Source organism: Chiloscyllium punctatum, chromosome 24, assembly GCF_047496795.1.
Source record: "Chiloscyllium punctatum isolate Juve2018m chromosome 24, sChiPun1.3, whole genome shotgun sequence".
Classification (NCBI taxonomy): Eukaryota; Metazoa; Chordata; class Chondrichthyes; order Orectolobiformes; family Hemiscylliidae; genus Chiloscyllium; species Chiloscyllium punctatum.
This window is the reverse complement of record NC_092762.1, coordinates 44,274,532-44,346,620: the sequence shown is the minus strand read 5'-3', so window position 1 is coordinate 44,346,620 and position 72,089 is coordinate 44,274,532. Positions and strand designations below refer to the sequence as shown.

Genomic DNA, 72,089 nt, shown 5'->3' with positions numbered 1-72,089 from the left:
GTCCACAACTCTCTGAGGTGGAGAATGTCAAAGATTCATAACCCTTTGAGTGAAATAATTTACCTCATCTCAGCCCTCAATGAGCAGCCACTTCCCTGAGGAAATGCCTCTGTGCTTTAGCATCCCTGATCAGCGTAAACAATTTTGCATCACCCACTCTATCAGAATCTTGTAAATTTTAGCCCTCAGTTTTCAAAACTCTCGTGAATATTGATCCAATTTGCTCAGTCTGTCATCATAGGACAACTCATTATCTTAAGGAACAATTAGTAATGTATGATTCAGTCTCACCCATGCAAATATGCCTCTTTTAACGTGTGGAGGAAGAAACTGCACATGATCCTCCAGATGTGGTCTCACCAAAGCCCTGTACAATTATACAAGGTTTCTTTCTGCCTGACTCTATTCCTCTTACAATAAAAGCCATGTGCTCTCATAATTACTTGCTGCACCTGCACGGAGACTTTCTGTAATTCTTGTCTCAGCCAAACCTGTTTGAACACCAACACCTACATATTTGACACTTTTTAAAAGAAATTCTGCTTTTCTAACCTTTTAATCAAAGTAAACATCTTCAATATAATCTAGTGGGTCGAAACACTAGCTTTCCCTAAGCTTACCTCTTTTTAAAATTCATTCATTGGATTTGGGTGATCCATAATTGTCCAAAGACCACTTAAGAGTGAATCACATCACTGTGTATCTGGAGTCACATGTAGGTCAGACTGGGTAAGTTCAGTAGATTTCTTTCAGTAGTGAAACAGATGGCCATTTATAATAGTCATCAGTGATTATATGATCAATATTATAACACTGTTATTGTAAATGTATGGAAATTAAAATTAACGCAGTGAGATATTAACCCATACTCCTGGCTATTACTTCCTATTAGTCCAGTGACACCAGCACTAATTCACCAGTTCCTCAGTTACCGGTAAGGCATTTGTATCTAATCAGCAGAGCAGTCTCTACCTTTCAGCATTCAATGTAATTTTTGAAAAATCATTCTTGGTATATGGCATTTCTGCTGGGACCATCTGTAGTTACTCTTGGCAGGGGCTGGCAGGGAGCTGCCTTCTTGAACCACTGCTGTCCATTTGCTGCAGGTAAACCTACATTGCTGCAGAGGAAGGAATGCCAGGATTTTTACCCAGCGACACTGAAGAAACGGCAGTGGTGATATTCCAATGTATCTGCTGCCCTTGCCCTTCTAGATCGGAGTGGGTTTGAAAAAAGTGCCTCTGAAGGAACCTTAATAAACATCTGCAGTGCATCTTGTAGATAGTACACAATGCTGCTACCAAGCATCGGTGGAAGAGGGGTTGGATGCTTGTGGATGTGGTGCTCATCAGGCAGGCTGCTTTGTCCTGGATTATGTCAAGCTTCTTGAGTGTTGTTGGAGCTGTACCCATCTGGGTAAGACGGGAATATTCTATCACACTGCCTGACTTGTACCTTGTGGATGGTAAGTAGGCCTCAGGGAATCACAAGGTGAGTCATTTACTGCAGTATTCATGGCCTCTGACCTGCTCTTGCAACTACTGTTTTTATATGACTAGTCCAGTTCAGCTTATAGTCAATGGTAACCCTCAAGGTGTTGATAGTGGGGGATTCAGTGATGGTAACACCATTGCACCTTAAGGGTGATGGTTAGATTCTCTCTTATTGGTGATGGTCATAGCTTGGCATTTTTGTGCTGTGAATGCTACTTGCCCGTTGTCAGCCCAAGCCTGGATATTGTCCAGATCTTGTCGCATTTGAACATGGACTGCTTCAGTATCTGAGGAGTCAGGAATGGTGCTGAACTCTGTGTAATCATTAGTGATCATCCCTACTTCTGACCTTAAGATGGAGGGAAGGCCATTGATGAAGCGGTTGCAGATGGTTGGGCCTAGGACACTACCCTGAGATGTCCTGGAGCTGAGATAACTGACCTCCAACAACCCTGAGCACCTTCTTATGTGCCAGATCTGACTCCAACCAGTGGTTCCCTTTGATTCCCACTGACTCCAGTTCTGCGAGGACTCCTTGAGGTCACATTCGGTCATATGTGGATTTGCAGTCACATGTAATCCAGACCAGGTAGGGAAGGCTATTTGCCTTTCCAAAAGGACATTAGTGAACCAGGTGAGTTTTACAAAATCAATGTAATGCTCACTTTTAATTCCAGGTTTTTTCTGTTGAACTCAAATTTCACCTTGTGTCATGCGCATGCACAAATTCACATCCTCTAAAGGTTAGTCTGGAGTCTCTGGATGACTTGGACATTGATTCAGTATGCTACCCCCTCCCCAAAATTTCTAAGTGAGAATAGGGCAGATTCAAAATTGCCAAGGGTTGGTGGGAGAGAACCAGTGTTTACAAATAACACTGCAAGTAGCAGCTTGAGAAGACCGACGGGAACTTTCTGCTAAGAGTGGTTGAGTCAAGATGAGTGAGTAGTGGAGTCAAAGAAAGAGAGCAGCAGCTTCAGGAAGAGTGAACAAGCAAGGAGAGCCCTGAGGAGAGAGCAGCAATAAACACTGTGAAAATCTGCTGCATTTTCTATGGACGAATGACCGATTCACCTGAGCTTTATACTTCAGTTGGATTTGCAAACACACAGGTGGACTTGTATTCTTAACTGCCTGAAAAGCAAAACATGTGCTTCTATACTTCAGAAATGATTTTCAACTAATTGCCATCGATAGTATGCCAGAAAATGGATTGTGGGGAAATCTGCACATTTCAATATCTTTCGTAGGCATTGAGTATTGGTTCAGTTGGATTCTTTTTGGCAGACACGACCTGCTGCAGAACCACAAAATATTTCATAACTTCTTTTTAAACTATCCCATTCTGTTCCTGTAAGAGGAAGAGATCTTCTTAGATAAGAGAAGGAAGATCAGATGGTGATGTGCCAGGAGGATTTAAAATATTGGTCTTCAGCTAATTTCTGCTGTGCAGAACTGGTGTGATGCAAAACTAAACAAAATCATTGCCCTTTCTCTGGTTCTGTTCAATGCACATTGAACGAATCTGTTTTTCTTTTTAACTTGACAACTTGTGAAATTACAGTGCTGATCCGTTTTGACAGCTGCTCACATTTCAGGGTTAACTCGCTCCTTGCACAGACAAGGACAAAAGGCATTGAGAATATTGAGAAACATTGTGTGACTGTGAAGACGCTGACTGTTGTATAATATAGTCTGTGTTTCACAGAATGTTCAAATGGTGCCAATGAAATTTAACGCAGAGAAATCTGAAGTGATTAATTTTTGTAGAAAAAATGAGGAAAGACACTATGAGTTAAATGGTATAATTTTGAACAGGTACAGAAAGAGGAATATGGAATGGATTCTAGCAAAATGAGGTAGATGTCTTGACAAGTGAAATTGCATGCTTTAAAACTAGGTATATAAGATCCTTGACTTTATTCATGGAAGGATGGATTACTAAACCTTTGTGAAATACCAGTTATGTCTCAGGTACAATTCTCAGTGTTTAATTCTGGTCAGCGCAGGTTGTGAATGATGTCAAGACATAGGAAGGTGCAGAAGACATTTACTAGAATGGACAGGGTTTGAGAAACTTAAGTTATGCTAAGAGATGGGAGAAGAATAATTCTGTTCAGATCAGAGAAAGCGATGAGATTTGAAATCAGGAATGGTTTTGAGAAATGTGGCAAAGTTGAAGTGAAGGAAGAGTTGACATCAGGGATACAGCTTAAAGGAAATTTTTTAAAAAACCAGAGGCAAGATGCAGAAAGATGTTTTTAAAGAGTTGTTGTGATCCAAAATGCATTTTCTGAAAGGCATGACTTGGAGGGACCGGTGTTGGACTGGGGTAGACAAAATTAAAAATCATACAATACCAGCTTTCGGAGCGCAACTCCTTCGTCAGGAGGTCATGACAACCACCTGATGAAGGAGCAGTGCTCCGAAAGCTAGTGCTTCCAAATAAACCTGTTAGACTATAACCTGATGTTGTGTAATTTTGAACTTTTTCTGAAAGGGTAGTGGAAGCAGATTCAAAGCTAACATTCAAAATATTTGAAGGGAAAACATGATAGGTTGATAGGGAAAGAGCATGCCAATGGGATTCGTTCGATTGCTCAAAGAGTTAGCACAGGCACAGTGTGCCAAATGGCCTCCTTCTGTACTGCATCGTTGATGATTCTACAATGAAATTACCATAATGCTAGTCATATTGTTACCACTAATGGGGACTGTGTATTAATTAGTGGTGATTGAAATTCGTTTATCATTGTTTACACTTATTTTTACCTGTTTGACATTCTGCAATGTTTGGAAACTACTGTTCATTAATGTTAAAGTGAGAACTGTAATCTTATTTTAACCTCAACTCAATAAAGTCAATTAATAGTTCATTTTCTCACTTTTGATACTGGTATTCTGATTGGCAAATTTTAATTCAGGTGCCCATACCATAATTCTAGTAAGGATGAAGTCACAATGCCACATTGATTGCAAAAGAGAAAATGGTGTTTGACAAAAGTCAGATATGGTAAATATGGTGTGGACGCATTTTAGAAAAGTCTTTGACAATTTATCACTCAGAAAATTACTGGAAAAATATTGAGGGGAATGAAAGACGGAGTTGAGCAAACTGCTTTCTCCTTTCTTCCTAGTTAGGAGAATCAGGGTTACGTTTTGGGTTTCGTTGTCATATCAATGGTTTGAATAAAAGTCATATGGGAGGGCTGTGGAGTTTTTATATGACACTAAATTAGGAGAAATTATTTCTAGAAAAATAAAAGGAAAGTGAGAAGAAGTATTAGTGAAGCCTTTGAAAAATAACTGATACAATTTGATGTCACTAAATCTGAAGTAATGCATTTTGGGAAAGAGGAGGACAGCAGTCACAGTGGTGGTACAGGTCACACTTGGGCTTGATTAGCTCCGTTACATAAGAACTAGGAGTAAGAGGAGGCCCCTCGAGCCTGCTCCATCATTCAATAAGATCACGGCTGGTCTTTGTGTGGACTCAGCTCCACTTTCCACCCGCTCACCCTCAATCCCTTTACTGTTCAAATATCTATCTATCTTTGCCTTAAAAATATTCAATGAGATAGCCTTAACTGGGCAGGGAATTCCACAGATTCACAACCCTGTAGGAGAAGAAGTTCCTCCTCAACTCAGCCCTAAATCTCCTCATGGTTATTTTGACGCTATGCCCCCAAGTTCTCATTTCACCTTCCAGTGGAAACAATCTCTTTGCTTTATCTAATCTGTTCCCTTCATAATTTTCTATGTTTCCACAAGATCCCCCCTCATTCTTCTAAATTTCAATGAGTATAGCCCCAGTTTACTCAGTCTGTCCTCGTAAGCCAATGTTCTCAATTCCAGAATCAGTCGAGTAAATTTCCTCTGCACCTCCTCTAGTGCCAGTACATCCTTTCTCAAGTAAGGAGACCAAAACTGCACACAGTACTCCAGGTGTGGCCTCACCAGCACCCTATATAGCTGCAGCATTACCTCCCTTTTTTTAACCTCCATCACTCAAGCAAAGAAGGACAATATTCTATTTGCCTTCTTAATTACCTGTTGTACCTGCAACCAACCTTTTATGATACCCAGGTCCCTCTGCATAGCAGCATGCTACAATATTTCGCCATTTAAGTAAAAGTCCATTTTGCTATTCTTCGTACCAAAGAGGATTACCTCATATTTTACCAACATTTTACTCCATCTGCCAAAACCTTGCCCTCTCATTTAACCAGTCTGTATCCCTCTGCAGATTTTCAGTGTTCTTTGTACACTTTGCTCTATCACTCATTTTATTGTCATCTGCAAACTTTGACACACTACACTTGGTCCTCAACTCTAAATCTCTGTAAATTGTGAACAATTGTGGTCCCAACAATGATCCCTGAGGCACACCACTAGCCACTGATTACCAACCAGAAAATCACCCATATATCCTCACTCTTTGTTTGCTGTTAGTTAATCTGCTATCCATGCTAACACATTACCCGTAACACCATGCACTTTTCTCTTATGCAGCAATCTTTTGCATGGCACCTTGTCAAATGCCTTCTAAAAATCCAAATACAGCACATCCGGTTGGCTGGATGGTTGTTTTTTTTTGATGATAAGTAATACTAACAGTAACAGTGCAGGTTCAATTCTCACACTGGCTAAGGTCACCAGAAGGTCCTGCCTTCTTAACATCGCCTGAGGTGTTGTAACCCTTAGGTTAAACATACCACTAGTTGTCTCTCTCTCTCTCTCTCTCTTTCTCTCTCTGAAGAGAGAGTGGGACTTTGGCAACATCATTTTTTATCAGTATTATGCAAGAACTTATTTTTATTCATCCCTAAAATGTAGTATTTATTGGCAAGGCCAACATTTATTGCTAATTCCTAATTATCCTTCAGTAGGTGGTGCCAATCTGCTTTCATACGAACATGAGAACTAAATGCAAGGTTGCAGCAATTCACTTGCTCTGTCATTGAACAAAATCATGGCCTTATCTCAACTTTCCTGCCTGCTCACTGTAACCCTTTAACTAATTAATAATCTATTTTCTCCCTAAATTTATTCAATGTGCTAACATCTACCACACTCTAGGGGAGTGAATTGGGAAACCTACTGCTAATTACTTGCCTTTGCCCATATCCCTGGAGCACTATTTTTATGCAAATAACCAACCAATGCCCTCTTGAATACCTCAATAGAACCTACCTCCTCCATATTTCTGTCGAGACAAAAAAAAACTGCTGATGCTGTAATCCAAGGTAGACAAGCAGGAGGCTGGACGGACACAGCAAGCCAGGCAGCATCAGGAGGTGGAGAAGTCAGCATTTCAGGTGTAACCCTTTCCAGAATCTGAAGCAGGGTTACACCCAAAATGTCATCTCCTTCACCTCCTGATGTTGCCTGGCTTGCTGTGTTCTTCCAGCCTCCTCTGTATTTCCAGGCAGTGCTTTCCATCTCTCCCTATTTGCTGTGTGAAAATGTTTTTCTCACCTCGCTCATGCTTGTTAGTGCATCACTTTAAATCACGACAAACAGAGTTTCCTTTACAAGGGACACTGTCACCAGTTCTGGCAGATGACAGGGATGGGAGCCCTGCGTGAGCTGAAAAGGTAAAGAGGGAGGTGGTTAAAGCTGTATGTTAGTAAGGGGATGTGAGGGAGTGGGCTAGGGATGAGAGGAGCGGGGGATCAAGGCAAATGCATGCAGGCCAAATTGAAACAAGAGCAGGCAGGAGAATATGGGAGTGAATACGGGAGAATATGGCACAGTAATTGGCACTGCTACCTCACGGCGCCTGGGACCCAGGTTCAATTCCATCCTCGTTCAACTGTCTGTGTGGAGTTTGCACGTTCTCCCTGTGCCTGTGTGGATTTCCTCTGGGTGCTCTGGTTTCCTCCCACAGGCCAAAGATGTGTAGGTTGGGGCAGATTGGACATGCTAAATTGTCCATAGTGTCCAGGGACGTGCAGTTTGGTGGATTAGCCATGGGAAATGCAGGATTTACAGGGATGGTGTTGGGGGGTGGGATGCTCCTCTGAGGATTGGTGTGGACCCGATGGGCTGAATGGCCTCTTCCATTCGGTAGGGATTCTATGTTTCTATGAATAAAGTAAGGAAGAACATTGAAGACAAGGAAATTGATAATTATAGAACAGGAATATTAAAAAATGGTAAAGTGAGAGAAAATCTACTAAAAGTAAGTTGGAGTGTCCATACAGCAACACATTCAGTGTCTATAATAAAAGAGGGGATCTGCAGGTAAGCATCCATTGGGGGAAACAAGATGCAGTAGGGATTACTGAGACATACCTATAGAATAATCAGGAATAGTAATTTAACATCAGGCTATAAACACCCCCAGGAAAGAAAGAGAGGGGAAATCAGAAGATAGAGGAGCTGTACTTATTTGGGATAATGTAATGTAGTAGAGAAAATGGACACAGCTGGCAGCAAGACTGAAGTAGAATCCAAGTGGATCGAGATGAAAGATAATCAAGGATTTGTCAGATGACTAAAGGTGTAACGTGGAGACCACCTAGTAATGGAAGTAAAGTAGTTGAAGAAACATGCAGACAAATTGGAGGACAGAGAATTATTGTGGGAACCACAAGTTTTTCTGAGCGACAGTGCCACGGCCCACACCATGGGCAAGCAAGGATATAGGTCATGAATCCACCCCAGCTGGTACAAGGACTGGACTCCACAGCACTGTCGCTGATCTCAGCCATCCAGTCCCCAAGGAATCTGAGATGTTGTGGCAACATATACTTTCATGTGCATGTTACGCATTTGGATTGTGAAGGGAGGGACTCCAATTTCTTTTCATGATGAGTCCAGGAATCTCTACTGCTCTTCCCACCTGTGATTGGTGTGAGCTGGAGGATTAGCCAGTTGATGCTACTTGTCAGGATTATGAATGCATCTTCTTTGCCTACCAAGTCCAGTATGAAAATGGAGCTTCTAGCTTTAAGACAGGGACACTGCCCAATGTACCACAAGATCTTCTCAGACTTTTAACACCCAAGTAGAATAGAATAGAAATTTATTGTATTGTGTGCTTTTACATGAAAAATGTACCCTGATATTAATTGGATATAAAAGTTATTAATATAATGGAGTTCTATCGTGTGTTGTATTTGTTCCTATGTTGTATTCATTTCTAGTTTAAAATGCAAAATGTCCAACAGGTGGAGGTCAGGAGTCCCATATCAGGCCAAGTCTCATACCCTGAGGAACAAGAAGGACCCAGTTGAATTTTCACACCAACCCAGCCGCTTCCATGCCCCTTTTCTGAATTGGGTCACAAAGTTGACTTGGATCATGGAATTTGATCACAGGGTCGCTTTCTATAAAACTGGTGCCATTCCCCTATCGCAACTGGCACTAGGGACTCAATTTCATAGCATTGCTCATAAGGTTATCTTTCTTTCAGCAGTATCCACAAAAACACTTCCTCTTTAAATGGATCCCAGGGACAGCAGAATAGCACATTCTGTTTTGCCTGTTTAAGTGTCTGGATCATCATAGAGCTAAGCAGTAACTGCGTCAGTGGTGAGATGGAAATTTTTAAAACTTTCTTCAAGTTCATTTAGTGGACACTCCTTGCCCATACATCATTGTTTGTACTGTATTGTTGCACAGCCTGGATAGTCTGCATTCCCAGTGATGATGGATTACCTCACAGAGACCCATCTGGAAATGATTTAAAAGGGTCTATTGCTGTTGTATAAGATGTTTGATTTTTAAATATGAAGAAACAAATATACAGAGAGATTTCACATGAACGTAAGAATATATAAGGTTGTAATTGTAGGCGGAATTGAGGACTGCAGATGCTGGAGATCAGAGTCGAGAGTGTGGTGCTGGAAAAGCACAGCAGGTCAGGCAGCATCCAAGGAGCAGGAAAATCGATGTTTCGGGCATAAGCCCTTCATCAGGAATCAGGCTGGTGGGCTGAGGGGTTGCAAACTAAATGGGACAAGGGTGGGTTTGGGGGGATGTAGCTGAGAATGTGATAGGTAGATGAAGGTGGGGGAGAAGATGATAGGTCAGATAGGAGGGTGAAGTGGATAGGTGGGAAAAATGAAGGACAGGTCACGAGGGAAGTGCCGAGTTGGAGACTTGGGACTGGGATAAGGTAGGGGAGGGGAAATGAGGAAACTGGTGAAATCCATATCAATCCCATGGGATTGCAGGGTCCCAAGGTGGAGGATGAGGTCAGTCGTCAGGTGATAAGGGTTGGTTGATTGAGGATGGCCCAGGACCTGCGTGTCCTTAGTGGAGTGGAAGGTGGAGTTGAAGTATTCAGCCATGAGGCAGTGGGGTTCATAGGTGTGGGTGTCCCAGAGACGTTCTCTGAAACGATTCGCAAGTTGGCATCCTGTCTTCCCGATGTAGAGGCTGACTCCCCGATGTAGAGGAGACCATATGGAGAGCAACAGACACAGTAGATGACATATGTGGAAGGACAGGTAAAGCTCTGTTGGATGTGAAAGAATCCTCTGGGGCCTTGGACGGAGGTGAGGGAGGAGGTATGGGTGCTGGTTTTGCACTTCCTGCGGTGGCAGGGAAAGGTGCTGGGAGTGGAGTGTGGGCTGGTGGGCGCCATGGACCTAACAAGGGAGTTGCAGAGGGAATGGTCTCTCCAGAATGCTGATTGTGGTGGAGAGGGAAATATGTCCCTGGTGGTGGGGTCTGTTTGTAGGTGGTGAAAGTGGCGGAGGTTGATGGGGTGGAAGGTGAGAACCAGGGGGGGTTCTGTACTTGTTGTATTGGGAGGGTTGGAGTTCAAGGGCGGGAGGTGGAGGAGATGTGCTAGAGGGCATTATCACCACGTCGAAGGGGTTATTGTGATCTTTGAAGAAGGATTTTCTATGGTGGAATTGGTCATCCTGGGAACAGATGCAGCAGAGGCAGAGGAATTGGGAATAAGGGATAGCACTTTTACATGAGGTAGGGTGGGATGAGGTGCAGTCCAGGTAGCTGTGGGAATCGGTGGGTTTGTGTAGATGTCTATGGTACGTCGGTTGCCAGAGATGGAGATAGAGGGGTCCAGGGCAGGGAGGGAGGTGTCCAAGATGGTCCAAGTGCATTTGAGGTCGGGGTGAAGGGTGTTAATGAAGTTGATGAACTGTTCAAGCTCCTCTTGAGAGCACAAGGTAGCACCGATACAGTCATCGATGTAGCGGAGGAGAAGGTGGGGGTGGTGTCAGTGTTGGTGCGGAAGATAGACTATTCCATTTACCCAACACAGAGGCAGGCATAACTGGGGCCCATGCGGCTGCCCGTGGCTACGCCTTTGGTTTGGAGGAAGTGGGAGGATTGGAAGGAGAAGTTGTTGAGGGTGAAGACCAGTTCAACCAGATGGATGAGTGTGTCAGTGGAAGGGTACTGGTTGGGATGGTGTGAGAGGAAGAAACAGAGGGATTGGAGGCATTTGTAGTGGTGGATAGGGACTGGATGCCCTTGGTGAACCTAAGGTGTAGGAGGCTGGGAAAATGAAAGTCTTGGAGGAGGTAAAGGGTGGTGTCCCAAATGTAGGTGGGGAGAGTTCCTGGACTAAGGGGGACAGGACGGTGTCAAGATATGCGGAGATGAGTTCAGTAGGACAGGAGCAGGCTGAGACAATGGGTCGCCCAGGGAAGTCAGGTTTGTGGATCTTCGGTAGGAGGTAGAGTCGGGTGGTGCGGGGTACGTGGACGGTAAGGTTGGATGATGTTGATGGGAGACCCCCTGAGGTGATGAGGTTGTGGATGGTCTGGGAGATGATGGTTTGGTGATGGGAGGTGAGGTCGTGGTCAAGGGGGCAGTTGGAGGAGGAGTCTGTAAGCTTGTAGGCAAAGAAAGGATATGAGATAGCCTTTGCTAATAAGGTTAGGGATAATCCAAAGAGATTCTAAAGAACATAATAGATGATACAAATATTTTTGCAAAAGGCCCCGTAATTTCATCCCTAACTTCCCATAATATCCTGGGATACACTAATCATTTCCCTGAGATTTATCCACCTTTATACTCCCGAAGGCCTCCAGCACTTCCTCTTCTGTAATGTGAACTGATTTCAGAACATTAGTACTTATTTTCCCGAGTTCTCTAGTCTCCATTTCTTTCTCCACTGTAAAAAACTAATGCAAAATATTCATTTAATATCTCTTCCACCTCCTGAGGTTAAATACAAATATGACTTCTTTGAACTTTAAGGGGCCCTTAAGATATACAGCCCGAAAACACACCCTTTGGTCCAACTTGTCCATGCCAACCAGATATCAACCCCACCACCCTATGGCCGAACACTTTAACTTCCTCTCCAGCTCTGCCAATGACATGCAAGTCCTGGGCCACCTTCACCACCAAACTCTAGCCACCCGACACCTGGAGGAAGAACACCTAATCTTCTACCTTGGACCTTCCAACCACAGGAGATCAGTTTCCTCATTTCCCCTAGCCCTACCTTATCCCAGATCCAACTCTCTATCGTGGCACTGCCCTCTTGAACTGTCCTACCTGTCCACCTCCCTTCCCACCTATTCATTCCACCCTCCTCTCTGACCTATCACCATCACTCCCACCTTCATCTACCATTTCCAGCTACCTCACCCCCAGCCCCAACCCCCTCCCATTTATCTCTCATTCCCCCTTTCCCACTCCAGATGAAGAGCTTATGCTTGAAACATCAACTCTCCTGCTCCTTAGATGATGCCTGATCGGCTGCGCTTTTCCAGCACCACACTTTTCGACTCTGATCTCCAGCACCTGCAGTCTCCCAGATATGGGCCAAATGCTCACAAATGGGACTGGATTCATTTAGAATGTCTAGTGGGTATGGATGCATTGGACCAAAGTGTCTGTTTCCATGCTGTACATTTCTATGACTCAATGGAAAAATACATTTCAGTAAAATAAAACAAGGGCAGGACTTATACAATTAGAAGTAGGGCCTTGGGTAGTGTTGTAGAACAGAGAGTCCGAGAGGTTGAGGTACATAATCCTTTGAAGTTTGCATCACATATAGACGGGGTGGTTAAGAAAACATTTAGCAAGCTTGCATTTGTTGCTCAGGCCTTTGAGTATAGGAGTTGGGACTTTAGACTGAGATTGTACAAGACTTTGGTGAGGTCTCTTCTGGAGTACAGTGTCCAGTTCTGGTCACCTTATTCTAGGAAGGATATTGTTAAGCTGGAGAGGGTTCAGAAGAGATTTACCACAATGTTGCTGGGAATGAAGGGTTTGAATTATAAGGAGAGGGTAGATAGGCTGGGATTTTTTTTTCACTGGAGTATAGGAGGTTACAGTAATTTATAAAATTATAAGGGGTACAGATAAGGTGAATGGTAAGTTTTTTTCCCCAGGGTGGGGGATTTCACGGGCATATTTTTAAGGGGAAAGGAGAGATTTAAAAGAGACATGAGGGGCATTTTTTCACACAGAGTGGTTCATGTGTGGAATAAACTTCCAGAGAAAGTAATGGACATAGGTACGGTTACAACATTTAAAAGATATTTAGATAATACATGAATAAGATATGCTTGGAGGGATATGGGCCAAATGTAAGCAGGTGGGATTAATTTAGTTTGGGCTTATGGTCAACATGGACTGGTTGGGCCGAAGGTTCTGTGGTTCTGGAGATCAACTAATAAAATTAACTTCTAGATACAACAGAGGTCTTACAAATGATTACTGTTCACTTAGATCGTCACAGGTATCAAATGCCATCAATGCCAGCTGTCCACACCTGTATTGTCAACCTGCACAAAGTGAACACAAACACAAGAAAGACAAGTTCTAATGCCATGAAGAAGTACACTGATGGAATGGATCCCACTGTTTTGTTGCGGTCAAGCATTTGTTGCCCACCCTTAACTATCTTTGCGAAGTTGGTAATGAGCTGCCTTCTTGCTGCATTTCATTTGCTACAGGAAAACCCACAATGCCATCAAGGAGAGTGGTCTACGACTTTGACCCAGCAACTTATTTCCAAATCAAGATGGGGAGTGGCTAGGAGGGAGACTTGTAGGTGGTGGTGTTCCCACGTTGCCCTTGTCCTTCGATAGAAGTGGTTGTAGATTTGCAAGGTACTGTCTATGGAATCTAGGTAAGTTGCTGCAGTACAGCTTGTAGATAGCACACACTGCTGCTATTGAGCAGTGGTGTTTGGAGCAAATGTTCATGGATGTGGTGCCAATGTTTTGTTCTGGATGGTATCCAGCTTCTTGAGTGTTGTTGGAGCAAGCATCCTGGCAAATGGGGAATATTCCATTACTCTCCTGACTTGTGCCTTGTAGTGGTGGAAAGATTTTGGGGAATCAGTTACTTGCTGCAGGATGCCTAACTTTGATCTGCTCTTGTAGCAGCTGCATTTACATGACTAGTCTAGTTCCATTTTTGGTCAATGGTAGCCCTCTAGGATGTTGATAATGGAGGATTCAGTGATGGAAATGCCACTGAATGTAAAGGGGTGATGGTTAGATTCTCTTTTGTTGGAGATGTTCATTGTCTGGTATTTGGATGGTATGAATGTTACTTGCCACTTGTCTGCCCAAACTCTGATATTATCCATATCTAACTGCATTTGAACAGAGACTACTTCATTATTGGAGGAGTTGTGAAAGATGCTGAATATTGTGCATTTGATGGAATAAAAGCCATTGTTGAAGTAACTGAAAATTACCTCTTACAACCAGGATCACCTGGTGATTATTTCATTGTTGTGGGGGGGGGGGGGTGGGGTGGGGGGAAGGGGGGTGGAGGGGGGGGGGGGGGGGTGACTGTTCAGCATTACCTACACTTTAAGGGTGCTTATTTATAAAAGATCAAAGGATGTCTGGAGGTCCTGGAAAGTGCAGTGGAAATTGAAGTTCTTTCTATTTTTAAATTATCTTCTTGAGGGCGAGTAAACATTTCAGTTCGGAGCCCAACACTGAAGACTTTCTTCAAACGCAAATGCTGCTCTAAAGCTTAGTTAAGACTGAATATGCGTTTGAGGTGGTTGGTCTGAGAATGGGAGAGCACAAGGTCAGACTTGACTGCTAAGTACTCTTCTTCCTTCTGTGATGGGATTCCATGCTAATGATCGCTGCTTACACAAACCCAGGAAAACTCTTGCTTGCATATAATATGGATATTCAGAGAAGGCTTGAAATCCTAAAATAACAAGCTGCAGGTGCTAAATGGTTTGCGCCAATTCCAGTGTTCCAGGTCTTATTCCAACGGCTCCAGGAGAGAGATGGATGGGGATAATTTTACATGGGAAAAGAAAATGCTTAAGTTGCAGAGTAATGCCATTGAGGCCAACCTATAATGAAAATTAATGGAAAGGGAGTGCTTCTGGTATGGTGTTCAATACTTTTTCTACAGAACAGACAGATCAGTCATCAATACTCAAATGAATACAGACCCAGTCAAACTAATCCCTCTAACTTGAATCTGCAATATCTCTAATTTCAGTTTTGGCACATTCCCAATTTTCAGAGTTATGAATTGTGAAATTTAAATCATGCAGATATAGTTGTGGTCACCTACACGCCATTTTGGTACCTACACGCAATCCTATTTTGACATAGGATTGGAGATGGTTAGCATGTTGTTATGGAGTTGTCCAACCACCACTTTGATTTGTACATTGTAATCTCTATTTCATGGGTAATTATACTGTAACCTTCACCTATCTTACAATTGTGTGTGAAACCTTCACTGGTCTCGCAAACTGGGAAACAACACAGATGTTTTATTGCCCATCCATGTATCAGTGACAAAGTTCTGAAGCTGAAAAGCTGTGCACTTGAGTAATGACCATGATTATTATTACAGAAGATATGGCCTCCCCTTTTGATTTTGCAGTGCTACATTTCCCCTGTATATTTTGTGAGGTGAACTTTAATGTCTGAACAACAGCAGAAGCATTCTCCTTGATGGCCTTACCAATATTTAAAACCCAGAATCAACACAAGTATGAATAAACAGACATATTAGGGTTGATTATAAACTATGAACCACACACTAAATGTCATACTGAGATAGGTCTTACAAATTAGCTCAGCAGTCTATTTAGCAAACATGTCAGCAATCACAATTAAATCTTTCAAAACTCTGCTTGCTCATAGAATTTCAACTTCTCTGCAAACACTGAATTACCTAGCCAACAGCAGTGCACAATCAAATCCAAGTTCCGCAGTATAGTTCTCACCAAACATTACACACATCTGCACAAGATCCTCAATTCTGCTTATGATGGCGTTGAGAGTTACTATACCTTTATAACTATACCTTTGCTCAATCACCAGCTTCTAGATATAACTTGCCTTCCCAGCACCCCTGTAATATTCACTGAGCTTGAAAGACCTTTGAACCATTTTCATTCACTACATTATCCAGGTCAAACCCACTCACCTCACATCCCACCACTCTTTATCACTGGTGTAATGTGACTGCAGCGTGTACTACTCACAAGGCACACTGCAGCAAGTTGCCAAGACTTCCTGACTTCCAAGACTACCCCATTCTCTACCACTAACAACAAAAGCAACACCACTTGCAAGTTCTCTTCCAGGTCAACCAATGAAAATGCCCAGTACGACGCCATTGCTGGATCCGAGAACTCATTTCTCAAAATGGGGACTTGCTGGAGACAGCAGAGGCAAAAGTATGCCACTTACCACCAACTTCTAAAAAGCAATTAGCAATGGACAATAAATCTGGTCTTTCTGGCAACAGTGTATGCTGTTAAAATGTAAAATCTTACATAGAAACAATTACATACAATAAATAGCATGTTGAGCTTTGAAGAGAATTTTCAGTGCCTAAAGATTTACAGCAAGTTAATCAGTTTTGGCATCATCTTAGCATTCCTGAATTTTTGGTCACATCTTTGAATCTAGGACACAGAAGTGTGTCCTATTTCATTATGAAAAGAACTACTAAACCAAAGTACTGTTGCAGGTAGTGTGAATGCAAAAAAAAACCCACTGAAAATACTGACAAGAAGAAGCATCTATGGACAAAGATAGAATTATCTTCTCAAATTAAGTTTTTTTGTCAGTGGTGCCCAAGCTGGACTTAAACCAGTGAGTTGAAAGGACCCTGTATAGAGTCATAGAGGTGTACAGCCTGGAAACAGACCTTTCAGTCCAAAATAAACAAAGGTTGAACTCACCTTCATATTGATTGTAAACCTAAAACACATTCCCTAACTGTACCAATCAAGCATTGGATCACAGAATTTCAGGGAAAGCATCCTTATCTTTGCAATAGGAAGATCCTTCATGAAAGGAAATAACTTTTTCTTTCTCCACTCCAGCTACAGGGAATGTTTTCACTTAGAGGATCCTAAACATGTTGCCACAAATATGATAGTTACTGAGAAACTGAACAGTGAAAATAGAAATTCCTCCCCCAATTGTGATTAGAATTTTAAACTCAACCACAGCAAATCCTTGAGGCAAATAGCTTAGGTACTTTCAAAAGGATTTTGGACATGAAAAGAACCATTTGACTAATTATTTGAGCTCTTGAGGAAGTAACAAGCAGTTTGGATAAAGGGAAGTCTGCAGATTTGGAGCATTTTGAATTCCAGGAGGCATTCGATAAGGTGCTACAGGAAAGATTACTAGACAAAATCAGACTTTATGGTGTAAGTGGTAACACATCTGCATTGTTTGAGGATTAGTCAGCTATCAAAAATCAGTGACCAGGAATAAATGGTTCATATTCAGATTGAATTTCTGCTACGAGTGAAATGTCAAAGATATTAGTACAGGAGCCTCAACTATTTACAATGATATAGATAAAGGGATCAGATGTGTGATAGCTAAATTTGCTGATGACACAAAGACAGACATTGAAGTAATTTGTCGAGGGGTAATGGAGAGTCTGGAAAGTGATTTAGATAAACTAAGTGAATGGGTAAAATTTGAAAGATGAAATATAACACAGGAAAATGTGACCTCATCACTGTGGCAACAAATATTATATTATGTGAATGGAGAGATACAGCAGTTCTTTTTGGTACAGAAGGATCTCCGTACAAAAAGAAAAAGTTAATAGTCAAGTTCAGAAGGCAGTTAGGAAAGCAAATGGAAAGTTGGTGAATATTGCATGCGGGATCAATTATAAAAGGAGTACATGTTGTTATAGGGTCAGAGCTGAAACTGTACATGGAATACTGTGTACAGTTTTGGTCTTAATACAAAAATGACATATATGCATCATAATCAATTCAATGAGGGTTCACTTGACCAATTCCTGGGATAAAGGGATTCTCTTATGAGGAAACATTGATCCTAAAGCCTTTAGAATTCAGAAGAATGAGAGATGATCTTATTAAAATATGTAAAATTCTAAGGATACTCTTGACTGGGTGCGTGTTAAGAGGGTGGTTCCCCTTGTACGGAAGTTCAGAATGTGGGGAGACAGTTTAAAAACTGGAGTTCTCCTATTTAAAACTGTGATACGTTCCTTTATTTCAATTCCCTACAGTGTGGAAACAGGCCATCTGGCCCAATATGTCCACACTGATCCTCCAAAGAGCAACCCATTCAAACCCATTCCCCTACCCTATTACTTTACATTTACCCCTGATTAATGCACCTAACTTACACATCCCTGAACACTATGGGCAAAGTAGCATGGTCAATACACCTAGCCTGTACATCTTTGGACTGTGGGAGGAAACTGGAGCACCTGGAGAAAACCCACGCACACACGGAGATAATGTGCAAATTCCACACAGACAGTTGGCTGAGGCTGGAATCGAACCCGGGTCCCTGGTGCTAAAGCAGCAGTGCTAACTACTGAGACACCATGCCATCCGTTTTCTTTCAGAGGTTGTCTTCCCCAAAAAGTAATGGAGGTTAGCTCATCATATCCATTCAAGGCAGAGAAACCTTTGATGACAAATTCTTTAGTGGTGGTAGGGGCTGTGCGCAAGAAAATGGAGTTGAGGTCACAATCAGATTAGCTATCCAGGCTCACGGGGCCTAACTGCCAAATGCTGCAAGTAAGTTCTTACAAACAAGTGCATAAGGAATGGAAATAGGAAGACATATTGAAAAGCTCAAATGGGGCAGACGAAGAATCAACACCATCACCTAGGGTGAGCAGACTGCTTTGATGTTACATTTACTTAACTAACGCCTGTTTCACTGAAAACTTTTAGATTTACATGAAGCTTTACTGCTTTCAAGAAAACAAAAGTGACTTGCATTTGACAATCGGCGGGGCGGTGTGGACTTGTTGGGCCGAAGGGCCTGTTTCCACTCTGTAAGTAATCTAATCTAATCTAATCTAATACGTTTTATGAGTCAGGGTGAATCAAAGTGTTTTACAGACAATGAAGTACTTTTCAAGTATTGTCAATCATGTATGACAGGAAATGTGGCAGCCAATTTCTGCACAGGCAGCTCCTACAAATAACAATATGACAACAGCAAATAATCTGTAGTTTTAATAAAGTTGGCTAAGAGATACATATTGGTTAGAAGATCAGAAATAACTCCCACTTTCTTCGACACTGCCCCATGGGATCTTGAAAAGTTACAACTCAGCTGGAAGAGCTTGTTCAGTACTGCAATGGAACATCAAACTAGGGATATGTGCTCATGGTTCTGGAGTGGAACTTGAACACATACCCATATTCAGGGATTATAGTGTGGCCACTGGCACCAAGTTAACAATTGGAGTTTTCTATTATACATACAAAAACAGTAATTGTAACACTGAACAGAATTCAAGACAACTAAAAACATAGGATTAAGTTCACTCAATTGGAATTGTTAAAGTTTGCTTATGACCCAATGCATTAGCGTTGAATTATTCAATACTTATTTGGTTTCACATCAGTTGTTAGTTAGGCTTGTCTGCATAATAATCAGAGCACTTTAATATGTGAAATCCTTTGAGACACTGACATGATTATCTGCTACATAATTTGAAGTACAGTATCGATATTCACTCATAGCAGATTAACTTTTGGGAAATAAATTTATAACAAAGAAGTTACTGGCATCTGTAGAGAAATTAAATTTAAATCTGAATGGGAAATATCACAATGAAAAGCACTGTGCCCAGATTATAAATACATGAGTAACCTTCAAATCAAAACCAAAAAAATAATTTTATCAAGCAGATGACTAACTCAGCTTAATTGTACTTTAAGGAAACTGGCTCATTGGGCTGGAAATTAAAGGAGGCATCAAGTCCCTTGTTAGATCTTAATTTCATGTGACTCATCTGAATGAGCAAAATCCTGTCAAATGTTGGTGTTTAACTTTATAATTCACAACACTCCAAACATCATACTTCTGCAGCACCATACTGTGGCCATGAATGTATGATAAGTGCATAAAGCTCAAAGCATTGAACAGAAAATAAATCTTTGTTACTTAAAAAAGTATTAAACGTACCACCATCACAGATGATGTAACTGTAAAATCCCAAAGCCATCCTTGACACTACATAAACTCCAGGTCTGCAGCTTGTTATTTAAATCTGTATAAATCATACTAATTAATGCTCAAATATTCCTAACGTCCCCTTTAGCATGCTTCAGAATGAAGGTTCCAGTGGTGCTTTCTTTAGATCTACAATTAAAAAGGACTCTTTTGCCTTAGGGTTCAACTTATTCTTCCTTTAAAAACTGTGGAAAGTCACCAACAGCCAGATTTGCTGCATTTAGCACAGAGTTTAATACAGTTAAATATAAAGGTACAATTAAACATTCATATTTGTATAAAAAAAGTCCTGAAGTATTGCAAAAGCATATTTCACACCATGACAGGTTCGAGTTTGATGCGTTTAGAATCAAAAGTGTTACAGTCCATCTCTTGGCAATCTTGCTTAAAGGAGCCGTTGGGTTTTGAAGAGTCTAGCAGCAGTGATTCGGATCCACTTGCCCCTTCTTCCTCAGTGTCTCTACTTTGTCTCCTGACCTTGATTTTAGGTTTACTGTCGAGGTCGGTCTTGACAGGAAGTAGCATCCCCATTTCAGGTTTAATTGCCTCTGCTGTCTCCACCACCTGTGGCCCTTCCCATTTGGGAATTTCGATGCCAAGATGCTTCATTAGTTTGCCCATCACTTCATCAACATAGCTGAATATCCGAAGATCTGAATGTCTGTCCTGTAGTTACAAGGAGGAAACAATTTAAAATGTTGTACAGAGTGTGGATTAGGGTAATGAGATAATCAGTATCATGTCATTGAGCATGAGAGATTCAAGATTGAATACTGTAATAATTCTCACAAACTAGGTGACTAAACACCTAGGACACAACTCACTTTGATATCTGGCTGAACAACTGAGTGTTAAAGGTGGCACAAACTGCCCAGGAAATCTTCATTTTCACAAAACCCTTCTGATAACTAATGCTATCAGCTTTAGGTTTCAAATTCCACCCAGTTCCCAACTCAGACACAGGTAAAGCATTAAAATTGTAGAAACTTGGATATGACCATTTGGCCCATTATGCAGCAATGACAAACTTTTCTTTTCATGTATTTGTTCAATTCCCTTTCGAAAATTACTACTGAATCTGCTTCACTGCCTTTTCAATAAAAGAAACTGTGCAAAAACTGTGTGCTTCTACAGTTTTCAAAAAGCACAGTATCTAAACATGTCAATTAAAAATTCCAAACATGCAAAGTGCAATCCTTGATAAATTCAATGAACTAAGGCTGCTCATGGCTACACATAAACTAGCATACAAGGTTCACATTGGACACTGGTGAAGTGACATAATTACAGTATTGACCTGTCAGGTAACAAAAGGTGCCATGTCAATCTACATGTTCGATGCAGGAAGGAATATCAGCTTTGTTGCTGGGAACCAACCCTGAGTTTTATTGGTATGTACACTTGCATCCTGGTGCCTCACAGCGCCAGGGACCCAAGTTCGACTCTAGCTTTGGACATCTGTCTGTGTGGAGTTTGCACATTCTCCCTGTGTCTGCGTGGGTTTCTTCTGGGTGTTCCAGTTTCCTCCCACAATCCAAAAGATGTGCAAGTTAGGTTAATTGCCTATAGTGTACAGGGATGTGTAGATCAGGTGCATTAGTCAGGAGTAAATGTAGAGTAATTGAGAAGGGCATGGGTCTCGGTGGGCTACTGTTTGGAGGGTCAGTGTGGACTTATTGAGCCAAATGGCCTGTTTAGACAGTGTAAGGATTCTATTCTATTCTAATATTGGATGAATGCACTCAGCATCCAAAAACCTATCTGACTGGCACTGGAGAGGATATTTCACTGAAATGTACAACTTAACATACAAATCCATACACAGAATGGAAAAGGACACTTGCATGCACATTTCCCATGATTTCAAAACAGCCTAAAGTCTTTTTTTTATATAGCCAATAGAGCACTTTTGAAATTTAGAACATAGAACAATACAGTGCAGAACAGGCCCTTCAGTCCTTGATGTTGCGCTGACCTGTGAACTATTCTCAGTTCATCCCCCTACACTATCCCATCATCATTCACGTGCTTATCAAAGGATTGTTTAAATCTCCCTAATGTGGCTGAGCTGATTACATTAGCAGGTAGGGGTCCATGCTCTTACCACTCTGTGTAAAGAACTTGTCTTTGACATCTGCCTTAAATCTATCACCCCTCAATTTGTAGTTATGCACTCTCGTACAAGCTGACGTCATCACCCAGGAAAAAAGTCTTTCTCTGTCGACCCTATCTAATCCTCCGATCATCGTGTATGTCTCTATCAAATCCCCCCTTAGCCTTCTTCCTTCCAATGAGAACAGACCCAAGTCTCTCAGCCTATCATCATAAGACTTTCTCTCCAGACCAGGCAACATCCTGGTAAATCTCCTCTGCACCTTTTCCAATGCTTCCACATCCTCTCTGTAATGGGGGGACCAGAACTGTACACAATATTCCAAGTGTGGCCACACCAGTGTTTTGTATAGTTTAGCTACGGTTGCTAATGTAGGAAACTGTGCAGCCATCTTAGGTAAACAGGGGGTTGCTCAAACGGTAATGAGATAATAACTAGGTCATTTTTAACAATTCATTTACTGCGCGCAGCTAACTGAATGGTTAAATCAGTTTTCATTGCAAATCTTGAACTGCCCTTAAAGTGGTAGTGAGCCACTTTGTTGAATACAGCTCAGTGCTCTGTCTGGCTATTTCTGACTGAAGTCAAGAGTCAAATTGTTGGGGCCCAGAATCATATATAGGCTAGACTGGGAATGAGTGAGATATTTCTTTTCCCCAAATCATTTGAGTATCACTGGTAAGCACAGAATTTATTTGCCATCCTTAGTCTCCCTAGACACAACCGACAGGCAACTCTACTTCAGTCAACAGTCGAGAGCGTGCCATTTTCAAATGGATAAGAACGACATGCTCCCACAATCCCAACATATACTTGAACTGGTTTCCAGATTTCTTTTAAAAACCAACTTCAAATTACAAATCTTCAGGTTTCACCGTGAACCCTCACTCCCTGAATTATTTACACTTACCAGCTTTGTGGCCTGAAGGTTTACAATAACCAGCTTTCCTCCTCTCTTTTTTGTACTGAATGGCAGATTGCTGCTTGGTTTGATCTGAAGAGAACTCCCCAGTGCAATGGCTAGATCAGACTTTCTGTAAGGGAGGAGGGAGAGAAGAGGAAACATAAAACCTGCAAAGATCTGTTTTTGCAACAGAGTATTTAAAAACTTGGTATTCACATCACAATTCATACATAACTATTTAACAAAGCACAGCATTACTCAGACTGAAATATTTGAATTTTAAAATGTTGAACATATTAAAAATACTTTTAAAAAAGATTTCTATTTTATTTTATAACTTCAGTGGTAAAATTAATTACAGATTTTCAAATCCATTGGTACTTAGTATAATTCCCCCTGCAGTCTTTTATGATTGCTCTGAAAAATACCAACATAATTTTTCTAGCTTCTTTCTCAAAGGAAAGAAAGAGTGAAATGTTACATGTAGTGAACACTGCACAGTTGAGAGACAGGATTGAGTGGGGAAGCTGATGACTGCAGTAAGGAATGGCACAACAATCAGCTCAAAGTAAAGGCAGAAAGAATGATTTGAATCAAAGAATCCCTACAGTGTGGAAGAGGGTCCTTCGGCTCAATAAGTTCACTCTGAAGAGTATCCCACCTAGACCCATTTCCCAACCCAATTACTTGACATTTCCCGTGACTAATGCATCTAACCGACACATCCCTGAACACTATGGGCATTTAGCATGGCCAGTTCATCTAATCTGTACATCTTTGGATTGTGGGAAGAAACCAAAGCACCCAGAGGAAGCCCACACAGACACAGGGAGAATGTGCAAACTCCACACAGACAATTGCCCGAGGCGGGAATCGAAACCATGCTCCTGGTGCTATGAGGCAGCAGTGCTAACCACTGAGCCACCGTGCCAAACCACGAGAATACAAAAACATCAGCTTCTTATTTATCAAATTGCTGTTTGTAGGACTGCACTGTACAATTCACTGCCTACAAAGCAGTTTGCAATCATTCTGACTTTGGTCATGGAGGACTATTTAAAAACACTTCTTTTTTGGAAGACAAGAATGAGATGAAAGCAGAGGGTAGTCAGGTCTGGGCTAAGACCATCAAAAGAATGGTGAAGTCACACAGTCATAGAGTCCTACAGCAGTGAGACAGGCCCTTCAGCCCAAACTGGTCCATGCTGAACAAAATGTCCATTTCCCTTCACTTGGCCCATTTTCTTCTAAACCTTTCCTATTGATTATTTGTCCAAATGCCTTTTAAATGTTGTTAATGTACCCATCTCAACCACTTCTGCTGGCAGCTCATTCCATATGCGTACCATAGTCTGTGTAAAAAGAAATCTTAAACCGAGGCCCTTTCGTCCTTAACTCCCCAATGCTGGGAAAAAGACTGAGTGCATTCACTCTAGCCATTTCTCTCATGATCTTATACACTCCTATAAGATTACCCCCTCAGTCTCCTATGATCTAAAGAAAAAGAAATCCTAGCTTGTCCAACCTCTCCCTATAAATCAGACTGCTGAGTCTTGGCTAGGTCCTTGTACGTTTCTTCTGCACTCTTTCCAATTTAATAACATCCTGCCTATAACAACGTGACCAAAAGTGAACACAATACTTCAAGTGTGGCCTCACCATTCCCCTGTACAACTGCAACATAACTTCCCAACTTTTATACACAATACCCTGACTGATGAAGGCAAGTGTGCCAAAAGTTTTCTTCGCTGCCCAGTCTACCTGTGACTCCACCTTCAGAGAACCACGCATCTGAACTCCAAGGTCCCTCAGTTCCACTACACTTCTTAAGGCCCTACCACTCACCATGAAACTCCTACCTTGATCTGACTTTCCAAAATGCACTACCTCACACTTATCTATATTAAACTCCATTTGCCATTTCTCAGCCCATTTTCCCAGGTGATCAAGATTCTACTACAATTTCTGATAACCTTCCTGAAACCCTGGGCTGCTGACAGCAAACTGGAAACATCTGTTTCCAAGCCCTTTTAGATAGTGGTAGCTCCACTGTTCACTGGTGATACAGAGTAGTTGTTGGACTCAGAACTATAACTCAATGAATAAAGAGGTGGAGGGGATTACTTAGAACTGAAATAAGCCATTCAGCCCTTCAAACCTGTTATGGTCTCTATTAGATCATGGCTAAAATGTTTGTGCAATTTTGTGGTCATCTGAAAAAAGGCAGCAAGAGTATTTTGTCTGACATCAGAAGGACCTTCAGGCTTGATTTTGTGAATGAGGCGTTGTTTGAAGAATGGGTAAATAGTTAATGAATAGATTAAAAGAGGGTTTGAACAAACTTGACATTTTTCCAGAATTGAAATGTTATTTAGTACTTATCCAACAAATTTTATTTTCAGATCTATGATAAGTGGGTAAGGAAACGCCATGGTAGCACCATCTGAACACTGTAATTGGTAGAAGGACATGTTGACAATGTACCAGAAGAGAAAGCCTTTGTGGCATGTGACTAGCGCATGATGGAAGCCCAAGATAACTAGATAGAAAGATAACAATTAAACACGTGACAAATGAGAAATAGAAAAATTGACCAAAGAGCTCAACTGGCACAACTGACTTGATACACCATTCGAAACAAGAAATTTTAATCCGAATTTCAAACTGCCTGCTGGCTCAGAGGAGAACTAATCCACAGTTTGGCATCACTGTCAGAGAATCATTTGCCCAGAGGCAAACACTCAGGCAGGGATGCATATATTAATCAGATTCAGAATAGAGCTTGTGGCACCAGAACTCTCATCAGTAGCCTGGCTAGCAGTGAGAAATAGAAAAGAAATCTCAGAGTTCACAAACCGCACTGGTCTGCAGAAGTTCTAACTGGGTTGTGTGGATAGCTTCAAGGAATGTTACAAGCTCCTCAAGGTAAACAGTCCTTTGATATTGTGGTTAGATTATCTGTTTGAGTTATGCTGGTAAAAGCATAGTCTGCCAATCAGGTGATGTCCACATGGCACTGGACAAAGTGGATGCTGCTGTTGACTTGGTCTATTAAATCAGTTTGTTAAAACTGAAAGAACTGTGAATATTCTGAATCAGAAACAAAAACAGATATTACTGGAAAAACAATGGAGTTAACGTTTTCGGTAGCAGACTCTTCCTCACAGGATGATTAGATTAGATTAGATTACTTACAGTGTGGAAACAGGCCCTTCGGCCCAACAAGTCCACACCGCCCCGCCAAAGCGCAACCCACCCATACCCCTACATCTACCCCTTACCTAACACTACGGGCAATTTAGCATGGCCAATTCACCTGACCTGCACATCTTTGGACTGTGGGAGGAAACCGGAGCACCCGGAGGAAACCCACGCAGACACGGGGAGAATGTGCAAACTCCACACAGTCACTCGCCTGAGGCGGGAATTGAACCCGGGTCTCTGGTGCTGTGAGGCAGCAGTGCTAACCACTGTGCCACCCATAGTCAGTTTGTTATTACAGTGTTGCTGGCATCTCAGAACAACAAGAAACACATGAGATTCTTAAGAGGCTTGACAGGACAGTTGCAGAGAAGTTGCTTCCCTTTATGGGAGGATATATTTTTAGAGTAAGGGGTCATCCATTTAAGATAGAGATGAGGAGGACTTTATCTCTCAAAGGGCAATGAATCTATGGAATTCTTTATTGTACAATGCTGTCAAGGCTGGGTTGATTTTTAATTAGTTAGGAAATCAAGTGTTGTGGGGATAAGACAGGAACGTGGAGTTGAGGATTATCAGATCAGCCATGATCTCATTGAATAACTGACCAGACTTGATGCACTGAAGCTCAAACTGATGCCAAAAATGTTGTCAGAATTTAGTAATGGAACCAAGAAATCTGCAAGTTCACCTGTGGGGAATAATACCCAAACTAATTAGGAGAACAACTGCCCTTTATAAAAACAAAAAGGACCATTCTCTTCAAAATTAGTAAACAAAAGAAAACAGAAGTTAAAAAAGTTCCCAACATTCTGGCAATATCTGCCACTGATTTGTTTTGTATGTACCTGCAAGCTTCATCTGCCAAACTGAGGTCCCGCTCAGGTAATGCATCTTCCCAATCCAAAATGGTATCTCGTAACTTTCCTCTGGAAACAAACGTTTAAAACATCAATTTCTGCAGCACCATCAAGAATTCTGCTGCTAGAAACACAATGACCATCATAAAAGCATTAATCAAGAAATACTCACAGACAGCAATAACTAAGCTGCAATTGGAACTAATGGGAGTCATAACTAAGTAATGTGGGATTGTGTTCAAATAACGACAGAAATCAATGTGCGGCAAACATAGACCGTTTTATTCAGCAATCGCAAGTACCACAAGTTCAAGGCACAATAAAACCCTGAAATACAGTTCTTACACAAGCCTATTTATGCACAGTTCTTCAATATATTAAAATTCCATTACTATTTTGTAAGGTTTGTAGCTCAGGTTGAGGTTTAGGGTGTAGGTTTGCTCGCTGAGCAACTTCTGTTTTCCGAAGTTCATCTGTGCTGCAGATTCCTGGACGTCACTGTCGAAAGAAAGGACAATGGAGAACAACAAACCTGCGTACACAGAAAACCGACAAACATTGACCAAATACTTAAGTACACCAGCAACCATCCCAACACACACAAGCAAAGCTGTATCAGAACACAATTCCAACGAGCTACCTCACACTACAGTACAGACGAACTTCGGAAAACAGAGGAGAACCACCTATACAACGTATTCAAGAAGAACGGATAATCAAAAAAATACAGTCCGCAGATTCCTCAAGAACAAACCACGACAAGCAGACCAAAACAGCCAGAAACCCTAACCATCTTGCCATACATCAAAGAAATGACATCCAGACTACTAACACCCCTCGGAATCTTAGTAGCACACAAACCCACCAATACTCTCAAACAAAAACTAACAAACTTCAAAGACCCAGTACAACCCATGGACAAAACCAATGTCATCTACAAAATTCCATGCAAGGACTGCCACAAACACTACGTAGGACAAACAGGAAGAAAGTTAGCCACCAGGATACACGAACACCAGCTAGCCACAAAAAGACACGACCCTCTCTCCCTCGTAGCCCTACACACAGATGAAAAAAACCATTTCGACTGGGACAACACATCTATCTTGGGACAGGCTAAGCAAAGACATGCCAGAGAATTCCTCGAGGCCTGGCACTCCAACCACAACGCCATAAACAAACACATAGATCTAGATGCCATCTATCAACCCCATAGAAAACAAACAGGAAATGACATCACCACAATCCCCAGGAACCCCATCCAGGAGAAAGATATAAATAGAAAGCAGGAGACAACAGCTTCGCTTCACTTGGAGGTCGCCACTGATGATGTTACCTAGCCAGGTAATGAAACGTCTGGATATTAAACCTACAGCTCAGCGAGCAAACCTACACCCTATTCCATTACTATGGTGTTACATTGTGTATTATACATAAAACAGAGGTTTGAGGGCCTTCTGTCCTGGGACACAGGAGATGGGTTAAAATATGTGCTAAGTGCTGGCTGCTACTCCTGATAGAATTAAGTGTGTCTGTCCAGTTTGCTTGCTTAATTAAGGTGTGTTGGTCCTTTTGTCTTTCAAGTTAGTAAATGTTAGTAAAAATACACTATATGCTCTACGCGCTAAATAAGTTAGAAATTTTACCTGTACTTAATAAAACAATGAAGGATATTAAACTGATTACTGCAGCTGGGTTGTGAGATTTGTTTTTTATTTGCTGGTGTGAGTTTCATTCATTCATGCATTTTCACATGTTTTGACAGTTAATTTCTAAAAGAATAATGGCCCAGTTAAAAGGTATGTAACAAGTACATACTAATTGGGGAAAACATTTGGCGTTCTGTAATCTATTCAGGTCTGAGAAACAATTGGTAAGGGTTGATTATATTATAATCTTTCGTAGAGATATGATGGCAGGGATGGTATTGTTCTGAATACGCTACACTTATACAGAGGTAAATAAGCCTAAATACAGCTTGTAGCAAGAACTAATAGGGTGTAAAAATGTAATAGAGAGTTTGAAAGGGTTGTTTTGATTAGAAAGGATTGTTTTAATTCAGTCCATCCTATGATAGTAAAATATACTACAGAACCGCGGTTTTATGAATGAATGAAATCATGTTATAGCAGGGAAATGGGAACACAGCGTTTGCTTGTGAGTGGGTTAGTAAAGGAGTTATGAATGAATGCACATGAAGCGCTTGAAACTGGGAAATATAAAGCGCTTGTGAGTGGGCTAGTTGTGGGACTTAGTATGCAATATCTCATAGTTACCAATGTTAGGAGTGAGTACATCTGTTTAATTATGGTTTAAGGTCTCTATTAATGACATTTGTCCTGTATGCAGGGATTATAACCATTGAGACTGCACATGCAGGTACAGACATCACCACATATTGTGTCAACTCTTTGTTGCATCTTGTCATTGCATTCTTTTCAAAACATTTGAAATTAAACATGTCGTACAACTATGTTTTGCAGATTTTTGAAACAGTATAAATAAGAATTATTGTGATCATCACTTATCAGACAACAGCTTACTGTAAGCACATTTGAGCTATCTTGAGTTCTGGTCGGAGTGTGTAGTGATATGCTATGTTTGATGTATATGTACATGCCTAAGTATACATGCGCCCAGCTCCCAAGGTATGTAACAACATCTCTGAACAGGTTGATAGACAACATTTATATTCACATAAACTTTATAAACATAAATTTATACACCCTTAGCACTGGGGACTGAGGCCATTTCCTTGTTGGCTTTGAACAATAAAATTGAAAAACCTCAAATGCAGGCAGAGGGGTTTTGGAAAAAGAAGGAAATGAAAAGACTATTTTGTTTATTAAAGGAAGCTGAAAGTGCTTTAAGCTTTTGCTGAAGTGGAGGTGGTTAGAAGTGCAGAAGAATAGTTATAAACCATCAAGAAAGACGGCCGATTTACATGTGAAGGCGAGAATTCTTGTTTTGCTTTTCTTTGTGAAGATAAGTTGTTGAAATGAAATTAAGCAAGTCTAATGGGAATCAAGTATCATCCTCCTATCATTACAGACCAGTTAGTTTAACATCTGTTGTTGGGTAAGTGTTAGAATCAATTATCAAGGAAGCAAGATAAGAACATTTACAAAGTCGAAACTCTATCCATCAGAGTCAATATGGTTTATAAAGGGAAAATCATGTTTGACTGATTTGCTAGAGTTCTTCGAAGATAAAACAAGCAAAATGGATAATGGGGATTCTATAGATGTAATATATCTGGACTTCTGGAAGGCATTAAGGTAAGGTACCACACAAAAAGATAGTTCACAAGATTGGATCATAAAGGATTAGGATTAATTTATTAGCTTGCATAGGTGACTGGCTGATGGACAGAAGGAAGAGTCGCGATAAATGGCTTTTTTTTTCAGGATAGCAAGTAGTAACTAGTGGGGTTTGGTCCTTGGTCCCCAGCTATTTACAATTTATATCAATGACCTGGAAGTACGAATAGAAGGCGTTTTAGTCAAATTTGCAGATGACACAAAAGTATGTGGGACAGTAAACTGCAATGAAGAAATAAGAATCTTACAAATGGATATAGAACTCAGGATGCTCCAGTGTAGAGGGATCTGGAAGGCCTCGTTCATGAGTCACAGAAAACCAGCATGCAGGTACGGCAGGTAATAAAGAAAGCAAAAGACATGTTGGGTTTATAGCTAAAGGAATAGAATATAAAGGTAAGGAAGTATTGTTGCAACTCTCCAAGGCATTGGTGAGACCGTACCTGGAGTACTATGCACAGTTTAGGTCCCCTTATTTGAGAAAAGATATACGGGCATTGAAGGTAGCTCAGAAGAAGTCCACTAGATTGAGCTCAGAGAGGAAGAGCTTGTTGGATGAAGAAAGATTGAACAGTTCAGGCTTATACACTCACGAATTTAAAAGAATGAGCGGAGATAAAATTGAGATATCAAGATGATAAAAGATATGGATAAAATATATGTGGAGCAGATGCCTCCTCATTCGAAGGGTTGAGGAGAAACTACTTCTCCCAAAGGGTTGTGAATCTGTGGAATTCGCTACCCCAATATGCAGTGGATGCTGGGACGGTGGGTAAATTTAAGGAGGAGTTAGACAGATTTTTAATTGATAATGGGTTGAAGGGTTATGGGGAGATGGCAAGAAAATGGTAAGGAGCATATCAGTCACGATCGAATGGCGGAATAGTCTGAATGGGCCAAATGGCCTAATTCTGTCCCTATTATCTTATGAACTTATGAAGCAGTGATGCTCTCTACAGTTAATGAACCTGCCAGCATTCAACATTTAGCCTAACTTCCAAATGTGCCCTTTTTAGGCGCATTTTAGGTAAATGATCGATATCTGTAGAACTTTACACTAGCAAGACTAACAGTTTAAGGTGGATGCAAACAAAATAGTGCAATGAAATGAAGTAAAAATTAACTGAGATATGAAAGGTGACCTGCCAATGTACCAAAATACACCACAATTATTCAACATATGAAGACAATATGCTATAAAACATGAACAGGAATCCCATACCTGCACGCTCGAAGACCACGTGCCTTTTTAACATCGCATAATCGGCCAGTTGTTTTCAATCCCATTGTTCCCACTACTGTCTCTCGAACATACTGCCTGCAGGAGAAGAACCAGTGGATTGTCAAACTACCTTGTGGGAAAACTTATGTCAAAATATCATATCTTTATGCACGATACTGTTGGCCCTCATTTCCATCTGGCATTCCATCTGGTAACGAAGTTTACAAATCATTCTTAAAACCTAAAAAAACAGGTAAACAAATTACTTTACGAGCAGAATAAAACCTAGACAAGAGGGTCAAACGAGTGATCAAAATGAACACTTTAAAAGGTTTGATAATGAGAAGGAAATACTTTTAATTGGGAGTACAAAACAAGAAGATGTATCTTCAAAAATAGAGTACGGCATTGAAGAGCAAGGTCAGGAAAAAGTAGCGAACATCTGGAATGTTGTTCCCAAAAAGCTGAAGCTGGGACTCGACAGAAAATTGAGTGACAGAGTTTTGTAATAAAGGAAGCGAAGCCAAGACACAAAATAGAGCGAGGATGAAGATCAGCCATGATCTAACTGAATTACTATTTCCTGTTCAAAAACAGAAATTGCTGGAAAAGCTCAGGAGGTTTGGCATTATTTGCGAAGAGAAAGCAGAATTAATGTGTTGGGTCCAGTGATCCTTCTTCAGAACAGATGTTGCTGCTCTCCACAGATGCTGTCAGACTTGCTGAGTTTTGCCAGCAATTTCTGTTTTTGTTTCCGATTTCTAGCATCATTTTTTAAAACTCCTGTTCAAAATTGTCTCTCTCTAACTCTTGCCAACAACTACTGATCTACAGGCTTTCTGTCTTTAGTTCTGCAAAAACAACAGGGCTTGACAACATCAAGTGGTTAGCACTGCTGCCTCACAGCGCCTGAGACCCGGGTTCAATTCCCGCCTCAGGCGACTGACTGTGTGGAGTTTGCACGTTCTCCCCGTGTCTGTGTGGGTTTCCTCCGGGTGCTCCGGTTTCCTCCCACAGTCCAAAGATGTGCAGGTCAGGTGAATTGGCCATGCTAAATTGCCCGTTGTGTTAGGTAAGGGGTAAATGTAGGGGTATGGGTGGGTTGCGCTTCGGCGGGTCGGTGTGGACTTGTTGGGCCAAAGGGCCTGTTTCCACACTGTAATATAATCTAATCTAATCCCACCTCCAAACAAACAGTGAGTGGTAAATGCATCCTGAGAAGTAGCTAATTGGAATAGATGGTGTTTATGTGCAGGCTGTGCCTAGCTCACATGAACACAGAAACCAACAGATCTTGATAAAAATATTACATGCTGAGTTACTGACTCACAAAAACACAAGAGATGCACATAGTGAATGGATGCTCCCACCAGGAGCATCAGTTAGCTGACTTAACTGTAGCTGAAGTTATTAAAGCCAATTTAACACATCTAGAAACAAAACAAAACAGATTTAAATCCTTTTAAGTGCTTTCCTTTTACTATCTCTATTGCATTACTCTCTTGCCTCACCTTAACATTGGTGGCAGCATTTCAGTACTCTTGGGCTCACACTTGGAATTTTCTCTCCCTAAACTTATCCAATTCATTATCTCTCAATGCTGAAACCCTCCACCTTTCCCAATTGTTTGATCATCTATTCTGCTATCGCTTTACATAACTCGGTGTCAAGTTTTCTTTAGATAATGCTTTTGCAGAAGGCCATGGAATATTTTACCACATGACTGGGCTGTATAAACGCAAGATATTTCTTTACACCTGCAAACAGTAAAGGTGCAGATTTTGGGTTCAGAGACAGAGTTGTTTATGAAAACTACAGTGGAAGCAAGAACACAAGATGCTCAAAGAATACTCAAACTATATCCTGGCTACTTTCTGATAACTCACTAAAGATATTTAACAGTTACACTTCATTGAAGATAAGTGTAGTTTCTATGAACAGACTTTTGATAGAAACAGGTTGGAGGCAAGAGGCATTGTTGGAACAATGTTAAAAATCACACAACACCAGGTTATAGCCCAACAGGTTTAATTGGAAGCACAGTAGCTTTCGGAGCGACGCTCCTTCATCAGGTGATAGTGGAGGGCTCGATCGTAACACAGAATTTATAGCAAAAATTTACAGTGTGATGTAACTGAAATTATACATTGAAAAACTGATTGTCTGTTAAGCCTTTCATCTGTTAGAATACAGTGATTGTTTCACTGAATAGTGATACAGTGAAGCTATCACTGTACTCTAACAGATGAAAGGCTTAACAGGCAATCAATTTTTCAATGTATAATTTCAGTTACATCACACTGTAAATTTTTGCTATAAATTCTGTGTTACGATCGAGCCCTCCACTATCACCTGATGAAGGAGCGTCGCTCCGAAAGCTAGTGCTTCCAATTACACCTGTTGGACTGTAACCTGGTGTTGTGTGATTTTTAACTTTGTACACCCCAGTCCAACACCAGCATCTCCAAATCATTGTTGGAACAATGAACTTGATTAAATTTCCAGTGTAGGGTTCAACATTTCTCATTTTTATTAGCAACTTGTATTGACTTGATTCATGTTTGTAACTTACATCCAAATCAAATAGGATAGGGGATATACAAAGACAGAACAATCCCACTGTTTGTTGCATTAATGTCTCTTCATTTCAATTGATATATTTATCCCATCAGAAGGGAGAATTAAGTTTAATTGGTGGCTCTAAAATTGCAACCGCTAATGCAAAGTCTGACGAACATTAAAGGCAACAATAGGTCAAGTAACCAGGAAGCTGTGTATTACTTTCTATAGTGTAAATCATGCAGTCACAAAAGATACAATAGGAAGCAGAGGGTTAGCCTGGGGAGATGGAGATGAACCTTCAAACTGAATTGTTTGGAACAAAATGAACAGAACATATAATTTAGAAATGCTTTTGGAGCTGTCGGTCAATGTAAAACAAATTTATGCGGCTCAGGTAGCACAAACACAATCTTTATAACCCAGCCAACAAGAGAAGCTGCTCCTTTGCACTAGATATTTCTTAACAGAATGGAGTTCAGTGGTCATTTAAAAATAATAGCAGCAACTGGCTACTAAAAACCAGATATTGTGATATCCAAAGTAAAAACGAAAAGCTCTCAGCCTTTTAAAGATGTAACTGAAGCAAATATTCAGCTGCGCATTCAATCTTTCCCATGCACTATTTTCCTAACAGCTGTACCAGCCCTGGCAATATGCTGTCCATTCGTCCAAGTTGTGTATCATGATTAAAGCCACCAGTGTTTAAATGTCATAACAGTTCAATTTTACAACATAAAGCTCGAGTAAGAAATGTTATTGAGCATAAATAAATAGAACAATCCTGCTGGGCTGGACAAATCCAAAAGAAATTTGGAACCAAACAAAGACCAACTTTAAAAAATAGCTTAAATAGTTCTTTTTGAGGGAAGAAGGATCCCAATCAAAACAGCCAAAGCTGCAGATTCTAATTTCCTGCCCCTAGTGTGTGGAGGGGCGATTGGGGGGTGGGGGGGGGGGGGGGTGAATGGACACACAGGATTGAAAATGGTTATAGAAGACAACAACAGAAACATTTTTGCTGGCCTCCAAAATGTAATGTGTCACCAGGGTAGGAGCAGGGAGAAAGTTTTTAAAAAAAAGGTAAATTAAGTTTGAATCTACAGAATGGGATCTTCCTTTCCCTCCAGAAATACCTGCAGCAAATGTACACTGTACACAAAAATCATACAGCATAACCTAAAATTCATAAATTACTCTCGAGTTGAGAGATCAGATTAGAAGCAGAGCACAGATAGCCTACTCATTCACCAGTGGTTTAGAGCAGAAGAATGGTTTAGTTATGATAAAGTTTTAGCATTGAATGTGTAGAAATAACGTGAAAGTAGTCCCAAGGCACGCTGCATAGGTGTACAAAGTTAAAACTCACAATACCAGATTATAGTCCAACAGGTTTATTTGGAAGCACTAGCTTTTGGAGCGCTGCTCCTTCATCAGGTAGCTGTGGAGCAGGACCGTAAGACACAGAATTTAGAGCAAAAGATTACAGTGTCATGCAACTGAAATTATAAATTGAACAAACCTAGATTGCTGTTAAGTCGTGTATCTTTTAGAGTGGGTTGCAGGTTTTGGTTCATTAATATGTAAATCCTAGAACTCCTTTTAAGTCACATTCTTGAGATAACTTAAGGTTTTATATTAAAGAAGTGACATCTCAGTTCAGACAATGCATTAAAGGTATGAGGTTAAAGTCTGTCTGCATCCCAATCTTGAGTCAAACTAGCTCTATTTCCAAAGTAGAATTTACAAAATATTACATGGATTGAATGCTTGCATTGACTACCTGCAGTTTGTGTGCTTTTTGAGCTAAATAAAATGTATTTGCAAATATAATTCTGTAAATGCAAATCACCCCATTTATGTGAGCGTGCATTCTTCATTACAAAAGTGATATATTGATGGCCTTCTTCATTACAAAGGTGACATACTTTCACCTCTGGAATACCATCTGCTTATGCAGAGGGATATGTGGAAGCAGGCGAGGACAATCTAATTGAGCTGAAAAACGAAGGAAGGTAGGTTCATCAGGACAGCGTGTTTGACCATATCAAAGGCTTCGCAGAAAGTGAGGACGACAAAGAGGAAAATTGCACTACAATTATTAGGAAATTCATCTTTTGAATCAAATGCTGGCCTCTGCCCCAACATTAATAGTTCTAAGGGAGGGAGATATTGATCAGGAACCATGAATATGTTGCAGCATGGGTTCACCTTTTAATGTGTCCAGTTTTTGAATTAATATCCACTAGATCTTAAATTCCACAACATTCAGCAACTTTCCCCAAAGTAAGCTAATATATTAATCAGTAGACTGTCCAATGGTAGTACAAATGCAAAATTATATTTGATCTCCTCAGAACTTTAGATTTTTCAATAGCTCATTAAAATGAATCTTAAAAATAATTAATTCAGTTTCTGAGTAAGGCATTGCACAGGCTGGGTAATGATACACAGATCCTTGCAAGTTAATTGAGATCTATCCAGCTGCTACTGCAGCATCAGAACTACTGGGAGAAGAGGTTACAGAAATAAAGAGAAACTTACTTGCCACACTTCATGCATTCTTCCACAAACATGTTGCCATGGAGTTCTGACAGTTTATCTCTGTGGAAAGAAAACTCAGGTGAATACACATCATCTCAGTTTTAGTCTGTACTGACATAAATTTACATTTCAGAAACAGATCATTTAGCCCGCCTGGTCCACAGCACTGTTTATACTCCACAAGTTGTCACCTCCCATCCCTACTTCAAATAACTCCACCCACAGATCTGATTTACTGTACAGCTTCTTCTAGACCATTTCCCTTCAATAACTCATTCTTTACATTCTAAACACTTTCCAGGCAAAGAGTTTCTCCTGAATTCCTCACTGGATTTATTCCATTCAAACTTATATTCATGACCTTTACATTTGAATGCTCCTAAAAAGCTGTGGCTTTGTTTTCAACAGTACAGATGATTACAAACAATGCAATGATACAAGGACTTTAAGTGGGCTTTTTGTTTTTAACTAGAAGACAGAATAAGGCCAGTAGAGGGAGCAGGTCACACTTGGGGTTCAGCTATGACTAAGACCTGGACTGCCTAAGACTCAGACATGGAGCGTACTACTGGAGGAGCCTCATTGAATTATTGCAATACATCATATAGATAGTACACACTGCTGACGCTATGCACAGGTTGGGGAGACATCGCACGTTTAAGATGATGATGTGTGCTGGCCAAATAAGACTGTTTGTTTTGAATGGTGTAAAGCTTTTCTAGAATTGTTGGCTCACTACTTGTCCAGACAAGTGGAACATATTCCTGATCTGGTGTCTTTTAGATAGTGGGTAGGTTTTGGGGAGTACGGTGGTAAATTCCTCTGACTTCTCTTGTAGCCATGACTGCTCCTGTTCAGTTTCTGGAAACACAGTATATTGATAATGGTGGATTCAGCAATGGTAGCATCATTTAATGTCAATTGGAGATGGTTAGATTCTATTATGCTGGAGATGGTCATTGCCTAATTCTTGTTTGGTGAGAATTTCACTTGCTAATTATCAGCCCAAATTTGAATGAAAGTCTTGAGCTTATAGATAGAGACTGCATCAGCATCTGAATTGTAAACATGCAATATTAAGCACCAATCAGTGTTCAACCAACTTTTGACCAAATAGTGGTATAATGGACCCACATTTTGTGAAGCACACTGATGCTCCTCACCAACTGCACAATCTTGCCTTTGCCTATCTCTTTGAATTAGTGTTCAACATGGAGGCACAGTAACTTATCAACTAAGGTTGGTCAAAAGATGGTAATCATCAGGACAGCTTCTTGACCATGTTTGATGGATAGTCTTTGTTGGGTGCAAAGTCAATACTGAGCACTCTCTGGGCTACTTCCTCAACTGTATACCACTATGCTGTGTCCTCGAGCTGTTAAGGGGTTAATTTGTTCTGCTGACATGTAAGAAATTGGATGTTCCAGGAGGTGTGTTAATTTGTCTTGCAGACAGGATGCAGCAATCTAATCACACACTGTAAATGCTGCAGTTTAAGGAATAACCTAATCATATGTTGTTTCTGGAAAGAATCTAATAATTTTACATTTTTGGGTGGCATGTGACTACAGGGGAGTGGCAGGGGGTTGTGTCTTACATGCATGACTGACTGCGATGTAAAACCCTGTATAAAGGGAAGACGGTTCCCTTGTTCGGGGAGTCTCACTTGATAACACTCCTTGCAGTGCTTGCGGAGTGTAAGTGATCCACCAAAAGCTAGTACTTGCTAAAATAAATCGAGGCTGTTCACAGAAGTTGGCACATTGTAGTTGCATCAACCTACGACTCTGGTTGGTCTCTCCTGTTAGTGGGACAGCATATACCTTGGGCTGGATAATGAGAAGTCTGGGACGTTGGTTTTATAAATTGAACCGCCAACTGTGACAATGTTGAATTGCCATCTGTCTAGTCTGATGGACAGGTCTCTCAATATTAGCATAAATTGCACAGCTTTGTCATTTTCTGTGCGTAATTCAATGCTGGGTGTTTTGTCCGGTTCTAATGCTATGTGACATTTTTCTGTGGTGCTTGGATGTAGCCAAGCTATTTCGAGGGCAGTTAAGAGTCAACCACTGTATCCATATTGGATGAAGATGGCACATATCTCTCTTTGAAAGTCAATGGTGAACCATCAGGGTTTTTACAACTATTCAGTCATTCCTTGGGCATTGTTAATGAGGCTGTAATTTTTTTCAGATTTAATTAATGTATTAATTAATTGAAGTTTTGTTCCTTTAGTTCATTTGAACTCCTGTCACACTCAGTGGGTCTTGGGATTGCTAGTCCAGTTGCAGACATGATGCTACTATCTCTAATCAAACTGTAGAAATTGGTTCCTGCTTCCTCAGGCACAAGGAAGAGAAAAAGAACAGTCAAGTTGCCAGTACCCAACATATTCTATGGAGCTGTGCTGTGCTGGAAAAACACAGCACGTCAGGCAACATCTGAGGAGCAGGAGAATCGAGTTTCAGGCATAAGCCCTTCTTCAGGAATCCTTTTCCTTTTCAACTTTTCAACTCTGGTCTCCAGCATCTGCAGTCCTCACTTTCTCCATATTCTATAGAGCTTCCAGCTAGATGCGTGCTCAAGTTGAGCAGGTCAAGAAAGGGACAGGCATTGGCTACGGTGCCCATTCCTCTCCCCCATAGTGACAGGAATGTGCAGCATGAAGATGGTGGACTAAATTTTGAGATATATTATACATGATTGATTCAAATATAATGAGCAATAAAAATGGCCCATTTTGCTCCCACGCTATGTCAGTGTTATAAGATACAAGGCATGAGCCTTAGAAACGCAGGTATCTTTATGAGTCCCCTTCAAAATAACTGACTTTTGTCACATTGTCAATTCTTCTTTAAAGTCCTTCCATTAATATTTTTGTAGGTTGGGAACAGACAATTCCTTAATAAGAAATATACTTCAATATACTCAGTTCTGCTGAAAAATGTAACAGGTTCTTCCTCCTTTCAAATCTTGCTTCACTTAATTTTCTAGATTAGTGCTCGTAAAAACTGAAGGGCACAAGTGAATTGTCAAAACTACGTATGTGCTGTGGGATGTCCAGAGATTATGGAATGAACAAGATGAATGCATGTTGCCTTTCTTTCCCATCATACAGTTATCAAGATGGAAGTGCTCACACCCCTCCAGGATATGGCAGTGGTTGCACTAACACAACAGCTTAAAAGTTAATACACGCACAGAAGATTACAAGAGCCGCCTTTAAAATCCACATTAATAAACCTTTTGTACAACTACTACTACTACTTTAAAATTATGCATACAGCCATTGGGTGACCAGCATTTCAAACTGTATTGGTTTGAAGATGTGAAGCTTCTCAATTAATTTACATGATCCTGTTTCAAGCGCCTTAGATAATAAAGTGATTGATGTGGTTCTGTTCGCTGAGCTGGGAATTTGTCTCGCAAACGTTTCGTCCCCTGTCTAGGTGACATCCTCAGTGCTTGGGAGCCTCATGTGAAGCGCTTCTGTGCTGTTTCCTCCGGCATGAGGAAACAGCACAGAAGCGCTTCACAGGAGGCTCCCAAGTACTGAGGATGTCACCTCGACAGGGGACGAAACGTTTGCAAGACAAATTCCCAGCTCAGCGAACAGAACCACAACAACAAGCACCCGAGCTACAAATCTTCTCCCAAACTTTGAATGAAGTGATTGAATTTAATGCCCTCATTCAAAAGGGAGGGAGGTAATATGTGGGAAATTACAGACCAGTTAGCTTAACATCTGTTGTTGGGAAAGTGCTAGATCAGTTATCAAGGAAGCAAATACTGGACATTTGGAAAGACTACATGCTCTCCATCAGAGTTGGCATGGTTTTATGAAGGGCAAATCATGTTTGACTAATTTGCTAGAGTTCTTCAAAGACAACAGGGTTCAGAAAAGATTTACACGGATGTTGCCAGGGTTGGAGGATTTGAGCTACAGGGAGAGGTTGAATAGGCTAGGGCTGTTTTCCAATAAGCAACAGAGGCTGAGATGTGACCTTATAGAGGTTTATAAAATGAGGGGCATGGATAGGGTAAATAGATGAGGTCTTTTCCCTGGAGTGGGGGAATCCAGAACGAGAGGGCATAGGTTTAGGATGAGAGGGGAAAGATATAAAAGAGATCTAAGGGGCAACTTTTTCATGCAGAGGTTGGTGCGTGTGTGGAATGGGCTGCAGAGAAAGTGGTAGAAGCTAGTACAATTACAACATTTAAAACGCATCTGGATGGGTATATAAATAGGAAGGGTTTGGGGGGATATGGGCCGGGTGCTGGCAGGTGGGACTAGGTTAGTTGGGATATCTGGTCAGCATTGACGAGTTGGACCGAAGGGTCTGTTTCCGTGCTGTACATCTCTATGACTCTCTGACTCCGCAGGTGGATAATGGGGATCCTGTAGATGTAATATATATCTGGACTTCTGGAAAGTGTTTGATGAGGTACCGCACAAAAGATGAACAGACAAGGCTGATATGGGATCAGGGGTAATTTATTAGCTTGGATTGGTGACTGGCTGATGGACAGAAGACAGAAAGTTAGGATAATATTTTTTTCCCTAGAACTGGCTGGAACTAACCAGTGGGGTGCCACAGGGTTTGGTCCTTGGGCACCAGCTATTTACAATCTACATTAACAACCCGGATACAGGGACCAAAGGCTCTTTAGCTAAATTTGCAGATGATACAAAAATAGGCGGTATGGTAAACTGCAATGAGGAAATAAGAACCTTTCAAATGGAAAGAGATAGGTTAGGAAAATGGGCCAAAATGTGGCAATGGAGCTTAATGTGGATATGTGTGAGGTCATGCATTTTGAGTTGTAAGTTTGCTTGCTGAGTTGGAAGATTTAGTCTCAGACGTTTCGTCACCATGCTCGGTAACATCATCAGTGAGCCTCTGGTGAAGCACTTGTATTCTGTCCTGCTTTCTATTTATGTTTCTTGGTCTGTTGTGGTGCATTTTGTTTGGAAAAATATGAAGGCGACCTATTATCTTAATGGGGAGAAACTCTGGGCTGCTAGAGTACAGAGGGATATGGGTGTCCTTGTTCATGAGTCACAAAAAACTAGCATGCAGGTACAGCAGATAATAGAGAAAGCGAATGGAATGTTGGCTAAAGGAGTACAATATAAAGGTATGGAAGTATTGTTGCAACTATACAAGGCATTGGTGAGATGCACCTGGAATATTATGCACAGCCTTGGTCCCCTTATTGGAGGAAAATTAAAGTGGCATCAAAGGTACTTCAGATGAGGTTCACTAGATTGATCCCAGAGATGAGGGGTTTGTTGTAAGAAGAAAGAACTGTTTAGGCCTATACTCTCTGGAATTTAGAAGTATGAGGGGAGATCAAATTGAGGTTGTTAAGATGATAAAAAGCATGGATAAAATAGACTTGGAGAGATGCTTCCTCTTATGAGGCATTCTAGGATGAGATGTCATAGTTTTAGGATAAGGAGTAGCAAATTTAAAACAGAGTTGAGGAGAAATTACTTCTCCCAAAGGGTTGTGAACCTGTGGAATATTTTTTAAGTGCTAATGATTTGAAGGGTAATGGGAAGGAGGCAGGAAAATGGTGGTGAGTAGCATATCAGAAATGATTGAATGATAGAGCAGAGTCTATGGTCAAATGACCTAATTCTGCTCCCATATCTTAGGAATGTTGAAAATGCTGCAACTTATGTGAAAACTGAATTATAGGGGTTGAAACGATGAACTGGAAAAGCTACCTGTTGATGGATTTGCATTCAGTATGACGGCAATACTGAAATATTACTCGTAAAACCTTTGATAAAAGTGACTCAGTTATTCTACACAAACACTCATTCTTGTTAATAATTAAAAGCTGAAAATTTTGATACAAAGTCAGTGGGACTGACAACTTTTAAACAGAAATTCAAAATTCCAGTTGACAGCTGAAAGGAATAATATGTTAAGATTTCACAACGTCAAAGCTTTTACTGAAACAAATGTTTATGAAATTTTGATCAAACAGCATCTTTGGTCGACAACTTAAGTCTAAACTACAAAAAGCAGACTTAGTTTTTTTTTAGCTGTCTTAAGCCTTGTGGGAACAGAAATCAAGTCTGACATATCCACAAGTCATCACAAACGTGAAATATGACCAATTTAATTTCTAGGATCAACATGCCCACTACCAAAGATAAAAGAAGCTTTAAAGAAGAGAAAGAATTTATGACCAATAATGGAAAGCACACCAAACACCTTCTTCACGATGCTATCTACCTGTGACTCCACTTTCAGGGAACCATGAAACTGCACTCGAAGGTCTCCGTTCAGCAACACTCTCCAGGACCTTACCATTAAGTGTGTGTTTAAGTCCTGCTCTGATTTACTTTTTTTAAAATGTAGCACCTCACATTTATCTAAATTAAACTCCATCTGCCATTTCTCAACCCATTGGCCCATCTGATCAAGATCCCATTCTACTCTGAGGCAACCTTCTTCGCCATCCACTACACCTCCAATTTTGGTGTCATCTGTAAACTTAGTAACTACACCTCCTATGTTCACATCCAAATCATTTATGTAAATGACAAAAAGTAGAGGGCCCAGCACTGATTCTTGTGGCACCCCACTGGTCACAGGTCTCCAGTCTGAAAAGAAACCCTCCACCACCACTACCACCCTCTGTCTTCTACCTTTGAGCCAGTTCTGTATCCAAATGGCTAGTTCTCCCTGTATTCCATGAGATCTAACCTTGCTAACCAGTCGCCCATGAGGAACTTTGTCGACCACCTAACTGAAGTCCATATAGATCATGTCTACCGCTCTGCCCTCATCAATCCTCTTTGTTACTTCTTCAAAACCTCAATCAAGTTCATGAGACATGATTTCCCATGCACAAAGCCATGCTGACTATCCCCAATCAGTCCTTGCCTTTCTATACACAATTCAGGGGAAAGGCAACTAGTCTCTACATTAGACTTAAGGAATGTTAACTAGGCAGTAAAAGGCTTTTTGTGCACTGTCGAGAATGTGAATTCTGCTTTCATCCAACCCTAGATTCTCCCTGACATCTTTTGCCCCACTATTGTTGGCCATGTTTTCTTGCTATTGAGACGACAGGTGAGGTACGGGATTGGGCAATTAGGGGATGGAAAGGAAATGGGGTGGAAAGAACTGACTTAGTCCATCTGACCCCCCTCTACAATGAGAAAGCTCATTGTAGAGGGGGGTCAGATGTACTAAGTCAGTTCTTTCCTGCCCCAGTGGCTGAGTGGTTAACATTGCCGCCTCACAGTGCCAGGGGCCTGGGTTTGATTTCAGCTTCAGGCAACTGTCTGCTTGGAGCCCCCACATCCTTCCTGTGTCTGCGCTGGTCTCCTCTGGGTGCTCCAGTCTCCCCCCATAGACCAAAGACTTGCAGACTTCTGCAAGTCTTTCCCAGATGTAAAGACTTGCAGTTCATGTTTAGGTACAACTTACACAACAGACTTTAAGCACTTTCCAGTCAGGGGTTCATGCCGTCTCCCACAATAATTCTTATAAGTATGGGACACAGCCTCAAACTAGCCCATACACATTTTCAGAATACTCAAATTTGATCAAAGGCAATATTAATCCTGAATTCCATTACCTAGAAACTACTATACAGATTCATGTTGACTGTTTCTTATTCAACGATACCACTTCTTGCTTAATCAAGAAACCAACTCATGGTTGAATACTTCTAGGATACCTGAACTTAAGGCATTTATCCTGATGTCCTAAATTTGTGACCTCTAATGTTGAGAAAGCCAGGGTCAGTAAGTGCATGGGAACACCACCACCACCATGATGTCCTCAAAGTTACACAATTTCACAACTATGACGTGCATCAAAGCTCCTTCATCACTGTTCCATCAAAATATTGGGTTTCTTTAGTCAATAGCACAGTGAGGATACCGGCAGCATTGCAGTCCAAGATGGCCCACAAACACCTCATAGCTCAAAAAGCGAAAAGTAATGGCTAGTATGAAACTGCAGTTACTTGGGCATTGCACTTTATTTACAATTTCAAGTTATGTTATTATATTATGTAAAAACAGAACTTATTCTTCAATAACTTTGGGACAGGGATATGTAAATGCTGAGAGGGGACTTTGTAAATTTACATATAAGCATTTGCAATCTTGAGCAATTGGCATGGATTTAAATGCAATTGTTGTAAATAAGTAAGTTGTTATATTTTAATCACTGCTTCCATTTGATCTTGGGTATTCCATACACCTCACTGAAAACAAGCTTTCCATCACTACATTCTTTTTGTCTTGCATCACCATTCCCTTTATTAGCTAGTCATTTCAGCTCTCTACTCTACAGTTGTTCCCTTTATACCTACTCTACACTTACTGTTATGCTGCTTCTGCTTAAGACTTCCTCCAGTTTGATGGGGTTTTAATGGGCAGCAAGCCACCTTGCCCAATTCTGGTCCATAAGATACAGGAGCAGAATTAGACCATTTAGTCCATTGAATCTACTCTGCCATTCAATCACGACTGAAATGCTTTCAACCTCATTCAGCCCCCTTCTTTCCTTAACCCTCAATTCCTTTACTAAATCATAGTGGCTCAGTGGTTAGCATGCTGCCTCACAACTCCAGGGATCCGGTTCAATTCCGCCCGCAGGCAACTGTCTGTGTGGAGTTTGCACATTCTTCCCGCATATGCATGGGTTTCCTCCAGGTACTCCAGTTTCCTTCCACAGTTCAAAGATGTGTGGGCTAGGTAGACTGGCCTTGCTAAATTGCCCAGAGTGTCCAGGAACATGCAAGCTAGGTGGTTTAGCCATGGGATATGCAGTGTTACAAGGAGGCTGGGGAGGATGCTCTTTGGAGGGTCGGTGTGGACTCGATGAGCCAAATAGCCGGTTTCTACACTTAAGGGATTCTATTACAACGATCCTCTGTTGCCCATTACAATCTCTTTCTCTCCAGCCCAGTAATGAACCACTCTTAAAAGATTCTCCTGAAAGGTAGATCTTCTGTCACTAGTCATGCCTTCTTTTCCCATCTGGTGGTGTTCAGTCTACTGCCACTCAGATTGGAGGGGTGAAACATGCATCCTGTCAGTAGCAGTCACCTCTCCATCATGATAGGTGTCTCTGAATAGTCATGTGCTACACAATCCTTGGTGATGCTGTTCTAAGTGATGCCCTATCTCTTAAGTAGGTAACACTGGTGGAAGACATCAACTTAAGTGACAATTTTGCTGCTCTCTTCCTTGACTCAATGACATGGATTCCAGAAATGCATATCAGGAGTATGTCTGGGATAGTTTCCAACAGCAAAATGCCCTGGACAAGCAATTTTGCATTTACTAATGAGGCAGATTTAATTAGTAAGTCACTGTGTGTGAACATTTATCAAAGAGATATCATAACTTGAGATTTTGAAAATAAAGGCGTGATTCAGCTGCGAGATTTAAACTTAGGCAAGGCCAATTTTAATGACGTGGAACAGAGACTGTCCACAGTAAACTGGAAAAATCTACTTTGGGTAAAACAACTGAAAAACAGTGAGGATGTTTAAAGAAATGTAACACTATAAAATATCAGTTTATAGCCCTGAAAGGAAAAAGCTCCATCTCACAGAGAAAAATAAACAGCCATGGTACAACTAAAGAGATAAGGGACAGCGTAAAACTAAAAGGAAGGGCTTAAAAATTTAAAAAGGAAACAGATTCTGTTGAATGGAAAGGATACAAAGACCACAAAGCAGCTTATAAGAACTACTAGAAGAGAGATTATGAAAGGAAACTTACCCAGAAAATCAGTAAGAAGAAATTTTATAGTCAGATAAAGGGAAAGTGGGTGGCCAGCAGCAATGTTGGCTCATTCAAGAATGAAAACTGGGACATCATCAATGATTACGGGAAATGCCAGACACGTTAAATAATTACTTTGTCTCAAAATTTACAATTGAAAAGGAGGCCAGTTTTCTGGAAGTCCTCAGGAAATTAATAGTGGATTGGGAACCAGGACTGGATAAAATTAAGTTGAACATTGGTAATGAGGAAATTAATGGAATCAAAGAAGGACAAATCCCTGGGATCTGGCAGTTTCCATCTGAGGGTGTTAAAGGAAGTAGGGGAGCACATTGTAGATCCCCCAAATTCTAATCTTTCAGAGATCCCCACATACAGGAGTCATCTTTCTGGATTGGAAAATTGCACATGCCACTCCATTTTTAAAAAGAGCAAAAGAGAAAAACCAGGAAATTACAAGCCACAATCTAACATCTGTATGGAAATATAGTCTATAATCAATGACGCAGTAACTGAATACTTTGAACATTTTCAATTAATCAGGAAGAGCCAACATGGATTCATGACAGGTAGATCATGCCTGACAATGTCACTGAATTTCTTAAAGAGGTGACTAAGGCAGTGGACAGAGGAACATAAATGGATGCTGTTTATATGGAATTCCAGAAGGAAGGTGATAAAGTCGCACATAAAAGTCAAAGGCCGTAGAACTGAGGGTAAATTATTGACATGGCTGGGAAATTGGTCGAGTGGCAGTTAACAGAAACTAAGGATAATAGGTAGGTACTGAAATTGGCATGAGTGACCAATGGTAGCCCACAAGGATCTGTGTGAGGGTCTTAATTACTCACATTATTTACTAACCACTTTGATAATGGCATAAAAAGACATATCAGCAAATTTGCTGATGAGACTAAGAAAGGTGACACTACAGACATTTAAAATGATATAATATTACAAAAGGATAGTTAAGGGCTATGTGAATGGGCAGATGGAGTTAAATGTAAGCAAGTGTGAGGTTATCTATTTTGAATAAAAAAGGGTTAGATCAGAGTACTTTCTGGATGGTATGACACTAAATACAGTGAACGTCCATACAGACTTGGGGGTTCAGGTGCACAGATCTTTAAAATTTCACAATCAGGCACAGAAAATAAAACAAGTTAATGGAATGCTGGCTTTTATACTGAGATAACTAAAATACAGGGATACAGATGTTATGCTGCAATTATACAAACCCGAGTTAGACCCCACTTGGAATAGTGAGGGCAGATTTGGCACCAGACCTTTGATTGGCCTTAGAGACAGTACAATGTAGTTTTACAGGCATAATACCTGGGCTTTAAGGGTTAAGTTATGAAGCGCGATTGCAGGAATTAAGTCTGTTTGCTCTAGAATTTCAAAAGGTAAAGCGGTGATCTGATTGAAGTCTTCAAGATATTGACAGGAAAATACAGGATAGATAAAGATTAACCATTTCCACTGGTTCAGGCTTCTAAAATAATGGGGCTAGACTGTTCAGAAGAGAGGTAAGGAAGCACTTCTGCACACAAGGGTTCAGCAAATGTTTATAATTCTCATCCACAAGCAGCAGTGGATGCAAGATCAGTTATTAATTTTAAATCTGAGATTTGTTAAGCAAAGGTATTAAGGGATACGGGCCAAAGATAAGTATATGAAGCCACAGATCAACCATGATCTTATTGAATGTTGAAACAGGCTTGAGGGAATGAACAGCCTACTTTCTACGTACACTGAAAACTGCCTTCATCTCCAATATTTTACAGTTTTAATGAATTGAATTGAATTTATTGTCACGTGTACAGAGACACAGTGATAGACAAGCTTTGTCTTGCGAGCAATACAGGCAGATCACATAATTAAGTAGCGTCGATAGTAAACAATAGGTAAACAGCAGCAAAAAACAAAAACACAGGTACAGGCGAATGTTAGGAGTTTGTGAGTCCATTCAGTGCTCTAACAACAGTAGGGTAGAAACTGTCAAAACCGGCTGGTGCGTGTGCTCAGGCTTCTGTACCTTCTCCCCGATGGTAGTGGTTGTAGAAAAACATTGCCAAGATGGGATGGATCTTTGAGAATACTGGCGGCCTTTCCTTGACAGCGGGCCTGGCACGTGGAATCTATAGATGGGAGATTGGCCTTTGTGATCAGCCGGGCCAAGTTCACCACTCTATGTAACCATCTCTGATCTTGAATGGTATAGCTCCCATACCGGGTAGTGATACATCCAGACAGAATGCTCTCGATGGTGCACCTATAAAAGTTGGCAAGGGCATTCGCCGTAATGCCAGATTTCCTCAGCTGAGGAAGAGGAAACGTTGTTGGGCCTTTGTAACCAGTGCGTCCACACGAAGAGTCCAAGAAAGCTTGTTGTGGATGACCACTCCCAGGAGCTTGACACTCTCCATTCACTCCAGCTCGGTGCTGTTAATGTGTAGGAGAGTAACATCCCGCCGAAAGTCAATAATGAGAGGTCACTGACCTGAAACATTCACTTGGTGTTCTCTCTGATCAGCTGAGGATTTCCAGCACTTTCTGATGTTTATATGCTAATATTTTAATTCTGAGCTTGTTTAACTTTTATGTTGGCCCCTTGGTTTCACTAAGCTAGATTGCGCATCCCTACAATAGTAGAACCTACTGTACTTCAAAAGTGTGTACAGCTAGTCATGTACATTCCGACAGACTGAGGTGATGAAAGATACGCTAGAAAATTCAAGTTTCTTGTTTGACTTAGCCCTATTTTGTAATGGCACAAGCGGTTTTGTATTTGACAATTATTACATCAACTATTGGGTTCCCGACAAAGAGGAAACAACTTAAAACTTTAAAATGCATCATAGAATCTCAGCTGTGATACCAAATTTGGGAACTGGATGAGTCACACATGGAGGAGGTAGAAAGAATTATTTAAGAAAAACCTTTAAATAGGCTGACACAGGCAGCGGGGTTGTTATACAAAAAGCATAGCAACAGCCATTTCATAGGGATTAAAAAACCCAATGAGCAAGTGAACAGAGATGAAGTTAATTTTCTGTTTAGTTTTTGAGAATAAAAGGTTGAAAGAATGGCTTAAAAAAAAAGCAAATTAATTTAACAAACAATAGGTGCAGGAGTAGGCCATTCAACCCTTCTAGATAAAAACAATGACTGCAGATGCTGGAAACCAGATTCTGGATTAGTGGTGCTGGAAGAGCACAGCAGTTCAGACAGCATCCAAGTAGCTTCGAAATCAACGTTTCGGGCAAAAGCCCGATTCCTGCTGAAGGGCTTTTGCCCGAAACATTGATTTCGAAGCTACTTGGATGTTGCCTGAACTGCTGTGCTCTTCCAGCACCACTAATCCATTCAACCCTTCTAGCCAGCACCACCATTGATCATCCACAATCAGTATCCTGTTCCTGCCTTATCCCCATAACCCCTGATTTCACTATACACAAGTAACACTTCTTTCTAAGATTTGAAGGAAGTTTTCAAAATCATGAGGGGTCTCGACAGAGTAGATAAGCAGCTAAAACAAAAGAATATTGCAAACTACAGGCAAGGGCAAGTGGGTGGGACTAGCTGATTGAATTTGCAGAGAGTTGGCAGGGGCTCAATCGGCCACCTCTGCACAATGATCATTTTTGATTCAAAGCAAACTTTGTTTTAACCGCACCTTATAAACCAGCATTCTTGATAAATCAGCAAAAGTCATATACCTGAAATATCAGATTTACTCTATAGTTGTGATCTTCACTATGTCCGAGTGGTCAGTTGAGGGTGCAAGTGAGAAGGCTCTCTGCTGGTAAGTTTTACTTAAGACAAAACAGCATTATTATTTAAAGGGGTTTATGCTGTAAATAAAGTGTAACTGTGCATATACCCGCGTTGTGCATTTTTACATTGATTGTGTGAACATTTTACTCAATTGGAATATTTAATCAACCAGTACAATCCTGATCCTATAGGTATTGGTTAATTAAAAGTTTGCTGTATTGGCCTATTCAGTGAAACAGCCAGGGGGGTGCATCTGAAAAACTTCATTCTGCATAAGTGAAAGCCTCAGACTTTGTCATTTCAAACTTAATCCAACTTTTGCCTTAAATACTTCACCTCTGATTAGTGTATTGAACAACTTGTTGCCAATTTGACCTTTCAGTCCCTGTCTATTTCTTCTTAAATTGGTTAGGTGGCATCAAACGTGCTTTATACAACATATCTCAGGAGGCATAGGCCAAAGACTTCCGTATATTTTCTAGACATTCCCGGGCCATTTTTGATTAAAAGTGAATTTTTTTTCCAAGAACAGAAGTTTGCCCCATAATTTTCCACTCCTTTTTCAGAACCTTTAGTGACTGATTTCCCCTGCTGGAGTATTCTCAAACTCTTCTTTTCCAACACTCAAAGGCATTTCCCCTCTAATAAATTGTTGTGGCAAAAATCAACATGCTTGACTCTGTTTATAGCCACATTCCATGGCAATCTAGAGGTACTTGAATCCAGAATGAAATAAGAGTGGCTGAGGCTTGATTCAAGCTAAAGCCGAGGACTGTTCCTTTGTTGAACACTATAACTGAACTGAGAAGCATTTAAGATTAGAGTCCACCTTTACCTCAGCTTCTCAAAGAATCTATTCAAATAGACAGCAACTAAAACCTACAAGGAGGGAAGGTTAATAGTACAGTCATACACCATAACCAGGTTTCAGCATGCACATAAATAGATCACAAAAGACCAACCAATGCTTGGCACTCTGAACGCTTTAAATAACCTAAAACCAATATCCACAAGATGCTGCCTGATTCAACCATTGCAGGCAAATTCACATTTCACCACAGAATAATGTTTAATACAACACATGTGCTGAAAAGAAAAGCCCTTTTAAAAAAGAAAGATTTCATAAGCGAGAAGCAAGGTCCATTCAACTCTGACAAGCTGGGACCAGAACCTGGAAAATCCAAGGACCATTATTTGTTTTATTCTTTGTGGAATGAGAGACATCACTGACAAAACCAGCAGTGCTTACTCAACCTCAACTGCCCTTGGGTAAGTATCAACAAGCAGCCATTTTGACCCACTGTAGTCCATTTCATGCAGGTACTCCAGGATTGTAATCCAGCAATAGTGAAAGCAGACCAACGGATTGCCAATTTAGGATGATATATGACTCGGTGAGGAAGAAGCAGATGGTGGCTTCCACATGTCTGCTCCACCTGCCCTTTTCAATAGCACTGCATGTTCAGAAGGTGCCGCAGATAATTATCCTGCTTTTCAATATAGTGCAGCATTGTCAACAGTAGTTGCTTTCCAGATGTGGCAATCGATAGAGATCCTGCCTATCAAAATCAGATCACAGTCACAGAAGGTTACAGCACAGAAAAAGGCCCTTTGACCCATTGATTCTACACTGGTCAAAAACAAGCACCCAACCATTTTAATCCCTTTTTCCAGCACTTGACCCTCTGCCTTGGCATTGTGAGTGCACATCGAAATACTTCTTAAATGATTGAGCCTTGAAGATTCTAAGAGAAGCTGTGAGCTCTTCTCATACCTTGTGCACCATTTCTGTTGTCAACAGCCTGGTCAAACCAGTAAACTGAGCATTTTACTCTCATGCTGTGATGCGGAGGCACCGATGTTAGATTGGGGTGGACAAAGTTAAAAATCACACAACAGGTAATAATCCAAATAAACTTATTGGTACTTCCAAATAAACCTGTTGGATCATATTTGGAAGTACCAATAAGTTTATTTGGACTATTACCTGTTGTGTGATTTTTAACTTTGTCCACCCCAATCTAACATCGGTGCCTCCGCATCACAGCATGAGAGTAAAATGCTCATTTTACTGGTTTGACCAGGCTGTTGACAACAGAAATGGTGCACAAGGTATGAGAAGAGCTCACAGCTTCTCTTAGAATCTTCAAGGCTCAATCATTTAAGAAGTATTTCGATGTGCACTCACAATGCCAAGGCAGAGGGTCAAGTGCTGGAAAAAGGGATTAAAATGGTTGGGTGCTTGTTTTTGACCAGTGTAGAATCAATGGGCCAAAGGGCCTTTTTCTGTGCTGTAACCTTCTGTGACTGTGATCTGATTTTGATAGGCAGGATCTCTATCGATTGCCACATCTGGAAAGCAACTACTGTGACAATGCTGCACTATATTGAAAAGCAGGATAATTATCTGCGGCACCTTCTGAACATGCAGTGCTATTGAAAAGGGCAGGTGGAGCAGACATGTGGAAGCCACCATCTGCTTCCTCCTCACCGAGTCATATATCATCCTAAATTGGCAATCCGTTGGTCTGCTTTCACTATTGCTGGATTACAATCCTGATTAACATTGCTCTCAAGTCGACAGATATGTTTTTTTAAAATTCATTTGTAGGACTTGGGTGTCGCTGGTGGCCAGCTTTGATAGCCCAACCCTATTTGCCTTGAGAAGGTGGTGGTGAGCTGCCATCTTGAATTGCTGCAGTCCCACTTGCTGCGAGTTGACCCACAATGCCAGTAGGGAGGGAATTTGAGGATTTTGATTCAACAATTGCAGAGGAATAGCGGTATATTTCCAAGTCAGGGTGATGAGTTGGTTGAAGGGGAATTTGCAGGTGGTGGTGTTCCCAAGTACTTGGTGCCCTTGCCCTTCTAGGTAGAAGTGGCCATGGGTTTTTGAAAGGTGCTGTCTAAGGATCTTTGGTGAATTGCTGCAGTATATCTTGTAGATTGCACACACTGTAGCAACTGAGCGCTGGTGGTGGAGGGATTGAATGTTTGTAGATGTAGTGCCAATCAAACGGGTTGCTTTGTCCTGGATGATGTCAAGTTTCAAGTGCTGTTGGACTTGCACCCATCCAGGCAAATGGGGACCATTTTATCACAGTTTTGATTTGTGCCTTGCAGATGGTAGATAGACTTTGGAGTCTCAAGAGGTGAGTTACTCGCCGCAGTATCCATAGTCTCTGACCTGCTGGTGTAGCCACTGTGTTTCTGTGGTGAGCCCACTTGAGTTTCTGGTCAATGGTAACAACGAGGATGGTGACACTGAGGGATTCTGTGATGGTAATACCATTGAAAGGTGGTGAGAGTGTCTCTTATTGGTGATGGTCATTGACTGGCATTTGCGTGGTGCGAATGTTACTTGACACTTGTCGGCCTAAGCCTGGATATTGTCCAGATCTTATTGTATTTGAGCACGGACTGCTTCAGTATCTGGTTGACTGTTGAATGGATTACAGTTAGAGAAAGACTCTTTTTAAAAAAAAAAGCTAGACTCATCCTTCCAGTGCAAATGCAAACAAAAACTTGTCACAAATTTATCTGAAGAATGCCAGTACTATTGTTGTTAAATTTTGCTCAAGTACACATGGAAGCTCTCAATTTAGAGGCAGAGCAGCTCCACAGATAAACCTAGAGAAGATTGTTGAGAATGGCAGCTCAGCCTTGACACCGCTATTGTTCCTGGCAGCATAAACCCAGTAAGTTTACAGTAACTCTAGTTGAAGTGTATGAAACCCTTCATTCATAGATTTGAGAGAGATATCCCAGAGAATACTGAACCTGTAGTATAAGCTGCATGTTTATATTGTGAATGCAAATTTGTCAATTTTTTCATTTTGAAATAGCGACCTGTTCCTGGTTGGGACAGAAATCACTCTGTACTCAGGATTTTAAACAGAGCTAGTACTGCCAGCTGGACTTACTTCCATTACTTCCTTGGACTGGAAAGAAATTTTTATAGAATTTTCTCTCCCCTCAGCAGCCTGGATTTTTCACCTCTTCTAGATCACTTGGGTTTGGGTAGGGTGGAGCTTCTACTTTGCAATGCACAATACATCACTTGCAGTAGTTCTCGTATAAAATTAGCATCTAAAACCTGGCACAAACACAAAGTGCTGGAGAAACTCAGCAGGTCTGGCAGCATCGGTAGTAAGCAAAGCAGAATTAATGTTTCAAGTTAACTTCATTCTGAAGAAGGGTTACTGGATCTCAAAACTTTGTTTTTCTCTGTACAGATACTACTAGACTTGCTGAGTTTCTTCAGCACTTAGTTTTTGCTTCAGATTTCCAGCATCCTCAGTTCTTTGTTTTATCTGAAATACTGTTCTCCCAGAGAAAGAGAGTGATTTGAACATATTGTCTCCTCCAATAAGAAAGTTCAATTTAAAACAAATCCAATAGTTAGAAATATACTGCTAGTGAAAATGTTTAGTGAATCTTTAAAAGGATACTTTGCATATGTGCCACACAGCTAGCTGACTATACCGCTAACCTGAACAAGCTAGCTTCTCACAAAGTACTGATTCACGATCAACCAAGACGACAATATATTGAACAAAAAAAGTCTTTGTATTATTAGGTCAAATGTGCACAACGTTTCAACAAAATTATTACACAGGATTTAAATATCATCTCAAACAAGTGGAAATGACATTTAAACAGTGCTCACTTTGAATATAACTGAATTCATTCCCAAAAGCAGTGAAACTGCAGAATAATCTTTCTTGTACTGAACTGGGGCAGGGTTTTCAAAAGGTCAACCTCTTCGGTTAGGTGTTTGGAAGACTTCACAGCAATACTGAGATGTATTTATTTGCTTCTAAGATTGGACTAGTTGTCCATTGACCTCAATCCAAAGGGAAATCGAAGTATTTTTCCATGCTCATGCAACGTCACCTCCCTCATTTACTATGTTTGTGCTCACAATGAAAGCCATTCTTATCCATAAATCTCAGGGCAACTCAGAACTATCTGGCCAATTGCCATGCCATTAACCTACTCACAATCATCAGTAAAGGGTAGTCACTCAATGTTAACATGTGAGACTTAACAATAACCTGTATACCATGGTCAGATTGGGTTTAGCAGAACCACTCTGCTCTTGAGCTCTTTGTCGGCTTAGTCCAAAAAAGACCAAGAGCTGAATCCCAAAGGTGAGGGTAATGCCTTTGCTATCAAGTCATCATTAGACTGACTGTGACATGAAGGAGCCATGGCAAAAATCAAGTCTATCCTTTTCCATCACTATTTTAAATCTAATAGAATTATGGTCGCTGGCCCCAAAATGCTCCCCCACTGACACCTCAGTCACCTTCCTTGCCTTATTTCCCAAGAGTGGTCAAGTTTTGCACCTTCTCTAGTAGGTACATCCACATACTGAATCAAAAGATTTTCTTGTACGGACTTAACAAATTCCTCAGCACAGCTGTCATGCTATCCCTTATTAAAAATGCCTTTTCCCCTCCTCTCTTGCCTCTCTTTCTATCCTTCCTATAGAATTTGTATCCTGGAACATTAAGCTGCCAGTCCTGTCCATCCTTGAGCCATGTTTCCATAATTGCTATGATATCCCAGTCCCATGTTCCTAACCATGCCCTGAGTTCATCTGCCTTCCCTGTTAGGCCCCTTGCATTGAAATAAATGCAGTTTAATTTATTAATCCTACCTTGTCCCTGCCTGCCCTGACTGTTTGACTCGCTTCTGTTCTCAACTGTACCAATCTCAGATTGATCTCTTTCCTCACTAACTCCCTGGGTCCCACCCCCCACCTTACTAGTTTAAATCCTCCCGAACATTTCTAGCAAATCTCCCTGCCAGTATATTAGTCCCCTTCCAATTTAGGTGCAATCCATCCTGTTTGTATAGGTCACTTCTACCCCAAAAGAGATTCCAATGATCCAAAAATGTGAATCCTTCTCCCATACACCAGCTCCTCAGCCATGCATTCATCTGCTCTATCCTCCTATTCCTGTCCTCACTAGCTCATAGCACCAGGAGTAAATCCAGGTATTACTACTCTCGAGGACCTCCTTTTTAAATTCCTGCCTAACTCTCTGTAATCTCCCTTCAGAATCTCAACCTTTTCCTTTCCTATGTCATTGGTTCCAATGTGGACAATGACCTCTTGCTGGCCCCTCTCCCCCTTGACAAACTTTTCACCCTCTCTGAGGCATCCTTGATCCTGGGACCAGGGAAGCAACACACTATTCTGATTTTTCGCTGGTGGCCACAGAAATGTCTGTCTGTACCTTGGACTGGAGAGTGCCCTGACACAATTGATCACTTGGAACCCGACGTACACCTCATCGCATTACAGCCAGGCTCAATACCAGAAACTTGGCTGTTCCTGCTACGTTCCCCTGAGAATCCATCACCCCCTACATTTTCCAAAACAGCATACTTGTTTGAAATGGGGACAGCCACAGAGGGCTGCTGCACTAGCTGCCGACCTCTCTTACCTTTCCTGGAGTTAACCCATATATGTGACTGTATCTGAGACATCCCCCCTCCTTATAACTGCTAACCATCACAACTGTTGCAAATTCCTCATTGCTTCTAACTGTCTCTCCACCCAATCCATTCGATCTGAAAAGATTCACAACCAACAGCATTTATTGCAGATATAATCCGCAGTAACCCTTAAACTCCCACTTCTGACAAGTGGTGCATATCACTCTACTAAAGACCATTTTTGCTCCTTCACAATCTGCAGACCCAGAAAATAACACCGTCTTATTCCTCTACAAAACACTGGTCCAGGTTAAATTAATAGTTGGGGCTTATATTTTAAGTTTAACAAGAGACATATCTCAAAAAACATATAATCAAGAAACTCAACTGCAGACTTTCTATAGGTCACGCTTAAAACAATTAACTCATCTGCTTCGGTGCTGTGAAACAGTTCCTCCAAGATTAATTGTGAATTTCACTGTTTGTTAATTTTCCCAGATGCACTCCAATGTCCAGCGATACATGAATTCTAACAGCAAAGGCAGTAACTGTGCAGGTTCATTGTGACGTCAGTTTCTTTCTCTCTCTCCTGCACTGACCTCACCGTGTGCTTCCCTTGTCTGTCCTTCTCCCTTTTAAAACTGCTGTTGTTTGGACGATTTTTTCCCCCAAAGTTCCAAAACAATGCAACAGCAGATAAAACAGTAATTGCTCCTGGAAGCCGAGGAAATCACCTCCAACATCTAAAATACCTCAAAAAGGAACAGCTGTTACAGCCAGAATTTTTCCTGTCCTCCATCTTGGATTACCCAAAATCCTTAGCTACCCTAGCCCAGCTTCATTGCGTAAAATTAAGTCCATCAACTCTGTTTCCTGTGGGACCTTCTACAGGCTGTGCGAGTCTCTCTGGGGCGGGGGGGGGGGGGGGGGGGATATTTTAAGGATTCCGATCATTCCAAATCCGCTATTATTATTGCCTATTATTTTTACAGTTCTCTGAGACCTGTCTACATTTCTGTTCTCCTGTCTCTCCCTTACAGTTTAGGGGTCTGTGGTATACTTCCAGCAATGAGATTGCACCTCTCTTTGTTTTGATTTCTTCACGTGTGGCCTCATTTTTGAAATCCTCTAAGATAACATCCCTCCTTGTTACACCTTGATCAAGATTGCAACACCACCACTTTTATATATACCTCCCTGTCTCAACTGAAAAGTCAATGCCCTGGAATACTGAGCTGCCAATCCTGCCCCTCCCTCAACCATGTCTCCCTATAGCAATGAGATCATATCTCTATACATTAATCAGCACCTTCAACTCATCTGCCCTTGTTTGCAGTAAAATAAAGGCCTTCCAGCCTTGAGGCAGAAAACTGCAATCCTTGTAGCTTGACTGCATGCAGTAGATTAGGATGAATAGATTAGATTATTTTCATTAGGAAGATGGAGATGAAGCGGAGACCTGACTAAGGTCTACAAAATCATGAGAGGTACAGAAAGGGTGGACAGCAAGAAGCTTTTTCCCCAGAGTGGGGGACTCAATTACTATGGGTCACAAGTTCAAGGTGAGAAGAGAAAAGAGATATGCGTGGAAAGTTCTTCATGCAGAGGGTGCTGGGTGCCTGAAACGCATTGTCAGCAGAGTTTGTAGAGGCATGCACAACAGCATCATTTACGATGTATTTAGACAGATACATGAATGGGCAGGGAGCAGAGGGAAAAGGTTCCTTACAAAAGAGGTAACAGGTTTAGATAGAGGATCTGGATCAGCGCAGGCTTGGAGGGTTGAAGAGCCTGTTCCTGTGCTGCAATTTTGTTTGTTTGTTGTTGAATATCTAATTACTTACAGATATGGATTAAATAATTGATTCGGGGGACAAACAGGTTGAAGATGTCAGGGCACAGTTGATTGAAGCTGTCAAGAATATAACCTCAGGTTTTATTGTGCTGTTGCTGCTATGTGACTGAAGAGCTTTTGGATATCTTCCCATTAGGAATCCACATCCTGCCTTTACTGCCTGACTGGTGGGTTGAATGTGAAACAGACAATTCGATCACCAGTGTCTTCCCTACAAACCAGACAAATCCCAGATGTATTGAGAAGACACCAGGTCATACGTGAACGCTTATTGAAAGAGGCTGAAACAAGACAACTCACCTACTGTCTCACATTGTTTTCAATAAAAGGTTCAATCGCTGGCTCATAACATTCAGGATGAGCGAAGTAATATTCTAACCTACATCTACTAGACTGTGACAAAGCAACAGTATACCTTGCCTGTGAGAATTAACTTATAAATTCTTGAACCAATGTTCATACCAGAAGCATGGCTTGGTTAAACTCGAAATTGCTTGTGGGTTAAATAGCAATACAAGAGACAAACAACTTATTGGTCAAATACCCTTAACAGCTACCAACTGGGCTCTGTACCATCACATTGTTATTTTTAAAGTAAGACAAGAACTCCAGAGGCTTAAACACAAGATGCTGCACTATGAGAGCAGCTGCCTTTAGGACAAGGCCTAAATTGAAGTTTCTCTCCCTGGCCGGACAGAAAAGGTCCAATTACCTTATTTTGAAGAGGGGTTGGGGGGGGGGGGGGGGCGCTGCGGTTTATCACTCAGGTGTTCTTGAAGATATTCAGCACTAAACCAATATTCCTAAATAGATGACCAGATTGTTAGTTGTGAAATTGTGCTGCGTACAAATTGGCTGTTACATTTCTTCATTCGTTTAAGGAATGGGTTATGTCGATTTTGTTAGATTATCTATCTAATATCCCTGTACATTTGAATTCAGGATCTCAACGTTAGACTAAGTACCAAACAGAGATTCAAATTTTAGGGTTAACTGGTTATCAAATATTACAGATAAAGTTTATCCTTGTGCTTTCGAAATAAATTCTCATGTTCATTTTAAGGTTATCCATTCTCCCTGCAATTCAATCATTGTAAAAGACAAACCTTCAAAATATTTTTAGTAGTGCATTCATGGAACTAATCTCTGTCCAGGTCTGCAGGTCAGATGGTATCAGCAGCACTGATACGTTTCTTCGGTATGTATATAAAGCATATAGCAGAGACATTCAAGGTTTATGAATTAAAATAAGAGTTAACCTGTCAGTAGGAATAAACAACAGCTCAAACATTTTACCTGGGAAAACCTGACCGTACATGAAGTCCATCGACATTCTGACTGACCACATACTTCACCAAACCGGCTCTCTGAAGTGCCACCAGTGCCATATGGGTCTTGGAAGGCCTGGCTTCTTCGAAAGTAGTGTCAAACTTGGGTTCAAGGCCTTGTTCCTCCATCGTCCACACACCCCGTGGTCCCCTGTCAACATCACCATTTAACATTTTACAAATTGGGCTGGCAAGCTTTTGTTCTGAGAATGCTTGCAGATATCTAGCTGTGGCTTTCATATTTGGGCAGTACAAGACTGCACCATGATACGTCCTCAAATGGAAGTGCCATTACATTGGAGAAGTTGATTCACCTTTCTGCTTTACGTCAGCTTATCCAAGGAATTTTATGTAAAATTGCCAGATGACTCTTCCTCACAGAGCAAATGCAGCATTGATTCTACCTTGAAGAAGGTAAGACACAATAGACAACGTGGTGTGCTAACCAGGTGGCAGTGATCCCTACCAGTAGACATTTTTAATCAATAGTTTAAGGAAAATGTTTAATACTGCAGAAAAATTCCCAAGATTAGTAAGAATGGGCATGTAATTGTTGAATTAATTTAAACATAGCTAAGTTTTAAGTGATGCATTTTGGCAGGAATGAGGTGGAGACCTCACACTTGCTGCAGTTCTCTGAATAATTGCCAAGGATTTGCTTTCGTGCAGAGATCACAAGAGAAACAAAAAGCTGAAATTGTTTAGCTTGCATTGAACCTTTGTTAGACCATCCCCTTGAGTATTATGAACAGCAGAAGCTTCACATCATACTAGAAAATATAGAAGCATTTCAGAAAGTGTAAAAAAACGTTCAATTGATGATATGAGAACCGAGGAGACGTGAGTAATATGAAACACTGGACAGCCTGGGCTCTGAACTAGATGGCTGAATGGGGACCTAACAGAGCTTTTTAAAATTGTGAAGGGTTTGATTATGTATATTTCACCATGTAGGAGAGACACAAACAATGAAAAATAAATGATGATTTGTGGTAGCACAGTGGCTCAGTTGTTAGCACTGCTGCCTCACGGCACCAGGACTTGGGTTTGATTCCCACCTCAGACGACTGTCTGTGTGGAGTTTGCACATTCTCTCCATGTCTGCGTGGGATTCCTCCAGGTGCTCCGGTTTCCTCCCACAATCCAATGATGTGTAGGTCAGGTGAACTGGCCATGCTAAATTGCCCATAGTGTTAGGTGCATTAGTGAGGGGTAAATATAGGGCAGGGGAATGGGTCTGGGTGGGTTACTCTTCGGAGGTCGGTGTGGACTTGTTGGGCCAAAATGGCCAGTTTCCACAGTGTAGGGAACTTAATCTAATCTAATGTGATCTATAACAGCCACCAATAATTCTAGTTGGGAACTCAGTACTTCTTCACCTGAAGAGTGACAAGAATATGAAGCTTGCTAAGATTAAATGAGAGAGATGAACAGTATGAACATATTTAAAACAAAATGAGATAAATACAGGAAAAAAAATTTGGAAAAAATTATATTGTAGGTTACTGAATGTTGAATCCTTCCATTCAGATGTCCGCCCCTACCACATCCAATTGGCTATAATCAAAGTCACAAATAACACCCTACTTACCTTCGACAAAGGTAAACTATCATTCCATTCCAGATCTATAATCTTTTGTGTAGGAGTGAACTCATGCTGCCCTAACTAATAATAGCCAGAGAATCACCTGCAATAACTTATCTTCCTTTTCCAATGCTTGGTGTATGCCTGACGGTTTTACTATGTTAAAGGTACTATACAAATACAAGTTATTGATGATGTTGAGTTGGATGAAGTATATTGTGAAGTAGTGTCAAGCTGGTGTGGCACATAAACATTAGCACAGACCAGATGGACTCAATTACCTGATTTTGCGCTCTAATTTCAATGCAAAAGGCACAGGCACTAAGGATATGGGTGCTTTTTCAGTTAAACACAGATTCTTTGCAAATCACAACTTCGCAATTCCAATTTGAAACAGTCAGCTGCATACACCATTTACATTTTCATTGAATCTTTAAAAGGTGGACAAAGGGTTTCAGGATCTTTACAAAACTAGAAGTCAAAATTAAACAGAATATTGAAAGAGTTGATGACAAACTTGGTCAGAGGACAGGTCTAAAAGGGAATTCAGTAGTAGGCTTCTGATATAGACTTCTAGAGTTTGCAGTCTAGAGACTGAGAGATTGAGAGGGAAATTGCAGAAGACGCCAGAGATAAGGAAGAGTTATGAAGGGTAAGGAAGGAAGTGAAGCACAAGAATGAAAATTTTAATTTGCTGGTGGTCTGGGAAACCGATAGCAAATGCAGGTCAGTGAGCACAGAAATAATAAATAAATGAATTTGGTACAAAGTGGATAGAGTCAATAGAATTGTGGAGGATGCAAGATTAATCAAGAGATTAGAAAAGGACACGTGAAGATGCATTGAGATGAGCCGAGACAAGAGTGGGCGCAGATGAGATTATAGAACTGAAATCTATTGTCTCTTTAGTTACGGTTGGCTTTGGTCTTCCTCACATTCAACTGGAAGAAAAAACAACTCATTGGAGTCTGGATGTGAGAAAAATGGCTGGACAAAGGCAGTGGAGGAATCGAGGGAGGTGGTGCTGGATGATATCAGCAAGTTTGTGCAAGCTGATCCTATACTTTTAGATTACGTCACTAAGGGGAATATACAGCTGAGTAAAAAGATAGGGACCAGGTTGGATTCTAAGTAATGATGTAATGGTGAGAGAGAAGGCATTGCTGGCCATGAAAGGAACAACATGGAAAATAAAAACAATCAGCTTGGAACAGTGTCATGCAGCATTTCTATCATGATCCTACATGACTTCATTTGGAGAATGAATGCTGCTTTGTCTGGAAACGAGATACTGGACACAAGAAAGGTCTAAAAGAAGCATAATACCATCAATAGGTCAAATTGATTAAAGATCTGCTTGGCATGGTATAATTTTAGAACCTCTGAGTTGGAATGATACAAACTAAGTCTTAAGAGAATTCTTCACAATCATTAAAACATTGTTTAGTTTCCAGTTTATTTGAACATGAGTTTGGGAAATATTCCAAGGTGTACAGATCTACTGTCATGTTGATGCTTGCACCTTGCAGCCAAGGACACTACCAAGAGATACTTGTTGCTGACTGGCTGCAAATGGATGGGAGGCAAACAAACAAAAGATTCCCTTGCTCTGCTTGAACAGCACCATGACAAGGCAATTGGAGAGAATTCATGCTGCCACACAGTTTCCTTGACACCCTGAAAACCAGCAACTCATTTCAAACATGGAAACGTCATCGGACGGAGGCTCTTGTGGCATTATGGTAGCATCCCTATCCATGAGCAAGCAGGGCTCAAGTCCCACCTGTTACAGAGATAACAATATCACTGAACAGGTTAATTAGAAAATAGGTATCCATTCCAGATTCTACTAGAAAGAGGAACCTGAATAATATAGTGCCAATGACCTAATAAACCCTGTTGATCCCACAAACCCCAAACTGTACTTCAATTATCAGTGATCTAACGATTTGCTACCACAATCAATACCCTGGAGTGAATATTGACCATTCAAACAATTTGTTTTGGGGGGTAGGGGGGTGTGGGGGGGGTGGAATCACACGGTGAGGGTATTTTTTAATTAAAAATTGCATTTATGCATATACTGTCCCAAAATTTTCCACAAAGCTATACACAGATAAAAACTGACACTAACATCAGGAGTGCCAACGAAAAATCATGGTGAAAGAGGTTGCATCTTGTGAAAACAGGGAGGCAGAGATTTGGATTCTGTATTTCAGAGAATGATGCCTACACAGCAGATAACATGGTTGTCAATGGTAGAGACAATGGGGTGGGGGGAGGGAATTCACTACAGTTCAGCAAGAGGAGGAGGAGGAGGAGGAGGAGGAGGAGGCGGAGCAGGAGGAGAAGGCGGAGTATGAGGCAGAGAAGGATGAGGATGAGGTGTAGTAGTAGAAGATGCTGAAGATATAGATATTGGGTCAGTGAAGATTGGAAGAAGTTTCATTATGAATACACAGTATTTACAATGCAGAAATACAATATTTGACCCAACAGGTCAGTGCATCTGTTTATGCTCCACATCAGCCTTTTCCCTTCTTATTTCATCCATTAATACTTTCTTTTATTTACTACTCCCTTATTTATTTATCTATCTTCCCCTTAAATATATTTATGCCATTCACCTCAACTACCAGAAGAATTGAATTCCATATTCCAACCATTCTCCAAGGAAAGAAGTGACTGTTTCATTCATGTCCTCTAGTTTTTAACCAATGGAAAAGTGAAACATTTAATTTTAATTAAAAATTAAACATAATTCTGTATCTGACCTAAGTGTAGAGGCTTTAATATTAAAAAAATCAATGCCTCAGAAATACTGTGTGTGTTAACAAAGTAGGGCAATTTTGAGCAAGCAATTCAGATACATCAGCAAATTGCATAAGTGGCACAGCTCTGTTTTGGACAAAAACAACTGTGGAGCCAAGACAGCGTACCTGAAGTCAGGAATTCCCGAAGAAGTGCTGATGCCAGCCCCAGTATGCACCACCACATATGAGGCATTTCGTACAAGATCAGCCAGTTCCAGCACCTTTCTCTCCAGCTCATCAGGAGGATCAAAATTCTGTAATAAACAACCAAGTGAGGTTTGGTTTCAATCCAAAATGCAACTGGGATGTCTATGACCAGGTTTTGTGCTTTTTTCTGTACCAGTTTGCTGTGAAGCTGAAACTAAATTGAAATATCAGCTTTGATAATTTGGTAACATTCTCACCAGAGCCTGATTGATTTTCCAAGCAAGAACTACCAGACTCAACTGCATAATCTTTAACACTCACAGCAGTGAACAGAGAATGCTGTTTTTCTAGTAAGACACTAGACACCCTCCTGCTTAAGGTGTACAATTTGAGATAACTGGAAGAGGTTGACCAGAGACCTAGTTCATGGACCTCCATTAAACTCTGCCACCAAAAACAGATCATTTAGTCATTCATTCTCGTCATTTACAGTCATAGAGTCATACAGATGTATAGCATGGAAACAGACCCTTCGGTCCAACCTGTCCATGCTGACCAGATATCCCAACCCAATCTAGTCCCACCTGCCAGCACCGGGCCCACATCCCTCCAAACCCTTCCTATTCACATATCCATCCAAATGCCTCTTAAATGTTACAATTGTACCAGCCTCCACCACTTCCTCTGGCAGCTATTCCATACACGTACCACCCTCTATTTGGAAAAGTTGCCCCGTAGTTCTCTTTTATATCTTTCCCCTCTCACCCTAAACCTATGCCCTCTAGTTCTGGACTCTCCGACCCCAGAGGAAAGACTTTGCCTATTTACCCTATCCATGCCCCTCATAATTTTGTAAATCTCTATAAGGTCACCCCTCAGCCTCCGATGCTCCAGGGAAAACAGCCCCAGCCTGTCAGCCTCTCCCTATAGCTCAAATCCTCCAACCTTGGCAACATCCTTGTAAATCTTTTCTGAACCCTTTCAAGTTTCACGACATCTTTCTGATCGGAAGGAGACCAGAACTGCATGCAATATTCCAACAATGGCCTAACTAATGCCCTGTTCAGCCACAACATGACCTCCCAACTCCTGTACTCAATACTCTGACCAATAAAGAAAAGCATACCAAACGCCTTCCTCACTATCCTATCTGCCTGAGACTCCACTTTCAAGGAGCTATGAACCTGCACTCCAAGGTCTCTTTGTTCAGCAACACTCCATAGGACCTGACCATTAAGTGTATAAGTCCTGCTAAGATTTGCTTTCCCAAAATGCAGCACCTCGCATTTATCTGAATTAAACTCCATCTGCCACTTCTCAGCCCATTGGCCCATCTGGTCAAGATCCTGTTATAATCTAAGGTAACTTTCTTCGCTGTCCACTACACCTCCAATTTTGGTGTCATCTGCAAACTTAACTGTACCTCTCATGCTCACATCCAAATCATTCATGTAAATGACAAAATGTAGAGGATCCAGCACCGATCCTTGTGACACTCCACTGGTCACAGGCCTCCAGTCTGAAAAACAACCCTCCACCACCACCCTCCGTCTTCTACCTTTGAACCTGTTCTGTATCTAAATGGCTAGTTTCTCCTGTATTCTGGGAGATCTAATCTTGTTAATCAATCTCTCATGGGGAACCTTTTCAAATGCCTTACTGAAATCCATATAGATCACATCTACTGCTCTGCCCTCATCAATCCTCACTGTTACTTCTTCAAAAAACTCAATCAAGTTTGTGAGACATGATTTCCCACGCACAAAGCCATGTTGAGTATCCCGAATCAGTCCTTGCCTTTCCAAATACATGTACATCCTGTCCCTCAGAATTCCCTCCAACAACTCGCCCATCACCAACATCAGGCTCACTGGTCTATAGTTCCCTGGCTTGTCCTTACCGCCCTTCTTAAACAATGGCACCAAGTTTGCCAACCTCCAGTCTTCCAGCACCTCACCTGTGACTATCGATGATACAACTATCTCAGCAAGAGGCCCAGGAATCACTTCCCTAGCTTCCCACAGAGTCCTCGGGTACACCTGATCAGGTCCTGGGGATTTATCCACTTTTATGCGTTTCAAGACATCCAGCACTTCCTCCTCTGTAATCTGGACATTTTGCAAGGTGTCACCATCTATTTCCCTACAGTCTATATCTTCCATATCCTTCTCCACAGTAAATACTGATGCAAAATACTCATTTAGTATCTCCCCCATTTTCTACGGCTCCACACAAAGGCCGCCTTGCTGATCTTTGAGGGGCCCTATTCTCTCCCTAGTTACCCTTTTGTCCTTAATGTATTTGTAAAAACCCTTTGGATTTTCCTTAATTCTATTTGCCAAAGCTATCTCATGTCCCCTTTTTGCCTTCTTGATTTCCTTCTTAAGTATACTCCTACTTCCTTTATACTCTTCTAAGGATTCACTCGATCTATCCTGTCTATACCTTACATATGCTTCCTCCTTTTTCTTAACCAAACCCTCAATTTCTTTAGTCATCCAGCATTCCCTATACCTACCAGTCTTTCCTTTCACCCTGACAGGAATATACTTTTTCTAGATTCTTGTTATCTCATTTCTGATGGCTTCCCATTTTCTAGTCATCCCTTTATCTGCAAACATCTGCCCCCAATCAGCTTTCAAAAGTTCTTGCCTAATACCGTCAAAATTGGCCTTTCTCCAATTTAGAAATTCAACTTTAGATCTGGTCTATCCTTTTCCATCACTATTTTAAATCTAATAGAATTATGGTCACTGGCCCCAAAGTGCTCCGCCACTGACACCTCAGTCACCTGCCCTGCCTTAATTCCCAAGAGTAGGTCAAGTTTTGCACCTTCTCTAGTAGATCCATCCACATACTGAATCAGAAAATTGTCTTGTATGCACTTAAATTCCTCTCCATCTAAACCTTTAACACTATGGCAATCCCAGTCTATGTTTGGAAAGTTAAAATCCCCTACCATAACCACCCTATTATTCTTACACATAGCTGAGATCTCCTTACAAATTTGTTTCTCAATTTCCCTCTGACTATTAGGACTTGTGTGAGTTTACTGCAGACACACTGTTTGTTACGTCTGTCCTTATTCTAATGACGATATTTCAGAAGTAATGCAAACATTTTAGACATCCTGCTCCTGTACAAGACTGCATTTAACCCAAATGTCCATTCACACCATAGGATGAAACCAAATTAATTACTAGGAAGATGGGAATTGCTTTCTCTCCCATTATCTGCAAACAGTCTGCACAAAATTAGTTTTGTCTACAAATTAATTCGCTGAATGTCAGTTAAGAATTTCCATTCTAACAGAAAGGAATTTCCAAACTCAATAAATGCTCATTCATCTTTCAGTTTCTACGTGTGTTAACTTAGAGTATGTTGCTTGTATTGAATATGGTCGCTTTGGAAGCTTTGAGCAAAAAGGAAACATTGTAATTAAACAGTGGTTTTTACAATAGTCCAGAGTTACAACAAAATAGTTCCAACGTTTAATCACTTTTACAGCGTAGATAACTTCAGCCGTCAATTTGCAGACAATATACATAACAAGGTAAAACAACCAGAATATCTATTTTACATTGTTGCTTCAGTGATAAATATTGGCTGGAACATTGAAAATTCTTTTTGTTCTTCCTCAAAAAATGCCCAGAAAAATGATCAAGCCTAACTACATTGATTCAGTTGCAGACATGACTGAGCAATGATATATTCAAGGAAGTGGGACCAGTTTGAGGGATGTGTTCGCACCCATGCTTTTTCTAATTTGTATAAATTACTTAGAGATGGATGTTGAGAGCTAAATCTCTAAATTTGCAGATGAAGCTAAGCTAGGGAGAATCGTGAATTGTAAGGATGATGCCAAGTGACTTCAGAGGGACATTGACAAGTTGGCCAAATGAGCAGACACCTGGCAGATGAATTTCAATGCAGAGAAATGTGAGGTAATTCATTTTGATGACAGAAACATGGACAGACAATATAGGCTCAATAGAACAACTTTGAGGGGAGTAAAGGAGCAGAGGGACTTTGGGGTTCAAGTGCATAATTCTCTAAAGGTTAACAGGCATGTTGAAACAGTTGTTAAGGTGGCTTATAGGATCATTGGGTTCAGGCATAGAGTTTAAAAGCAAGGAAGTGATGCTACACCTCTACATGGCAGACATATTGAAGTATTGCATTTTGTTCAGTGTACCTAGAGTCATGGAGATGTGCAGCATGGAAATAGACCCTTCAGTCCAACCCGTCCATGCCGACCAAATATCCCAACCCAATCTAGTCCCACATGCCAGCACCCGGCCCATATCCCTCCAAACCCTTCCTATTTCATATACGCAGCCAAATGCCTCTTAAATGTTGCAATTGTACCAGCCTTCACCACTTCCTCAGGCAGCTCATTTCATACACATACCACCCTTTGCATGAAAATGTTGCCTCTTAGATCTCTTTTATATCTTTCCCCTCTCACCCTAAACCTATGCCCTCTAGTTCTGGACTCCCCGACCCCAGGGAAAAGACTTTGCCTATTCACCCTATCCATGCCCCTCATAATTTTGTAAACCTCTATAAGGTCACCCCTCAGCCTCCAGGGAAAATAGCCCCAGCCTGTTCAGCCTCTCCCCATAGCTCAAATCCTCCAACCCTGGTAATATCCTTCAAATCTTTTCTGAACCCTTTCAAATTTCACAACATCTGTCCGATAGGAAGGAGACCATAATTGCACGCGATATTCCAACAGTGGCCTAATCAATGTCCTGTACAACCGCAACATGACGTCCAACTCCTGTACTCAATACTCTACTTATTTGAGTAAAGTTGTTAAAAGCCCTGGAGAAGATATAATGGAGAATAAGATGAGGAATGAGACATTTTAGATAAAGAAAAGGTTAAAGAAATTAGGCTAATTTGCCTAGGTGCAGAGAAAATTAAGAGGTGATCTTATTGAGGTATTCAAAATTATAGAAAATTTTGACAGATATTGCATTTCTACTAGTTGGTATGTCAGCGACTAAGGGTCAATTTCAAGACTGTCAGCAACAGAGCTAGGAGTGAGGTAAAGAAACCTTTTTACTCAATTATTAGGATTTTGAATGGGTTGCTTGAGAGAGGGGTATAGGCGGATCTCATAGGTGGTTTTAAAAGGTAGCTAGATATACATTTGAATGATGAATTTAGACGGTTCAAAAAAGGGCTGGAGAACAGGACTAGCTGGGTAGCTCTTTCGGGAGCTGATACAGGCATGATGGATCCAATGTCATCCTCTGTACTATAAAATTCCAAGATTCTATGACCTGTGGGATCACAGAGTTGGGTGTTTGGGCTAGAAAGAACTATTTGGTGCTGGCACTTGCTTAGTTGTGGGTTGAAAGTTATAAGAGTATTAGATTGAGGCTAATTATTCACAAGATATTTTAATGGTTTCTTTTGATAGTTTTTACTTATACTTTAACCTGCCAAGTAAGGACATTGAGCAAGACGTTAGGACAGCTCAGCAACAACACTCGAGTCAAAGATGACAAATGCACACAAATTCAACCAGGTTTTCAGTGTCAGACCTCAGAACAATAGACAATAGACAACTGGTGCAGGAGTAAGCCATTCTACCCTTCGAGCCTGCACCACCATTCAATATGATCATGACTAATCATCCTTCATCAGTATCCTGTTCCTGCCTTATCTCCATAACCCTTGATTCCACTATCCTTGAGAGCTCTATCCAACTCTTTCTTAAATGAATCCAGAAACTGGGCCTCCACTGCCCTCTGGGGCAGAGCATTCCACACAGCCACCACTCTGGGTGAAGAAGTTTCTCCTCATCTCTGTCCTAAATGGTCTATCCTGTATTTTTAAGCTGTGCCCTCTAGTTTGGCACTCACCCATCAGCGGAAACATGTTTCCTGCCTCCAGAGTGTCCAATCCTTTAATAATCTTTTATGTCTCAATCAGATCCCCTCTCAGTCTTCTAAACTCAAGGGTATATAAGCCCAATCACTCCAGTCTTTCAGCATTGATGAGACACTGGCTTGACCAGTTACATTTGGGACAATTAACACTGAAAATACTTTTCACAACAATACCTGAAGACTAGTTGAGCAGGTAATTGTTGACACTTTTATCTATTTTTGACCAGAGGTAATAAGGCACACGCATCTCTATGAATTTTGCAATGGAATGTTAAGGTCAACACAGTAATTACATAGACATTACTTATAAAATATTGACATCCTCTGTGACAGCGACCTTGGACAGTTGTTGCTCCTTGAACTTTCTCAATCTTTGACATCAATCAACCTACAAAATTACAATGACTTCAAGAACCTCTCATCAACTAGGATGCTTGAAAGGGCTGACTGCCCTCCTTGGTAAAAACAATGACTGCAGATGCTGAAAACCAAATACTGGATTAGTGGTGCTGGAAGAGCACAGCAGTTCAGGCAGCATCCAACGAGCAGCGAAATCAATGTTTCGGGCAAAAGCCCTTCATCAGGATTACAGAGTTAGAGTTTTCCTCTGCCTATTCAAAGTCACACAGTATGGAAACAGAACCTTTGGCTCAACTCATCCATGCCCACCAGATTTCCCAAACTAAACTAGCCCCATTTGCCCAAGTTTGGGCCATACCCCTCTAAATCTTTCCTATTCGTGTAGCTGTCCAAATGTCTTTTTAATGCTGTAACTGTATCTGCATCTACCACTTCAAATGGCAAATCAATCCACATACAAATCACCATTTGTGAAAAAGGTGCCCCTCAGAGTCCTTTTAAACTTTCTACCCTCACCTTAAAATTAAGGTTTTGACTTCCATAACCTAGGGAAAAGACCTTTGCTGTTCACCCTATCACCTTATTTATGTGCCTCGTGATTGTAGAAACTTCTAATGCCATCCCTTTTAAATAGTTGTTTCACCTACATGCTCGCTTTTAGTGACCAGGAGAAAGTGAGGACTGCAGATGCTGGAGGTCAGTGTTGAAAAGTGTGGCCCTGGAAAAACACAGCAGACCAGGAAGCATCCAAGGAGCAGGAGGGTTGAAGTCCTTCATCAGGAATGGGGAGGTAGGCAGTGGGAGATAAATAGGGATCTCACAGGGATCATTTTATGAGAGAGAAGGAAACCAACAATCAACTCCTATTCCTGGATGTCATGGCACAAAGAACACAGAACGGTGAGTGCACCACAAAGGTGTACAGGAAAGTCTCCTGTCCCTCCCTGCCCCCTCTCTTCCCCCCCCCCCCCAGCAAGGTCCCAGTCCGGAGGTGGCAGCCGAGGCCTCCTGCGCCTACCCGGGCCAAGACCAGGTCCAGGATCCTCCCCCCCCCATTGCCGCTCGCCCTCAGCGGCCCAGCCTCTCACCTCCGGAAGGCCACACTTGCCCTTGTGCTCGTACTCGGACAGTCCAGCCGCGTAGTTGACGGACATGGCGGCGGCGGCAGCGGCACCAACAGACCACAACAAACGGGGCCTGGGCCGCGGCCGCGTGACGTCACCGGGCCGTGCAGGGAGGACCTCCCGGACTCCAGAGGGCGCTGCAACACGGGGCGAGGAGGGGCTGGAGAGGGAGAGAGAGAGACTGTTGTTAGGGCTGGGGCTGGGGCTGAGGGAGAATGAAGATGGGCAGGGCTTCGAGCTGAGGAAAGGGGCAGAAAGATAGAACGCAAGAAGCCATCAATCTCTGAACTATTCGATATAGCCCCACACCTCTGTCCTTTCC

The 72,089-nt window shown here is 41.2% G+C and overlaps 1 protein-coding gene across 1 annotated transcript; it reads right to left on the bottom strand.

The window, feature by feature from the left end:
• Positions 1-18,903: 18,903 nt before the first annotated feature.
• On the bottom strand, positions 18,904-71,870 carry sirt6 (sirtuin 6). The gene is made up of 8 exons (XM_072593768.1): positions 71,732-71,870; positions 64,360-64,487; positions 59,804-59,986; positions 36,648-36,707; positions 31,545-31,640; positions 26,991-27,071; positions 22,948-23,071; positions 18,904-20,590 (listed from the first exon to the last, which is right to left on the bottom strand). The coding sequence occupies exons 1-8, from the start codon at positions 71,795-71,797 to the stop codon at positions 20,237-20,239; spliced, it is 1,092 nt and encodes a 363-aa protein (XP_072449869.1). The 5' UTR covers positions 71,798-71,870; the 3' UTR covers positions 18,904-20,236.
• Positions 71,871-72,089: the final 219 nt, after the last annotated feature.

Excerpts from the sequence above, each read along its gene's own strand:
- sirt6 (XM_072593768.1), bottom strand. The coding sequence starts at position 71,797 with ATGTCCGTCAACTACGCGGCTGGACTGTCCGAGTACGAGCACAAGGGC. Across the intron at positions 59,987-64,359 it reads TCGGGAATTCCTGACTTCAG|GGGACCACGGGGTGTGTGGA; the intron begins GTACGCTGTCTT and ends TGATGTTGACAG. Across the intron at positions 20,591-22,947 it reads ACCTTCAGGCCACAAAGCTG|GACAGACATTCAGATCTTCG; the intron begins GTAAGTGTAAAT and ends TTGTAACTACAG.